This window comes from Sciurus vulgaris (genome assembly GCF_902686455.1).
Source record: "Sciurus vulgaris genome assembly, chromosome: 2".
NCBI classification, from domain to species: domain Eukaryota; kingdom Metazoa; phylum Chordata; class Mammalia; order Rodentia; family Sciuridae; genus Sciurus; species Sciurus vulgaris.
This window is the reverse complement of record NC_136462.1, coordinates 67,229,142-67,287,801: the sequence shown is the minus strand read 5'-3', so window position 1 is coordinate 67,287,801 and position 58,660 is coordinate 67,229,142. Positions and strand designations below refer to the sequence as shown.

The 58,660-nt window shown below is 38.5% G+C and overlaps 1 protein-coding gene across 2 annotated transcripts; it reads right to left on the bottom strand.

The window, feature by feature from the left end:
- Positions 1-48,046: 48,046 nt before the first annotated feature.
- CFL2 (cofilin 2) lies at positions 48,047-57,979 on the bottom strand. 2 transcript variants are annotated; one of them, XM_079126594.1, is made up of 4 exons: positions 57,693-57,979; positions 56,383-56,690; positions 56,188-56,264; positions 48,047-56,108 (listed from the first exon to the last, which is right to left on the bottom strand). In XM_079126594.1, exons 1-4 carry the CDS (start codon positions 57,693-57,695, stop codon positions 55,996-55,998), a joined length of 501 nt encoding a protein of 166 aa, XP_078982720.1. In that variant the 5' UTR covers positions 57,696-57,979; the 3' UTR covers positions 48,047-55,995. The 2 variants fall into 2 exon arrangements, with proteins under 2 accessions (XP_078982720.1, XP_078982721.1); XM_079126595.1 differs by having other exon boundaries at positions 57,582-57,975.
- Positions 57,980-58,660: the final 681 nt, after the last annotated feature.

The following is a 58,660-nucleotide window of genomic DNA, read 5'->3' as shown; positions in this document are numbered from 1 at the left end:
TGCTAATGGGTACATGGTTTAGTTTAAGGTGATGAAAACATTCTGGAATTAGATCATGGTGATAGTTGCACAATAGTATGAAAAATACTAAAAACCTATTGGATTGTAGACTTGATTTGTCCCTGAACCAGTCATGGGCAGGAGAGTTACTTCTAGATATAATGTTGCTGGTCTGGTCATGAAGCGAAAGCAGTACTCCGAGAGGAGGAGAACTTCATTTTATGCCAGCAGGCCAGAGGAAACAAAAACTCCATTCTGAGTCCTGATCCACAGTTTCTCACAATATTTATGGGTTATTTGACTCATTTTACAACCATCCTATCATTGGGGTTTTTTTCCCCTTTTTAAAAAAAATTTCTAATCTATGCAGCCTTGTACAGGGGTCTCTGACTAAAACATGCTCACAGAACAGATGAGAAGAACAGCTCTTTTCACAGACAATCTGTTCCATTTCAGGAGGGAGTTGTCAGATTCTTAAGGGCAGTTTGACAATGCAAAAACGTAGGGGACCCATGGTTAACTAGGCTTTCTGGAGAAAGGCTGAGAGAGGGGGAGCAGAACTAATCCCTTCCCAGGCATTGGTCTCTTACCATAATGTTTTGTAATGTCATTTCACACCAGGTCTGGTTTTGCCATCACAGTAACAGATTCTGGAGCAAAGGAGTGGTCAACTTCTCTGGGACAACTTTTGTGGGGGCAAAAGGTAGGTCACCTGTTAGAAAGGAAGAAGGGGGAAAGTGGGCTGGCAAGCCAGCCACACCGCTAGTACTGTTTCCTCACATGGCTCTGTTTGAATGAAAAGCTTGGACATATTAATTCAACAGAATTTTACTGAGTAAGGAAAAATTCACAAATCCTGCAGCCTCCAGAACCAATTTGTCTCACCACACAGTGGTGGTGGGGATATATTTATCCTAAATTGTAAACTTTAAAAGGGTGACTTTTACAGTATGTGAATTGAATACCACATTAAAGAATGAAGTGGGAATTTCCTTCTTAGAAACTTGGACCTAGAGTTTTTAAAAAAGATATTCCAGCCAGGTGCAGTGGTACACATCAGTAATCCCAGTAACTCCAGAGGCCGAGGCAGGACATTTGCACGTTTAAGATCAGTCTGAGCAACTTAGTGAGACCCTGTCTCAAAATAAAAGACAAAAGGTCTGGGTAGGTAGCTCAGTAGTAGAGGCACCCCTGCATTCAATCCCTGGTGAAAGAAAGGAAAGAAAGAGAAAGAGGAGGAGAAAGAAAGAAAGAGAAAGAAAGAAAGAAAGAAAGAAAGAAAGAAAGAAAGAAAAAGAAAGAAAGAAAGAAAGAAGAAAGAAAGAAGAAAGAAAGAAAGAAAGAAAGAAAGAAAGAAAGGAGGGAGGTAGGGAGGAAGCTAGCTCACTGCATTTTTTCCTGCAAAGTTATCTGCATGTTACATAGGGAGAATGAGTAATATTTACAAAAGTCTACACCTTGTTAAGAAAAACCTGTGACTTTACCTACTCCTTTTATCCTTCTAGAAGCAGCTTATCCTTTTGCTTAATATCTAAGATTACAGGGAACAAGAACCAATTTCCAGCAAAGACTAATGGGGTTAAGTCTCAGGGAGTCTGTGAAGTGGCCTCCATCTCTGCCTCCATCTCCCAAGAAAGAAACATTCAGGGATCAGAAAGCCCTTCCAATCCCTAGAGCAACCAGCCTGAAACCCGCCTCAGAGGTTCAGCCACAGGCCCTGGACACCCCCTTTGTTTGTGTCTGCTGCACTGTTGCTCAGCCCCAGTTAGGCCAAGACTGCCCAGACACCTGAAGTTCTCCAATTTAGGAGCAGATTTGATATGGTGTGTAGCTATTATATTCAGTGGGGAAGAAGTGGCAGGCCAGGAAACCAACAAAGATTTGTAGTGTTAAACTTTCCATCTTATTATGATGAAAAGAATCAAAATATGGTCTCACCCAGAAGGGGTCCTCTAAGATTTTGGTATGTGTAGATGCTGGAAGGTCTTTCTCTTGTTCTTGTCACCTGAACTGACTTCCTTTCTCATCTTTGCCTTTCCCAATCGAGTCTATCCTTCAAGGTCTGGGCATGGGGGATGCCTTCTACTTCCTCTTTACCTGCAGTGGTTAAGAAAGGGCAAGGGCTCTGGAGACAGTTTCTAGTGTTCAAATCCTGCCCCTGCAATCTGTAACCATGGGTGAGCCATTTTGTCTCCCTAAGCCTGTTTCCTTCTAAGTAACATGGTGGTGTAGCATAGACTCTGGAGTCAGACTGCCTGGTATAAATATTGGCCTTGGCACTTAATTACTGGGTAACTTTGAACATCTTTTATGCTTTTTTTGGTTTTGATTTTTCCTCTTCTTTAAAAAAGAAGACAATCACAGGTAACAATGTCAAAAAGCTTGAGGAAGTTTAAAATAATCCATATAAATGCACCAAAGAGGATCTGGCACAATGGCAAACAACTCATTAGATGTTTGTTATAATGAGATTATTATTTTCTTAGAACTGCCTGTCCCACTTAAAAGATAATGAGTCCCCAAAAGTCATGTTTTCTACCAGGGACAGCAGACCCGTGGCAATAGCATATTGGACCAGAGGAAAGCATCTGACCCAAGGCAAGCCAGGTCCCTCACATTATTATGTTTACGAATTTTAACAGAGCTGGGCTTGTTACTACATACCTAAAATCCTGAGACTCACAAGGCTGAAGCAGGAGGACTGCAAATTCAGGATGGGCTCCATAACTCATTGAGATCCGGTCTAAAGATAAAAGGATTAGCTCGGGCTGGGGTTGTTAGCTCAGTGGCAGAACACTTGCCTCGCATGTGTGAGGAATTGGGTTTGATTCTTAGCACTACATATAAATAAATAAATTCTTAGTGATACATATAAAAATATTTTATTAAAAACAAAACAAAAGAATTAGCTCACACAAGAGGCAAATATCCCTAAATATTGCTGCTGAGATCCCTGGAGCTACCCTAACTTTTTAAGGGTAGCTCTGATAATGCAGGGAGGGACTGTAGGTCAGTACTACATTTGCCTAGCCTGTTGAGGCCCTGAGTTGGACCCCTATCACAGCAAAAGAAAAAAAGATAAAAAGCCTGATGATCCTACATCTCCTTGTATTCAGAATGCCTTATTATCCTTCAAGTAATGTCTTCTTTTTTGGTTAAGCTTTGGGTAAGAAAAAGATTTAATTATGCAAATATGCATCCATCTTTTATATTGTTAGTTATCACATATGCATGTATTTTATGTATGCATTTGTTCATGTGTGTATGTATACATATCTCTATATATGTATGTACATAAGATTCAGTGTAGAACCATATTAAGGTAATGCAAGCTGTCTGAACCTCATGGCACAACCTCATCTGATTGATTTATTTATTTAGATACTAGGGATTGAACCCAGAGGTACTTAACTACTGAGCAACATCCTTAGCCCATTTTTTGTTGTTGTTTTGTTTTGTTTTTGTTTTTGAGACAGGGGGTCTCACTAAGTTGCTCAGGACCTCACTAAGCTTCTGAGGCTGGCCTGTACTAGTGACTCCCCTGTCCTCAGTCTCTGGAGCTGCTGGATTACGGCAAGTGGCCACCACATCTGGCTCATCTGATTTATTTTTTAACATATGCAATATGATTTTGGTAATGGGAGAGTCTGGGAGTAAAGTTCCCTGCTGTATGTACATATTCAGAACCTAGTCTTTTTTGGTGGTTTCTGCCATTCCTTTTAGTAAAATCATGGAGGCCACAGTATTTCAGGAACTCCTTGGACTTGGATGGGGAAAGAAATGTACATTTTAATTTCTCTAGCTAGCCTTTTACTGGCAGACAAAGAACCACAGTTTGTATTACCCAAAACTGTCACCGAAGAATCAGCAGACTATAGTTGTATAGTTGTTACAGAATCTTAAAATAGGATGTAGCTCTGGTGGAGTAATTGTCTAGCATATGCAAAGCTCTGGGTTGGATCCCCAGTACTGAAACCCACATCCCCAGTACTGAAACGCACACAGGCGCACGAGCGCACACACATACATACCAAAAACAGAATCTTGAAACAATGTTAGGCTCATAGCTATTTCAAAATCGTGATAGTTATTATACCCATCATTAGATCTAGTTATTTAAAATGTTAATGAAAGAACACTATATTATCATATCACAATTTTCAAAAAGATTTGTTTTATGTTTATTAAACCTTTTTATTTATTTATTTACTTTAATTGTGCTGAGAATCAAACCCAGTACCTCACACATTCTAAGGACTGCTCTACCACTGAACCACAGTCCCAGTCCTTGTAATCACAATTTTAAAAAAAATTTTAATACCTATTTTTCAAGATGATTTGTTTCCTTTATAATACTATTTTAAGCATTGAAAAGATTAGTCTGGAATTTGGCAAAATACCTGATGAGTGCTCCTCAACACATCAAAATTGGAGTACCTGCTAGCATGAGCAAGGCCCTGGGTTCAATTCTCGACCTTGGGTTCAATTCCCGACCCTGAAAAAAAGTCAAAGTCATGAAAAAGTACACTGAGACACAGATCAGAGGACGTTTGAAAAGACCACTAAATATAATGTGGTATCTTGGATTAGATCCTGGAACAGAAAAGGAACATTAGTGGAAAAACTGCTGAAATCTGAATAAAGTCTGGAGTTTAGTTAATAACAATGAATCAATATTGGTCTCTTAGTCTTGGCAAATATACCACAATAATTTAGGAGTATGACATTAGGGGAAGTTGAGTGAGGAATACATCTTTTCTGCAAATCTAGAATTATTCCAAATAAAAAGTTTAGTTTTTAAAAAATCATTATTTTGGCTGTTTCGTCCTCAGGAGATAAACCACATCCTCCTTCAAATGCATATTCCTTGTTTATCCCCCCAAAGAGTCTCTTGGTCTTGGTCTCTTCCCCCCGCCCCCCTCAGCACACACTAGGGATTGAACCCAGAGCCACTGTTACCACTGAGCCACATCTTATTTTGAGATAGGATCTTCTTAAGTTGCTTAGGGTCTCACTAAGTTGCTGAGACTGTCCTCAAACTTGAGATCCTCCTACCGCAGCCTCCTGGGTCACTGGGATTGCATGTGTGTGCCACTGTGCCCAGCAGGCATCTCTCTCTTGAGATTGCCCCCATTCTCCCTTGAATGTGTACTCATTTTCCTAAATAAATCTTTGTCTATGCCTTTGAAAAATTACAAAATAAATAAATAATCATATACTTAAAAGGAATTTAGGCATTCATGGCACAAAATGATTCAGATAACCTGCCTCCAATGTTGTTGAACAGGGACAGAGAGAGCACCAGGATCAAATGGGAAGCTTTGCGGCCTGGCAGCAGGAACATCAATTATACCCACCCTTCAATCACACATCCACCTTCTCGTTGACACAAAGGAGTCTGGGAAATGTAACCCTGGCCTTACCCTGAAGCCAAAATGGAGAAGGATGTGGTAGTAACAACCCCTTTCAGCCCTGAGGAGCTGGGGCTGAAAAAAGGGAAGTGGGGTAGGAGGAGGGCATGGTTAGGTGAAAGGGTCTCCATTTCATTCCTCTCTTCAGACTTTAGGTCTGAAAGGAATGGGAGATCAAACATGTTGAGGCAAGTGCTAATGATGAACTCTTACCCGGTTTCCCACTCTGAGATAAGTTGTCTGCAGGGCTGCCCCTTGTTAATCTGGTAGTGCACGCTGGTCAGGCAGAGGGAGATCTTGAGGTTTAGCTTTCTCTGGGGTTTGATCAAGGACCAGAAGTTTTCCCAACCCTCACCCCTTCCTCCAAGTCAGAAGACAGTTGATTTGAGCACCAGCAGGTCTTTCCCGTGTTAAGCTTCTAGAAAATCTTGGTATTGAGTATTTCAATTATGTAGAGATCTTCTGAGGGCTCAGATAAAAGTTGGAAAAGTTCTATATGACCATCTCAATGCTTAGAGATCTTAGAAAGATGGTACTGAAGGAGTTAAAATTTAAGTGCCCACAATTAAAGCACAGAATCTGTAGTCTAGCAAATGAACTTAGGAAAAGAAACAAAGAGGGACAGGCTTGAGGCCTGAACATACCTTAACAAGCCTAAAATAAGACTGCCAAAACATCAAAATCTAACTGGCCATGGAGGATAAACAATCTCCACAAGGCCGTGGACCATCTGGTGTCACCCACTTTCCCCCTTCTTCCCTTTTCTTTAAGGTTAACTTGACCGCCTGCTAACCAAAATAAACTGCCCTACCACGTTGCTGGAATGTCAATTTGCACGTGAAAGAATGGACATTTTTTAAGCTGTCTGTTTATCTCAACTCCCTAAGGTTTCCCTCCCAGTAATGGGAACAAAGCCCTTAAAGCTGTTCTCTGTTCCCAAACAGAGAGTAAAAGAGTAAATGAGCCTGATCGCCAGATAGTGCTCAAACAGTAGGATTACCGAAACTATTGAACAGAATCTACAGCCTGTTGTAAAACATTGTGAAACATGTTGTCAGCAAACCCAGACCCCCTTTGAAATTTCCTGGCAGCTTTGTCCCCCTTTTCCCTTTCATGTGTGACCCCTCCCGATGTGTGGTTTCTGCTTTATAAACCTACAAGATTTTTCTGCTAGGGACTCGACTCCTCGAGTTGGGTCCCAGCGCGCTGGAATAAACACCTCTTGCGGTTTGCATCAAGTGACGCCTCCTGCGGTTGATTGGGGTTGCCGTCCATCCATGGGACAGAGTTGGGGTTTCCTTTTTGGGGGGGCCTTACATTTGGGGGCTCGTCCGGGATAAGATGGCCCCCCCTCATCCGCGGAGTCGACCTTGGAGGTAAGAAGGGGTACCCCGAAGTTGTCTGTCTTTGTCTTGTGTTTTGTTAGTTGGTCTGGTTCTGTGAGCGCGCTTTCGGTTTCGGTGGGCAGCCGTTCGGTGACTCGTGAGAGTGGCCGAACAGTGGCCGGCAGACGTGCCTGGGGGGCCACAGGTTGCAGCCCTGGGGGACGCCCTAAGGGTGGAAGGAGAGCCAGGGACGCCTGGTAGTCTCTGTCGGTAAGGGCGCTGATGGGGTTCAATGGTGGATCAGAGATTGGTGCCCGTCTGTATCTGGTTCTGTTGTGTGTTTGTGGCGGAGGTGGAGGAAGGGTTGGAACAACTGGGGGGTTCTCGGCCCGGGCTACTCTCGGGTGGACCCCAAAGGTTCCTTCTCTGGACTCCCCCTCCCGACAGCCCTGAAGGGTAACTTAGCAAAGTAGCTTCAGTCTCAAAGTAATGAAAAATAAGGTCTCATAATTTTAACATCCAACCTGTCCTGATGAGGTGGCTAAATGCCTTAGACACAGAGTTTCTGTTAAAACCTGTTAGATCCTTCCAGATCTCAGTCAAGGCTTACATTGAAATATAAATAAAAGAAGCCTAAAGGCTCAGTAGGAGACCAGTCTCAAACCCAGGGAAAGAAAAGGTAAAAAGAGTCTTTAAAACTCCAGCAAAGTAAATGCTATATTTTTAATTATATGCTTTTTTGAGCTCATGATTTTTTGATCAGTTCTATTTTTTATTCAACTAGAGTTTTTGAACATCTGCAATGGAGATTCACCTATAAAGTTACAAGGGCTTGATTTTGTGTTATTGTATGTTGTTGCTGTCTGATGTCATGTTTTGTCTGTATCAAAACTGAGCGCTCCTAAAATTAAAATTTAAAAATGGATCCAGATACTTTTAATTCACGTGATTTAAAAAAAGTTCAAATTGGGTAAACTAAAAGAGTAAAATGTCTTTGAAAATAACTTGAAAGTCTCTAGGTGGTCAAGCTAATAAATATTGATGTTAATAAAATGTCTAATATCAATTGTTTCTAGGACTTTTCAACAGGGAAGAGACAGCAAATACTGTTCAGGACACTTGTCTGATATCTTGGTTTTTACAGAATAAGTGAATTAGAGTTAACATGTATGGGATTACTCTAATGTATTTGTAGAGACATCTGATTAATTTACAAAGTTAAAATGCTAATTGTTAAATAACATCGAGTACTTTTAACTCCTTAAATTCCATGGGGTATCATACTTAAACATTATTGGTGTTTTCATAGGTTGGTAAATAAAAGGGTTTAAACTTGCTTTGTGTCATCACTAAACTAAAAACAAGGTTACTAAGAGTTATGTCCTAACAAGTGCAATTCTATATACAAAGGGTCCCAAAAGTTTCAACTGTGTTTCAATTAGAGTACTATAAACAACTGAATATTTAATCTTATTAAAATAGAGTAATTTATTCTAAATTCAGAAATTTCATAAGAGTTGTTTCAGAATGTGAACAAAAAGGGGTCAACGAATAGGAAAGAGAAATAAAAGGTTCTGGGTATGGAAATATATTTAGTAAAAGGAAAAAGGAAATGTTTCTGGGTAAGAAAGTGCTTGTGTGATGAAATACATGAGGATCTAAGTAAGTGCTAAGAAAGTCGGTGTAAATAAAGGGCAAGTTTCAATAAGTTTGTGTGTAACTAAGTTGGTTATATGTATGTGAGACAAGCTAAAACTATTGAAGGTTTTTCCTAAGGTGAAATACTAACGTTCTGATATAAACCAAAGTTTATCTATATGGTAGAATGACATGGTAAAATGACAAGGATTTGAAACACTAATTTACTCTTAACTTTGTGTCTATTAAGTTTTATTCTTTAGAACAATTAGTCTTAAAAATTGGGGTGTATACAATTATGGTTAAACAACTATTACAGAGTATTGTACTTTGTTACAGAGCCTACATTCTCTTTAAAACTCAATTTGGTAAGATAAAAGTGTCAAGGTATTGTGAAATGGTCACTAGTTGTATATTAAATGTGTTCATATTTTTCAGGACCACAAGTTTTTAAAGCAAGGAATTTATTAAGCTCTGCTATCCTCCAGATTAAACTTGTCTGTAATGGTAATCTTAAACTTATAAAGAGTAAAATTTTATTGGGGATTTATTTCTATCATTTAATGTTCTATTATAGGACCTGCTATCAATAGGGTATGTGTAAAATTTGTTACTTTTTACACTGGGATAAAGAATTTCAAATGTAAATGTATTTCTAAACATTAGAGTCTGATTTGTTTAAAGGTTAATATTGTGAAATATGAAAGAAACATGAAAACATTTTGCCACTTAATCACAAAAGGAAAGTTAAAAGCTCTCTCAGCCTTCTTTGATTCATGTTTTAGATACTATGTTAAATTGTGTTAATTATAAAGTTTATATAGACTCAGGAAACAGTATATGTAAACTACTTAATGGTATTTAAGGAAAAGAAGCAAAGATCAACATCAGAATTAGAACACTTAAGATCTGTAAAGAGCCACGCCTTACCTGAGATAAGGCTCTGCCTCCCACCTCACTGTGTGTAGAATAGCTCCAAAATAAGCCAGACTTCAGCTTATTTAAAGTTATAGTCAAAAGATTGGTTCTTGTTGTAAAAGTACTGTGATCTCAAATAGGGGATAGAATGTAGTTCTCAATCAAAATTCAAGATAGCTATTATACAAGCTGAATATATTTTTACTCTTGCTAATTTCATTTTGTAAAACTGTTACCTGTTAATGTTTTGCAGAAGTAGCTGCTCCAAGAACAAACAACCTAGGTAACTTGTGATAATAAGCCATCACCTATAGAATAGATAGTGGTAACTTCCAGTACTAATGCAGACTCCAGTTAGATAAAAGGGTAAATAACTGTAAAGTTATGGACATTAAAGTTAAAGCCCATTACTCTTAATTTATGACTGGTGAGACTGGCTTGCTGGATAATTAAGATCCAACTTAGAAATTGGAGTTAAATACAGAGGTCAAGAAAAGTCCATATTTGGGTCTTGCCCTCAACGTTAGCCTGAACCCAGGGAGTAAGAGAACTTCTCTAAGGAGCGTTGCAACTCTGGGTCACACAACCTCCTGATCAAGGAGATTGTTGAGACTAGAGGATGAAAAATTATCCAGTGCATCTGCTGCAGAGGAGGTTCATGGAAAAGGGGAAACATCCCTTGATGCTTCTAAAGGAAGTCACCTCATCAAGAGACCCTGCCTAATCAAAGTCACTGGTGGAGCTAAGGAGCCACTCTTAAGTTTCTGTATGAGTGACCCCTGTGGGAACTCAGCTGACTCTTTAACAAGACAGGAACCAGGTCAATTTGACCAGCTTGATCTTAGATACCCAGCAAAACAGTTAAAACCAAAATATAGCCATTCTTGGGCATTTAAAGGAAATAATAATTAAATGTAACTTAAGATGTACACTTGTATTAGCCCACTAGAATAAAGGCTGGAAGCTACAAATGAAAGAAAGATTCTTCAGCAAATGTGCCTGATAACTATCAAGAGAAACTGCCAGAGTCAGAAGTTTTAGTCAGTTTAAGACCTTCCTAAGCTACACAGGTAGACTTAATCTATGTTTGCTAGTATGATTATCTATTCCTAAGTAACAGAAGTATAGAGATCTCTAGTAAACACAGGTTATACCAATAAAGGGATATTTTACAAATCAGATGACATTAAGTAGCTTAACTATATATTCTGGGGACATCTATGACAATGTTTAAGTCCCCAAATAAAGGCCTTGTTCTCTCCAGCCTTTGCTAGGTCTAGTTATGGGAACAATTTCTCAGTTCTTCCACATCCTGGTGAGAGATTAACTTCTGTCATTTTCATGATACTCAGTGGCATGTTTCAGATGCTGCAACATTTACTTTGTGCTAATCTCATTTCAGTACTCATGTCTTTTTGTTCTTCTATCATAGAAGCAGCCGCCCCCAGATGACTTTACAAACTGCTCTTCCCCAACCAGGCTTCTTCCTGGGACCCCTTGATTGACCCGATTTTTAGAAAAGGAACTCCAAGCTGCTTGCCCCACGCCACCCACTTCCAGCTCGAAGAAGCTAGAGCGGTCATCGACCTCCTTCCCCAGCAGCATGGAGTTCCTGAGATTAGAGGGGGAAATGAAGCCTGAATTGGGAACAGGTAGTTAGTGTAGAAATAGGGGATCGGGTCAAATCGAGGAAATGGCCATAAAATCATCTGCCTCTGGAAGTTGGAGACTGCCCCTGGAAGAATGGAATGTCAAGGATCTCCGGAGCCCATTGATTACCAAATTTACCTGCCTTTATCAAGGACTGCAAACAAGGGGCTGCTAATTGGTGGCCCGCCCCCCTGGGCTCTTGCCTGCCTGAAATCACCTAGTCACCTTCATCAGGGAAAGAGTAAGTGCTGTATAGGTACTAATGCTTAGGCAACAATACCAGTCCCTCCGCCAAGGAAATAGCTTTGGAGAAGAGTATATAGAGACAGAAGTTCCATGATTAGAACTTACCAGAAAAGAAAATGGGGAAATGAAAGAATGGACATTTTTTTAAGCTGTCTGTTTTATCTCAACTCCCTAAGGTTTCCCTCCCAGTAATGGGAACAAAGCCCTTAAAGCTGTTCTCTGTTCCCAAACAGAGAGTAAAAGAGTAAATTGAGCCAGATAGCCAGATAGTGCTCAAACAGTAGGATTACCAGAAACTATTGACCAGAATCTACAGCCTGTTGTAAAACATTGTGAAACATGTTGTCAGCAAACCCAGACCCCCTTTGAAATTTCCTGGCAGCTTTGTCCCCCTTTTCCCTTTCATGTGTGACCCCTCCCGATGTGTGGTTTCTGCCTTTATAAACCTACAAGATTTTCTGCTAGGGACTCGACTCCTCGAGTTGGGTCCCAGCGCGCTGGAATAAACACCTCTTGCGGTTTGCATCAAGTGATGCCTCCTGCGGTTGATTGGGGTTGCCGTCCATCCATGGGACAGAGTTGGGGTTTCCTTTTTGGGGGGCCTTACACACGTACTACTTGCTGATGTAATCAATGTAGTCATGTACCCGCTTATGTTTGAATCAGCCAATTATGTGTACCCGCGCCAAACTCCCTAACTTTTCCTATATAAACCCCTGACTACTGAGCCTCGGGGTCAACTCCTCTATCTCCTGCGTGAGATACGTGTTGGCCCGGAGCTCCGTTATTAAAGTGCCTCGTGCTTTTGCATCAAGCCGGTCTCTCGTGCTTCCTGGAGCGCGCCATCCTGAGACTCGAGTAAGGGTCTTCCTTTTGGGGGGTCCTACATTTGGGGGCTCGTCCGGGATGAGTGCGCGACCCCAGGAGCTCGAAGACCCCTTGGAGGTACGTTGGTGTGAGTCTTGATTGTTTGTGTGCGTCCCGCAGTATGTATGTGAGTTTTGGTTTCGGTTTGAAACAAGGGAGAGGACGTGGAATCCCTCTCCATGCAGCCGCCTCTGTGGTCCGTGAGGACCCTCTGGCCGCGGAAGGGGGGACGCCCCGGTCCCGCAAGCTGCAGCCCTGGAAGACGTTCCATGGGTGGAGGGCAGTCAGGAGGACCTGACTGTGGTTTTTTCGGAACGAAGGAGACGGAGTGCTCCTTCTATCCAGGCGGGAGTGGACGCAGGGTCCTACCCCGTCAGAGGTCGCGTTCGGCTGCCTATTCAAGTCTAGGCGCGGACGAGTGTGCTTGGACGTGTTAGTGTCTGTTGTCTTTATATTGTTTTGGTGTTTGGTGTTTTTTGTCGGAGGATGGGCTCCCTTTGTCCTCCCTCAGGTCCCCTATTCTTAGGCTTAGGGATACTCATTGCAGGGTACTTTACAGTCCTTCTCCTTGTTCCTAAGAGATTTGTTTACTCCAGTCCCCCTAGGCGGAGAGCTCAGCAGCTCCATTCCCCAAAAGTGGTGGGAAATAATGTTTTGTGATTTTCTGCATTCAAACCTAACCTGATTTCTCAACCAGGAAAAAAAAGGGTTAAAAAGTCCTGGGCAATCCCTCCCTCCCCCTTGCCTGGCCTTGCTGAAGTCTGTATTAGAATGTGAAGTGTAGCAGTTTCAGTGGGAGAGGCAGAACTAACCTGAGAGAAAAAAAAAAAAAGAGGTGCATTTTAAACTCCTGGGCTAAGTGGTCAAACTAATGAAATGTTGATGTTAAACAATGTCTAATATCAGTTGTTTCTAGGACTTTTCTTCAACAGGGAAGAGACAGCAAATACTGTTCAGGACACTTGTCTGATATCTTGGTTTTTACAGAATAAGTGAATTAGAGTTAACATGTACGGGATTACTCTAATGTGTTTGTAAAGACATCTGATTAATTTACAAAGTTAAAATGCTAATTGTTAAATAACATTAAGTACTCTTAAGTCCTTAAATTCCGTGGGGTATCATACTTAAACATTATTGGTGTTTTCATAGGTTGGTAAATTAAAAAGTGTTTAGAATTGCTTTGTGTCATTACTAAAAACAAGGTTATTAAGAGTTATGTCCTAACAGGTAAAACCCCAACCCGGAGGATAAGCGTTCCATCTGCTTCCTTATCACTGCCCCTGCTCCCCCTCCAGTTCTGCAAAGCTCCAAGGAGCTCTTAGGTTTGGAATTAGAGTTACCATCTCTCCTCTTACTGTGTTTCAGTTAGAGTACTATAAACGACAAAGTATTTTATCTTGCTAAAATGGAGTAATTTATCTAAATTCAGAAATTTCATGAGAGTTGTCTCAGAATGTGAACAAAAAGGTGTCGACAGAAAGTTCGTGTAAATGAAAAGAAAATAAAAGGTTCTGGGTATGGAAATATATTTAGTAAAAGGGAAAAGGAAATGTTTTTGGGTAAGAAAGTGATTGTGTGATGACATGAGGGTCTAAGTAAGTGCTAAGAAAGTCTGTGTAAGTGAAGAGAAAGTTTGAGCAAGTTTGTGTGTAACTAAGTTGGTTACAAGTATGTGAGACAATCAGTTAAAACTATTTAAGGTTTTTCCTAAGGTAAAATACTAATGTTCTGATATAAACAGAAGTCTAATCTATATGGTAAAATAACAGGGTAAAATGACAAGGATTTGAAACGCTAATTTACTCTTAACTTTGTGTCTATTAAGTTTTATTCTTTAAAACAATTAGTCTTAAAGATTGGGGTGTACACAATTGTGGTTAAACAACTGTTAAGAGTATTGTACTATGTTACAGAGTCTACATTTTTCTTTAAGAACTAAATTTGATAAGATAAAAGTGTCAAGGTAATTGTGAAATGGTCACTAGTTGCATATTAAATGTGTTCATATTTTCCAGGTATACAAGTTTTTAAAGCAGGGAATTTATCAAGCGCTGCTATTCTCCAGAATAAACTTGTCTGTAATGGTAATCTTAAACTTAAGGGGTACATTTTATTGGGGATTTATTTTTATCATTTAATGTTCTATTATGGGACCTATTAACTATTTAATAATATTTAAGGAAGAAGCAAAGATCAACATCAGAATTAGAACACTTAAGATCTGTAAAGAGCCATGCCTTACCTGAGATAAGGCTGTGCCTTCCACCTTACTGCATGTTAGAGTGACTCCAAAATAAGTCAGACTTCAGCTTATTTAAAGTTATAGTCAAAAGATCTTCTTCCTGTCTCCATCCCTTTCCATGTTTCTCAAGTCCCTATTCTCCCTGCAAAGGATAATTTTAGTCTGGGACTTAGAGGCAAAAGCAGAGTTGAGCCCTAGATCCTGAGGTTTCTTTCTGCTTTATGATTCAGAAAATTCATTGAATTACTTACTCTTATATTCTAAAGTCACATTTTCAGTCACTTCCCTGATCTTGCTATTTACACAATTTCCTTTACCTTGCAGTTTCTAAAAAGGAAGGTCAGAACATGTGTCTCCTCATTTTAAAAGCATACTGGACTGGGCATGGTGGTACATGCCTACAATCCCAGCGGATAGGGAGGTTGGGGCTGAGACAGGAGGATCACAAGTTCAAAGTCAGCCTCAGCAAAAGTGAGGGGCTAAGGAACTCAGTGAGACCCTGTCTCTAAATAAAAATACAAAATAGGGCTGGGGATGTGGCTCAGTGGTCCAGTGCCCCTGAGTTCAATCCCCAGTAACATCCCCCCACCAAAGGAAAAAAAAAAAAAAAAAAAAAGCATATTGGCAGCATACACTAAATTCTAAATTATTAAAAACATTTCTTATCCCCTCTTGCATTTAACTGAATGGGGACCTTGTATACACATGATATGGTAGTGTTTCAGAAACCAGTGAAAACCACCATCACCTGCCATAGAATTCACTGAAAGCCTGAAATGACAGTAATCACAAACACCTAACGTGGGGTGGGAGTGTGGTGTTGGTAAGGAGCTGAAAGATGTTTTAGTCTGGTCGATGGGACCCATGGTCTCGAAGCCTCCATGAAAGACTATGGAGGAAACCGACCCAGAGTTCTTATCCTCTTTCTTTTTGTTCCTGGCAATACAGAGAGACTATATTCCCAGTCCCCTACAGATAGGAGTGACTGTGTGACTTAAGTTCAGAGGAATATGATTAAAAATGATGTGCACACGTCTATCCCCCAAAAACCTCTTCTATGATTGCATTGGTTTCCTGTTGCAACTGGAACAAGTTATCACAATGTCAGTTACTTAATATAGCACAGATTTTCTCTTTTACTTCTGGAGACCAGAAATCCAAAATTAATTTCACAGGGCTAAAGTCAGGGTGTTGGCAGGGCTGGTTCCTTCTGGAGGCTCTAATGGAGAGCCCACTTCCTTGCCTTTCTGCCTTTTTCATTCCTTGGCTTAGGACACCTTCTTGGTATCATTCCAATGTCTACAATCATCACATCTCACATCTCTCACTTAATTCTTCCTCCTTTAATGTTCTTGCCTCCTGTGCACGTATGTGTTTTCTGATCCCAGGGCTTTGAGCATGCTTGGCAAGTGCTCTACCCTTGAGCTACACCCTCAGTCCTTGTCTCCCCACTCCCCACCTCTTTCTCTTTATTTTATTTTTATCTTTTGGTAGTGGGAATTCAATCCAGGGATGCTTTACCACTAAGCTGCATCACAGCCTTTTTTATTTTTTATTTTGAAAAAACTTGCGATCCTCCTGCCTCAACCTCCTGAGCTGCTGGGATTATAAACTTGTACCATTGTGTCTAGTACTTATTTTTCTCTCTTAAGGACCCTAATGACAACATGTAGTGCCTACCCAGAAAATCCAGAGTAATCTCCCCATCTTAAGATCCTTACTTTAATTACATCTCCAAAGTCCTTTTTGCAACCCAACAGATTCCAGAGATTAGGAACATGGGGCATACTCAGCCTACCACAGTGATCGTACACATTTCATGTCTTTCCCACTGCCAGCTCAATGCAGAGAATGGTGAAGCCAAAAGAAATGAGAGAGCCACAGTAAAAGGAACTTAGGTCACTGAATGACTTGACAGAGCAGAGCTTCCCTGCCGATGACACTGGACTTGGAAATACAGGAAGAAAAAACACTTATTGTGTTAAGCCACTGTGATAGATTGAGTTATTTGTCTCCAATTCTTCAACCCTGTCTGTATTCACACCTTGGCCATGCCCTCATTGTGGGTAGAGTGTGCTTCTTGGCCCCTTGACTTTGAACTTAACCACGTGACTTACTTTGACCAGCAGCATATGAGTGGAAGTGACAGTGTGCCCAGGCCTTACTACGTTGTTAGGGCTTCCACTTGCATTCCTCAGCCATTGCCTTGAGCCCTGTCTAGATCACATCCCATTTGACCCACAAATCCATGCTTTATAAAGAATGATCTTCGTACACCTGTACTCCCAGCTGCTTGGGAGGCTGAGACAGAAGGATGGCAAGTTCAAGGCCAACCTCACCAATTTCGTGAGGCCCTTTCTCAATATAAAAAATAAAAAGGGCTGGGGATGTGGCTCAGTGGTGAAACACGGCCCAGTGAGGGGAACTTTTCTGGAGACTGGAAAGCTAAATGTCAGGTAACTTTAGAAAGAAAAAAAATTCAGAATTACCTTATGAATGGTAACAGAGAGGTGGGAAACACCTCCTTCTCCTCTCAACTCCTATTGATGAGAAGAGTGAGGTAGCATTTGGAAAGATAAGCGTTACTTGGAAAGATAAGCTTTCCATTTAGATTGTTCAATCTTTCTTTTTGAACCCAGTACAAAAAGAAAGATAGTGAATCGGGGTAGGTACCATTAAACCACAGATGTTGTGGGACCATACAGGAATTTTTGCTGGGTACTTAATAAGACCCTAATTAAATGCAAATTCAAAAATGTCTTTCACTAGCACATTTATGGATACTTGCTTTGTATCAATTGGCTCATTATTTGTCTCATAAATTATAAAGGGACAAGAAAAGCACGAGGATATTCTATATATCCCTTATAGGAATTATTTTCTGGTAAGAATGCAATTCCAAAATAAACAGGACTCATGTTTGAGTGTCTTAAAAAGGGATTGGAAATGCTCATAAATTCACTTCTTTCTGTAGCTTTCTAACATCATCCTGGGGATATGGAGTTTATTTTCTAGGAAAGTTGCCTAAAACCACTCTATAGAACAGACTCGTGTCCTGTTGTCATTTACAGACAGCATTGCAGTGGCACATTTCTTTTATTTATTTATTTATTTATTTGATACCAGGGATTGAATACAGGTGTGCTTAACAATGGAGCCACATCCCCACAGTATTTTTTAAAATATTTTTTAGATGTTGATAGATCTTTATTTTATTCATTTATTTATATGTGGTGCTGAGAGTTGAACCCAGTGCCTCACACGTGCTAGGCAAGTGCTCTACCACTGAGTCACAACCCCAGCCCCATTCCCCAGGGTATTTTATTTTTAATTTTGGGACAGGGTCTCTATAAGTTTCTCAGGTCCTCCCTAAATTGCTGAGGCTGATTTTGAACTTTTGATCCTCCTATCTCAGCCTCCTGAGCTGCCGGGTATGTGCCACCACACCAGCTGTACTGACCCATTTCTAATTCCAAAGTTTATGTGGTGTGATAGGCAGAACATTGTCCCCCCACTCCAAGAAGTCTGTGTCCTCATCTCTGAAACTTGCAAATACATTACCTTATGTACAAAGAAGAATTAAGTTTGCTAACCAGTTGACCTTGAGGTGAAAAGATCATTCTGAATTATATAGATGAGCCCAGTATAACCACAAGGGTCCTTATAGGTGGCTGGGCACTGCAGAAGAGGAGACCAGCAAGATGGCAATGTGAGAAAACACTTGGCCCAACATTGCTGGCTTTGAAGACAAAAAAAGTGGGCCCTGAGCCAAGCAATGCTGCCAGGCTCTAGAAGCAGGAGAAGGCGAGGAAACAGATTCTCCCTTAGAGCCTTGGGAAGGAATACAGCACTGCTTGCAGCCCCTTGAATTTAGTGACCTCTAAAATGGTAAGATAAATTTGTGTTGTTCTAAGTCAATAAATTTGTGGTAATTTGGTACAGCAACAATAAGAAACTAAGCCTTCTCAATTACGTGAGCTACTCCAGGATCCCTCTAACAAATCCCTTTTCACTTAAGCTAGTTTGAATTGGGTTTTGATCTTCTGCAACACAGAAGAACACATTTACTTCCTAAATGATTTTAAATGATATTTATATATGTATAACACTCATGTCAGCTTCATGAATGCCCCCACATCCTTTGAAATGGAAATAACATTTGGTCCAAATACCATTCTCAGTTTATCAGGGGATTCTCTAAGTATCCTGTTAGTTTCTTGGTGTCTTCTGGCTCTAGGTGGTTCTTCCAGCACATTACAGCTCCGCTGTTCAGTGTCTCTCTTCTCTTTTTCCTATCTCATCCTCTCACTAAAGACTGCCTTGATTTATTTTCCTGAAGCACCACACATCCACACTCTGTGTGACCAGGCCTTTGTGAAGAAAGAAAGACACTGAGGGGATGACTTTCTAGGGCCAACTAACCCAAATTGGGTATTAACATTTCTGAACTTCAAAAATCCCTGGTTCTGGGGTGGGGGTTGTGGCTCAGTGGTAGCATGCTTGCCTAGCACATGTGAAGCACTGGGTTCGATCCTCAGCACCACATAAAATTAAATAAATAAAGGTATTGTGTCAAAATGCCTGGTTCAGGGCTAAGGGTATAGTTCAGAAGTGGTAGTGTTTGCCTAGCATGTGTGAAGCCCTTGGTTTTGATCCCCAGCACTGAAAAATAAGTAAATAAATAAATCCCTAGGCTGGGGTTGTGGCTCAGCGGTAGAGCTCTTGCCTAGCTCCTGTGAGGCACTGGGTTTGACCCTCAGTACCATACCAAAAAAATGAATAATAAAATAAAGTTGTGATGTCCATCTACAACTAAAATTTAAAAAAAAAAAAAGATTAAATAAAAATAAAATCCCTGGTCTGTTCACTCTTACCGAGGAATCATCCTGTATTTCTTCCATTCAAGCTGTGGTGTCTAGATATTGTGTGGGTCCCTCTCAGGGTCCCGGAGGGTCCATACAGTGTCTTTGTAAATATTTAGAAAAAGGTGGTCCACGTTTAGGAGGTCTGAAAGCTCATGGCTTGATCAGACAGTGGGTCAGATTGCAACACCAGTGCATGTTCATGCCTTTCTTACAGAGCAGTTTAGTGCTCCCTTTTCTGGCTCCAGGCCATCCAGCTTGTTCCCAAAGGGCCTCCATCTTTATAATTACTTGCAAAATGTACTCCTTAACTTTAATAGTTCTAACTAACACGGCGGGGGTGGGGGGGTTATATTTTTCTCCCGCTACATATACACCATGACGTTGGTGATGGTGGTAAAGGGGATGACAACAGTCTCTAAGGAAATATGTTCAAGATGTATTGTGAAGAAAAAATAGCCTTTTCCAGGAAAATAAAGTCTTTTCTTTGATATGTGAGAGTAGAAACTAGTATCTCTAAGGCCCTTGAAGCTCTTAAAATTAAAAATGCTTAACTCTGCAGATGCATTTTGTAAATGTATACATAGGGCAGAAAGCCAGCAAGTTCCTGAAAGGCAGCAGGCCGTGAGCCCAGCTTTCTGAAGCATATGTATTGTCAGAGTCATCATATTCTCCAGCCCACCAAGGGGAAGTGAGAAACACAGGCAAAGTCTGACAGGATGAATTTCTGCAATTCTAACATGTACCAACTCTATTTGGGGGAAACAAAGTGACACCAACTATAAGCTACATCCTGATTTTTAAATTTTGAAATGAGACCAATGAATGTATATCTTAGAGCCAGGGAAAATAGGACTTTCGGTTTAGATCATCTACAACACATTCCTTGATATCCTGAAGAAAAGATCACTTTGATAAATATTGCTCCTAAGTAAATGCATAATATGCTTTTAAATAGAAACCAGAGAATGGACATATTCATAGCTAGGTTAAGGTTCATTAAATAGTCTCTTTCTAGATTCCAGAAATATGAAGAATGTAGAGAGGATTATCATAGTAGAGACCTCTTTAGTCTCAGCTCTCTTACTTATTTCATATGTAAAATAAAGCACTAACACCATTAAGTTGGTAATAAAGATTAAATGAAATAGTGGGTGTGAAGTGTGTTTAGGTAGTGCCTAAAACACAATACTATCTACTAATCTGCAGATTCAGAAATAGCTACAAAGAGAAAGCAGAGGGATATTTTATTTTGTTACTATTGAATTCAATTCAACAAATGTTAAATGACCATCAGCTTTATGTTATGAACTGGGCTGAGACCTAGTCTAGAAGGAGATAAAGAAGAGTGCTGTGGTTGTGTTGTTTAAGGAAGAAAGAACAGATGAGAAATATTGTGTATATTTAATTTTATAAACTGAATGCTGGGTTTGAATATTGAAAATGTTATAGTTAAATTATTATGTATATTATACTTTAAATATTAAGTATGTTGTGATGCTCTAAATATACATGTTTATTTTAATTTGCATTGCTTTAGTTTTTAAAATTATTATTACTATTATTATTATTTGTGTGTGTGTGTGTGTGTGTGTGTGTGTCTGTGAAACTGGGGATCAAACTCATGGCCTCACACATGCTAGGTAAGTATTCTATTACTGACCTATATCCCCAGCCCACTAATGTGTACTGTTTTATATAAATGACCTAGAGATAATTTTGTTTTTGTCAGTAATGTTAACCACAAAATGTTGTACTTTTCGGTGGCAATAATCACGTCTTCCTTAAGAAAAATTAAAATAAATGAGCCAAATGGAATAGATTTTTCATTTGCAATTACTGGGTCTTAGGAATAAATGAATCAATTAAGAACTACATTTTACTTCTGAAACAGCAAAGTTAGAAATGTGTTAGGACATGACAGATCATTGTTTCTGATGACAAGGGCAAATGGAACTGTAGGATACTTGAAGGAGACTGGACATTGTCCTGGGTATGCGTAATAACCAGTCTCTGAGATAGCCCCCAGTGATGTGTGCCTCTTGGTATTCACATCCTTGATTATTTCCCTCACACATTGAATCAGGGCTGATCTATGTGAGAAAGAGAACACAGCAGAAGTGGTGGTGTGGCATATAATCAAGCTAAGGCATATAATCCATTGGTACTTTTGCTTTGGCCTTTTGGAGCCCTCACTCTGGGAAAAGCCAATTATTATCCTATGAGATCCTAAAGTATCACTGTAGAAAGTCCCATGTGGAAAAGAAATGAAATGCACAGTCAATAGCCAGCACCAATTTGCCAGAAATGTGAATTAGTCAGTGTGGAAGTGAATCATTCAACCTCATTCAAACTGTCAGATGACTGTAGCCCTAACCAAAATCCGTTTGCATCTCCAAGCAAGAACTTCCTGACCGAGCCCTTCTAAAATTTCTGACCTATAGAAAGCATGAGAAATAAGTGATTATTGTTGTTTTAAACCACCATGTTTTAGGATAACTTTATTTCTGACACAGAATTTATAAAGGAAATGTGAAACATTGAAGGATTTTAGGCTGAAAAGCTGATGGTCCGACTTGCATTTTAGAAATAACTCAGTCTGCAGTGACATCTGTGTAGACTTGGGAAACTAAAACAATTCCGTTTTATTTAGTTAGTTAATTAATTAATTAATTTTAGAGAATCACCATAGTGTAATGGTTACCACTTTAAAATGTTTATATGTGAACTAAGTCAAAGAAATATAGAGCCCAGGTCACAGGAAGGTTCACTCTTACCCAGGATAAACCATGTAGCATAAGTTTAGGACCTTTGGAAAAGCTCCCTCCCAGAGATCATTTCCCTATCATTTTTCCACAGAATCTGAGATACCATCATGAGATCCCATTATGAGATGAGTCCAGGAATCCCCTACTAAGTGGTACATAACCTTGTGTGTCTTCCATTTGCCCCCAGATCCACTCTCTACCCCTTTTCACCCTGTTCTGTAGGACCACTGATCTGTGTGGACAAGTTTAATGCTTTTGGCTTCCAATTAGGTTCAACTAATGAAGATCCCCAGAAGATATCAGAAGAGAGGGCAGTGAGGATGGTATTATTACTTCCCAATTTCATTTTGAAAGGTCACCTTGGACTGATTGGGCCCTTTGATGGAAGGTCACAAGTCCCCTCAAAGCAGGTACCTCTCCAAGACTCCCTGGAGTCTGCTCCCTCCTTTTATCCCTCCAGACCTCAGGTGAGAAAAACCCTGGTACTGCTGTTCTTTGTGGTTTCACTACACACTGTACATACATGTGTAAATAGTAGCTTTACAAATACCCCTTGAGTTATCCTAATTTGAACATGCCATCTATTTCCTCCTGGGACATTGATAGATACACTTTAATAGAAGAAATTTCCCAAAACATCATTGGTCATAAACATCCCATTGTAAATAATATAAAACTGCTTTTTAAGAATTAACTATCTAAGGTCAGGCTCAAAGGAAATGGAATACAGGACAAATGAATCTTCAAAGAAATAAAAAAGAAACAATACTACCTGACAGAAAGAACAAAGGATTTGACCTCAGTTTGAGTTCCAGATCAGCAGTTTATAGAATCTCTTGGGGCTCATTTTCCTCATCTCTAAAATGAGGGTGGGAATCTAAGTAAATCAGCGACTTTCAATCTTTACTTCAAATAAAAATCCCCATATTTCTACAGATGTACCTTCCTGGCCCCTAACCTTGTAGGGGAGAGATGCAGAGGAGGAATGGAAAGAGAGACACCTATATCTACTTCCACCAGGACACCTCTGCTGCTGTTTATATGTGACAAGATAACCATAGATGTGACTGGACAGCCCAGATGTTGGGAAATGAACTGACATGACTATTTGTGGATTTCTGAAGTCATGGATGCAAGTTTGGGTATTCCAGCTGCCAGTGTGGGTATTCCTCTAGGGAAAGGTGGGCTTCAGGCTGTGAGTGTAGGCATCCATGTGAGTTTAAAAAGCAGTTTGGATATCTGTCATTTGTATGCATAAACATTGGGCTGGGAAGAACATCCTCCTTACCTCTTTTAGGAATCCCTGTAGGTGTCTGTGGTGGGGCACAATCCAGGGTGATGGAAACCAGTCTAAGTCTGAGTTCCTCAGCAGAGGTCAGGAAGCAAGCCAAGAGGGTCCCAGAGTCTGCCCTCTGGAGTTCATGGATTTATTATGGGATTGTGGGGGTGTAATATTCTTGGAATGGGGAACTCAAAGTTTTTAAATTTTAATGTTAAAAGGTATTCTTTTTTTTTTTTTTTTGTACTGGTGATTGAACCCAGGAGCACTTTACCACTGAGCTACATTCCCAGCACTTTTATTTTTTATTTTGAGACAGGTCTTGTTAAATTGCTTGGAGTCTTGCTAAATTGCCCAGGCTGGCCTCAAATCTGCAATTATCCTGCCCCAGCATACCAAGTTGTTGGAATTACAGGTGTGCACCACTGTGCCTGGCTTTAATGTTAAAAGGAATGTGACTGTATTTTGGATCCCTATCTATAGAAGCAATTTATGACATATGGATTGTGTATAATAAATAATAAGTGCTCAGTAACTGTGGAATAGATAAAGAGTACTTAAAAATAAGAACAGATGCCCAGTAGCATTGTGTTAGAATGTAAGGATTTTGTTAAAAACACATGAGGACTCAGTGGTAGAGCACTTGCCTAACATGAGGCACTGGATTCGATTCTCAGCACCACATATAAATAAATAAATAAAAATAAAGGTCTGTGGACAACTAAAAATAAAAAATAAAAAAACACATATGAAAAGCAGTGAGTTAGTTCACATGAAAAGTATCTGTTTACTCTGGTGATTGATGAATGTGGACATACCTGCTCTTGCTAGGTCCCTGGAAATCCTTCAAGGACTATTAGGAAGGGCTGCTGGCCACTAGCAAGAGAAGCAAAGAAGATATAGAAAATATATACTTTAAATAATATACATTTTTCTAACTTTGTCATTTTCTTTCATGATTCAATAAGTTCAAAGAGCTATTTAAACCAATTAATGATACAAAGTCAAATCACTGGACATTTTTTTTCCTTCTTGGTACTGGGGATATAACCCAGAGGTGCTTTACCACTGAGCCACATTCCCCCACCCTTTTTATTTTTATTTTGAGACAGGGTCTCACCAAGTTGCTTAGGGTCTCTAAGTTGCTGAGGTTGGCCTTGAACTTGCTTCAGTCTGCCAAGCCACTGTGATTAAAGGCGTGTGCCACTGTGCCCTGCTCTAGTCAATGGGTTTTTAAAACTTTTATATTTTGAAGTAATTATGGAAGGAAGTTGAAAACTGGTATCAAGAGGTCCTGTGTACCCTTCAACAAAAGTATGCGTGTGTGTGTGTGAACCTAGGGTCTCACACATGCAAGGCAAGCACTCTCTCTGAGCTACATCCCTCATCCTTTTCTAGTTTTATTTTAAGACAGAGTCTTGCTAAATTGCCATGGGAGGCCTTGAACTTGTGATCCTCCTGCCTCCAGAGTAGGTGAGATTACGATCATGTACCACTGCACCTGGCTAAAAAGTATTTTTTTTATTTATTTAAATACTGGGTATTGAGGGACCAGTCCTGAGGTGTGGGGTCCTGCAGAGTGAAGACTTAAATCCAAAGTCATGATAAAACACCTGAAGTTCATTGCCAGGACTGTGATGATACAGGAAGGGAACTTGTAAGGTGCTTACAGAACCCAGAACAGGGTCTCCCTAAGTTGCCTTGCTAAATTTCTGAGAATGACCTCAAACTTTTGATCCTCATGCCTCAACCTCCCAAATCATTGGGATTACAGAATCCTCAGCATGGTTGGGCTCATTGAGGACACTAAACGACGAAAATACTATAAGAAACTTTGCCGCGAACGACAGCAGGAAAGCTATGAAACCTGCTGGTGGATCTACAACATGGAAATGACTCGAAAGATCAACGTTTTGATATGAAAGAATCAGGCAGGTCCATGGCAGGGCTGTTGAGATGTGGATAGGATGCCCACATCCAGTTTGAATCCACCTCTTTCTCTACAATAAACCCAAATCACGTATATGCAAGAAGACTTGCATGTAGAGAAGTAATTCCATTGGTCAGCTGTAGACCCTGTTTCTTATTAAGTGAAAGAGAAATTGAGTCCAAAAGTATTCTAGAAGTAGAATGGTGGTTGTCAAAGGACAGGGAAGAGGACAATCAGGAATTGTTTAATGGATATAGAGTATCAGTTTGCAAATCTGAAAACATTCTGAAGACAGATGGTGGTGACGGTTGCAAAAAATGTTAATGTACTTAATGCCCCTGAATTATACACTTAATTCGTAAAAAGGATAATTTTTGTGTAAGTATTTACGATACATATGTTTAAGTCTAGGATGGGTGAGGAAAATTTCCAAACTGGTGGAACATATACCTATCATTTTCTATCCATTTTTTGAACCCTAAAGTAAAATCTTATTGGAAAAACATCTGTTACTTTTTACTGAGCTACTCTCCCACCCCTGGGCAACTATTGAGTAAAGAGGAGAAGGCAAGGGGCTGGGGACATAGCTCAGTCGGTAGGGTGCTTGCCTTGCAAGCAGAAGGCCCTGGGTTCATATCCCTAGCACCCCCCAAAAAAAAAAAGAGGAGAAGGCAAATAAATAAATAAATAAATACTGGGTATTGAACTCACTGAGCTCCATGCCACATCCTTTTCATTTTTTTAAATTTTAAGACGGGGCCTTGCTAAATTGCTGAAGCCACCCTAGAATTTGCAATCTTCCTATTTTAGCCTCCTGATTAACTGGGATTACAGATGTGCGAATACTGCTCCTGGAAAAGTATATTTTTAAAATCCAAAATTCAGTTAAATAGTTTTAGGTCACTTTATTCTATTGAATTAATCTTTTGAAATGCTGATTACTTCAAATGTTGGGATCCAAAAGACAACTTATCACATTTAAAATGGTATCTTAAGCATTCTTCCGACAAATGGATCAAAGTTGGTATTAAAAAGTCATTGCTCTACCTTTAAAAGGATAAGCTTTGGAAGAAGACCACTAAACAAGGAAATTACAGGAGACAAAAGGTTTTATTTATGGTGTCAATTTCAAAATTTTGAGTATCCTGAAATCATTAGCTGCCCAACTTTCAGGAAAGAAACCAGTAGAGGGCACTCTAGGCTTAATAGACTGCAGAAATTGCACATGGCTTCTGCAGAAGTCAGAGATGGGCCTTAAGCTTATCTCCAGCAAGATATTGTCAGTTTATTATGAATTTGCCTACTGGATGATTGTAGAAAGATTTGTTTGTTTTTTCTTCTGTACTGGGGATTGCACCCAAGGGTGCTCTACCACTGTGACATATGCCCAGGCTTTTTTTTTTTTTTTTGGACAGGGTTTCTTTGCTAAATTGCAATCCTCCGGTTTCTGTCTTCCCCGTCTTTGGGATTATAGGAGAAAGCCGTCATGCCTGGTTGGATTTGGTTTTGGTGATGAAAACTGAAACTTCTGGATACCCAAATAGCCATGTAAACGTTCTTAAAATACACAAAACTTTCTCGAAATAATTCTGAAAGAGAAAACAAGACACAGACTGGGAGGAAATGTTTGCAAAAGACATACCTACTGAAGGACTAGTATCCAAGATATAAAAAGAACTCCTAAAATTCAACAGTGAGGCTGGGGGCAGTAGCATACATCTGAAATCCCAGTGACTGAGGAGGCTGAAGCAGGAGAATCTGGAGTTCAAAGCCAGTCTCAGCAAAGCAAGATGCTAAGCAACTCAGTGAGACCCTATCTCTAAAATACAAAATAGGGCTGGGGCTGTGACTCAGTGGTTGAGTGACCCTGAGTTCAATCCCCAGCACCAAAAACAAAACAAACACAAACAAACAGACAAAATCCTCAACAATAAGAACATGAACACCTCGATCAAAAAAAATGGGCAAGGGCTGGGGTTGTATCTCAGTGGTAGAGCACTTGCCTAGCATGTTTGAGAGGCACTGGGTTTGATTCTCAGCACTACATATAAATAAATAAAATAAGGGTCCATTGACAACTAAACTTTTTTTTTTTTAAATGGGCAAAACATCTTAAGGACATCTTATGAAAGAAAAAAAAAAAAAATAACAGCTGGTAAGTAAGTGTATTAAAAAATTCTCCGTGATCCAGGAGGCTGAGGCAGGAGGATTACAAGTTCAAAACCAGCCTCAATAACTGAGCAAGACCCTGTCTCAAAATAAAAAATAAAAAGGGCTGGGGATGTGGCTCAGTGGTTGAGCACCCATGGGTTCAATCTCTAGTCCCCCTCCTCCACCAAAAATTATCTATATCAGCCAAATGAATACAACTGTAATCCCAGCTACTTGGGAGACTGAGGTAGGAGGATCATACCTTGGAGGTCAGCTTGAAGCAAGTTTTCAAAAAATAAAAAGGGCTGGGAATGTAGCTCAGTGGTAAAGCACCCCTAGGTTCAATCCCCTGTCCCAAAACAACAAAATTCCATATCAAATGTCATTAGAAAATCGTAAATCTAAAAAACAATGAGCTTGGACTGGGAATGTAGCTCAGTTGTTAGAGTACTTGCCTCGTGTTCACAAGGCCCTGGATTCAATCCCCAGCACCACACACACACACACACACACACACACACACACACAAACAACAACACTGAGCTACACTATATACCTATTAGAATCGCTAAAATCCAGGACACTGACAACCCCAAATGTCAGCCAGGATGTGAAGCAACAGAAACTGTCATTGCTAGTGGGAATTCAAAGTGATATAGCACTTCGAAAGACAGTTATTGACAAAACTGAACATAGGCTTACCACATGATCCAGAAATTGTCCTTGAAATTTACCTAAATGACTTGAAAACTTCTCTCTCCACACAAACAGCACACAGATCTTTATAGCAGTTTTATTCATAATTGCCAAAATGTGGAAGCAACCAAGATATTCTTCAATAGGTGAGTGGATAAATAAAACATGGAATACCCAGACAACAGAGTATTATTCAGCACTAAGAAGAAATGAAATATTAAGTCAAAGACAAGGAGGCACCTTAAATACACATTACTAAGTGAAAGCTTAATCTCAGAGAAGGCTATGGCAGATGATTCAACTATGTGACATTCTGGAAAAATCAAAATTATGAAGACAGTAGACAAGATCAGTGATTGCCAGGGGTAAGGAAAGATGTAGGTGTGAATAGGTATAACAGAAGACTTTTAGGGCTGTGAAACCATTCCGTATGATATTATAGTGACATACATAATTGTACATTTGTTAAAATCTGAAGAATACATAATTTGGGGCTGGGGTTGTAGCTCAGTGGTAGAGCTCTTGCCTAGTACATGTGAGGCACTGGGTTCAATCCTCAGCACCACATAAAATAAATAAATAAATAAAGACATTATGTCCATCTACAACTAAAATAAATTAAAAAATATATATATATACAATTCTAAGAATGAATCCTAATGTGAACTATAGACTAGGTGATAATGATGTATTAGTGTAGGTTCACTAACAAATATTCCAGTCAAGTGTAGGATGTTGTTGTAGGGGACAGTGGATATGTGGGTTATCTTGTACTATCAGCTCAATAGTGCTGTGAATCTAAAACTGATTTTTTTTTTTTTTTTTTTTTTTTTTTGTGGTACTGGGGATTTGAACCCAGGGCCTTGTGCTTGTGAGGCAAGCACTCAACCAACTGAGCTATATACCCAGCTCTCTAAAACAGATTTTAAAAAAGATTTATTTTTTTCAATATTTTTGTATTAACATTCCCCAATTATTCAGCTTGTTCTTCAAATCAGTCACTTAAGTTATATGAATTTCCAGGAGATAACATACACTATTGATACTGCCGTTTACCGATGACGAGTTCTGCTCCTTCTAATGTTGAAGATTGAACACTAGAGAAGCAGCCAAGGCAAGCATATTAAGCAGGTTTTATTTAAAGGTAATAATACAGACTTCTCCCGGCAGGAAGAAGTGAGCCATGGCTGATGTTCTGAAGTCCCAAGGAGTGAGCGCACCCTACATCTTTTATAGGTTAAATTCTCTTTTGTTCTCCAGTTCTCTCCCCCCTTATCTCTCCTTCCTGCCTAAGTGACTAGGCCTGGTTTTGCATTAAGTGAGAAGCCATGGGCAGGAGGAGGGCCAAGGTGATTCAGGCAGACAAGGGCCCAGGGGGCATTAATTAGCAGCTCCATGCTTGCAGTCCTTGATAAAGGCAGGTAAATTTGGTAATCAATGGGCTCCGGAGATCCTTGACATTCCACTCTTCCAGGGGCAGTCTCCAAGTTCCAGAGGCAGATGGCTTCATGGCTTCATTTCCTCGAATTGACCCGATTCCCTATTTCTACACTAACTACCTGTCCTTAATTCTGGCTTCACTATTAGCAGAATTTCTCTTGCCCAAATGTGATGTAGAACTACTGTACTGCGGTCTTTAATTAACACTAAAATATTGACAATCTCTAAACTGAGCAGACAGGCAAGAAAGCTCTTTTCTGCCTCTTTTTTTTTTTTTTTTTTTGTACTGTGGATTGAACCCAGGGGCGCTTAACCCCTGAGCCACATCCCCAGCCCTTTTTTATTTTTTATTTTGAGATAGTGTCTTGCTAAATTGTTGAGGCTGGCTTTGAATTTGCCATCCTCCTGCCTCAACCTCCTGAGCTGCTGGGATTACAGGCATACCTCGCCCAGCTCTTTCCTGCCTTTTATAAAGAGTGAAGAAAATGGATTATCATTTTCCCTGCAGTCAGAAATAACTAGAACTTAGTTAGGAGTAAATCAGTATGTGCTTCAGATGCAGCAAACTTCTGGTGGTGGGAAGAGAGCTAATCTTTGCTGAAGGCCTAGCATGAGTTGGGCACTTGCTGGGTGTCTTGCACACATGATCTCATTTCTTATCTCTATTAGCTTGCCTACCTTACACACATAGCGAGCTAGTGGCGGGAGTAGAAAAAAGCAAACCCAGGTATTTCTGACTCTGTGTGCCTTTTTTTCAGGGGAGTTACTCTGATTTGTATTCAAACACAGTCATGATTTTCCTTGGCATTTTCTGGGGCTGTGCTCTACATTGGGGTTCATTTTCAGTGACTCCTGATTTTCTATATTTTGGAATTTGCCTATTGCTTGCTTTAAGCCTTCTGTTTTTATTTCTTATGAAACTGTACACAACCAGAGTGATAGAGGTTTAAAAGCAAACTCTTTTTTTTTTTTTTTTTTTAAGGGGCTTGATGGTGGGAGAGGGAGGTAGAGTGGAGGGCAGTGAAGGGAAGCTGGTTTTTATGCTGTATACTTGTGTAATGTTTGAATATTTTATAGTTAGAATGTATTCATGTGTAACTTTTTTTAATAGGAAAAAAAAGAAGCTTTCTAAGCAAATACAATGTTGAAAGACCCACATTGCAGTATATATTCTATTTTTACAATGTATATATAGTAATTTGAAGATAAAGACCTCTTTTGAGAGGAAAAAAAAGACCAAGATTTCATTATATGGATATTTGCTTCTCTTTGTCCCTCACACCCTACACACAGAAACACAAACAAAAGCCTCTCATTGTTTCCTCTGATGGAACAACTGATGACTAAGTGGCTGAATAAATCATCCAGAGTTACCAAAACTTCATTCCCCGTCATTTGACACCATTTAGGGAATACTATGTTGGAAATGTGCAGCTGTTAAAATCTTCACCACCCCCACTGACAAATCAGGGGATTTGAGGAAAAAGAAAGTAGTCGATACTACGCTAAATGAAATGAGATGTTTCATTTACACAGTTATCCCATAAATTTGAGGGGGAAATTATACTCCCCCCTTCCTCTTCCAGAATTCTAGCACATAATCTTTTCATAATAAATTGAAGGCGAAATGTTTTAGGGTTTAATTTGCAAACAAGAGCCTGTTGAATTCATTCACTGTACTATAAACCCCTCTAAAGTAAGCTTCATACCCGTAAACCGAAGTGCTGTGGCGTTAATTTCTCTGACATGAATAAGAGTTTAGTAATTTCACCCTGATGATTCAGTATCTGCTGAGAAGAGTTCACCGCAGAGAATCACCACAATAGAGAGGGCGCTCCACTCTCCCCTCCTCCATTACTCACAACGCTTTGAAACATATCAAAGCCAGGGGATTGTGAAGGCTCTGTTTATTCTAGTTATTCCAGCAAAATATTCCCTTATTGGGAGGCAAAGAGAGCCTCAAATCTCTTTTCAACTTTTAGCGCTTGGTACCCTACTTTCTCTTGTTCACACCAACTGAATAATCGGAATGCCTGTGGATTCATCAGTGCCTCCTCTATGGGGCATATTTTGAGTGTATGTGTGAGTAGTATGTATAAAGAAAGAGGGGGATATTTTAAGAAACTGAGAGCCTATAGAGCAGATTTTCCTTTTGCCTGCCTCTCTGGTTTTCTCTCTGACCTTTTCAAAATTATTGAGTTACTATCTGAAATGCTTGTTCTTCATAAACTTTTAAACCTTATATGTATAAGAGCTATTGAACAAATTGAAGGGATTTGCTTCTGTCATTTGTGACTATGTAATGTTCACCTATTAGATATTTTTACTTCTTTTTTTTATATTTTACTTTTTACTTGACTCTTGAGACTTGCTAACTTTTTAGGGCATTTCTTAATTCATCAATTTAGGCTGCTTCTTTTTTTTAATAGTAAGAAAAAACTTATTTTATATAACAAGAAGTAGACTGGTAGGGCAGTTTTGGAGTTGGTTAATTCAGTGGCTCAGAGTTGTTAAGGACACAGATTCTTTCCGCTTGTTCCCTGGCCATCCTAACTGAATTGGCTTTTGTCCCCCCCCAGCTTGTCCCTTCATGGTCTCCTCAGCAACTTCTCTTCCTAATGATTATTCTTGAATTCCCACCCCCACACACGCTTCCAGCTCCTGCTCGGGTTTCCTTACCTAACCGATTCTTGCCTTAGGAGAGTCAAGGTCTGGGGATTTGCACCTCTAGCCTGGCCTCCCTGCCCCTCTGGAAGGTTATCTGATCTGACTCCAGCTGGCAAAGCTGTGGACCCCAGGGCCCCTCTCCTGTCTCAGACTTAAGAATTAATTCCCATTTTGAATTAAAAATCTTAAGCAGTTCACAAGTGGGATTCATTGTTTTTGTCTCATTACCTGAGTACCCATTTCTTCCTTGCCTCCTGGGGCACCCCCTGCCTGGTTTTTCTGGACCTCTGTGTACTTCCAGGAGAAGCAGACTAGAAGTCTCCCAAGGTTCAGACAAGCCCTTCTCACAGAAGATTCCCACCTCTGGGAGAAGTCCACCCAGTCTGTGGCTTGCCTTATCACCTCTGTGGGTGACTTCTTTTACCTTACCTAAGGAGAGATTCAGGGTCCCATTTCCTACCCTGTCTTGTCAACTGGATATTCTGGCATTACTTTGAATTGAATGTGCCCTAGGCTGAATGTTCTCTTTCTTTTCTGCCCATACCTATCATGGTGTATATGCCGCTAACATTTGTTATTCCATTTAAATATTGTATAAAGTTAAGAACTGAAAATAAATGCCATTATATTCAGTACAAATCACTTTGTTTAATGTACATGGGTCAAAAATGATGACGAAAAATTGCTAGAACCCACATGTAGTTATAAGACTCATTAAAGTATATAAAAATCAGTAGAACAACAGCCCTAGCTCCAAAGGGGGAAAGGCTGAATTTCAGAAGTGAAGGGATGAGACATAACAATTAAATGTGATGTGGGATTTTTTCCCCCCATTTTCTTTTTGGATCATGGGCTTAAATACAAGACTACACAGGGTATTATTAGGATAACTGGGAAAATCTAAATGTGGACTATGTATTAGGTACTACCATTATATTAATGTTAAATTTCCTGAGCGAGACACTGACTTTATGGTTAGGTAGGAGGAATGTCCTTGTTCTTAGAAGTATTTTGGGATGAAGTGTCATAGTGTCTATAATTAATTCCTAAATGGTTCAGCAAAATGATTTTTTAAAGAGAAAGAAGAAACATACAATGCGATTTAATTGGTTAATCTACATGAGTAACATATAGTGTTGGTTGTACTTGCAACTTTTTTATATGTTGAAATTTTTCAAAATAAACTGGAAAAGTGACAGGTGGAGAAAATCACTCTTCTGACCCAAGGACTCTGTGTGTGCCTGCGTGTGCACGAGTGCATGCACACACTTGTGGATAAGTGCAGAAGGTATCATTTTATGTTTAAATTTAGAAACTCTGAAGGCACAATCATTCAGGAAAGCAAATGAGATCATCATCTATTTAAAACTCCATTAACAGTCTAATGGGTGGATGGACTGGTTAGTGATGCAGCTTTCCTGAAATCAGGGGCTGTGTCAATCCCCTCTTTGATGCTTCCACCACTTGCCAGAATACTGTTCACTGGACTTATGGCCCATGGAGGAGGTGAGCTCCAACTCTCACTGCCATAACTGTGCTCGGATATAGGCACGATTCACTTGGTTTTGTTGGGTTGGGTTGTCATGGGAGGTGGGAAGTAACACATTGGTCCTGCCAGTTGTCAGACTCTTGTACACACATCATTTTATTCCATTTATACACTCTCCTGAAGAGGAAGGAATTATCATCCCCACCTACAGATGAGGAAAGGAAGCTCATAGATAGTTTTCACTCCCAATCACAAAGCTAATACATGGGAGAGGTGAATTCTTTCCACTAGGGCAAAAACAGCAACTGTTACAGTGTTGGTCATGTGATTTCACACTGCTTTGACTGTAACATGACATGCAAATCCCACATAGCTTACAAAATTATCAGCTGGATTTCGGAACAGACTTGCCAATTTGCTGTGAAGAAGCTGAGATCCTCTAGGTCTCAGGCCCTTGTGGGTAGGTATTCTGCTGAGCCTTCAGGGAGGTTAGGTAGGTGTTCAGGTCCCAGTGTTGCCTCACTGCATTGCTAATAATCAGATAAAATAGTTCAGCTCAATTATTTCAGCCTGCCATCACTGTACTAATCAGTGACACTGCTGTAGCAGTTACACATCAGTGTATGAATCCATTTAATACTTGCTTTCCCATCTTTTATTAAAGTGGGGAAACATGAGGTTTTGTTTTTTATTTTAGAAAGTGACTCAGAGATTAATTTCCTGAATTTCAATTATCTTGCTTTCTGTAGGTGATCCTTCAGGTCCAATAGTCCTTCACTTTTTCAATATTCTTGGTTTAAGCCCCCCCTTTATTTTGGACTTGAATAGTGTAAAAGGCTTTAGGTTTTTTTTTTTTTTTTTTTTTTTTTTTTTTTTGCTTGTTTGTTTTACATTTAAGCTTTACTTAAGCATTCACATTTCTAATTTTAAGTCTTCTAAATTATTTGCTTTTATGCTTTTTTTGGTATTAAGTTGAAGAAATCTAACAAGTAGAAAAGAACAGAGGAAGAAAGTCATTCCAAATCCCATCACCCAGTAAGTCACTTTTTTTAAAAAAACCTAGTAATAAAAATTGATAAAAACATAAAAATTATACATACTAATGGGGTATCATGTGATGTTTTGATACATGCACACATTGTGTAATGTTTAACTCAGGTAAACATATTTATCTCTCAACCATTTATCATTTCTTTTTTGGTATTGGGGATTGAGCCCTGGGACACTGCTACTAAACTACATTCTGCAGCCTTTTTATTTTTTAACTTTGAGACAGGATCATCTTAAATTACTTAGAACCTCACTAAGTTGCTGAGGCTGGCCTTAACTTGGCAATCCTACTGCCTCAGCCTCTCGAGTCACTGGGATTATAGGCCTGCACCACTGTGCCCAGTCATTAGTTATTTCCTTATGGTAAAAACGTACAAAATTCTTTCTTCTAGAAAGAAGAATTTTTTTTTCTTTTTGAAAACATAATTGAAACATGATATGGCTTTATTTTCATTTTTTTCTTTCCCAAGACAGGTTATTTAAAAAAAAAAAAATCTTTTTCTCGTACCAGAGATTGAATTCAGTAGCGCTTAATCACTGAGCCACATCCCCAGCCCATATTTTTTATTTTTTATTTTGAGACAGGTTCTCACTAAGTTGCTTAGGGCCTTGTTCAGTTGTTGAGGTTGGAGTTGAACTTAAGATCCTTCTGCTTCAGCCAAACTGCTGGAGTGAGCCACCATGCCTGGCTAAATTTTTTATGGTAATATACATATACTTTTCTTTCTTTTTTTTTTTAATTTTTGCAGACAGTGGCACGTACCTCTAATTCCAGCACCTGGGGAAGTTGAGGCATGAGACTTACAAGTTAGAGGTCAGCCTCCGCAATTTAACAAGACTCTGTCTCAAAATGAAATAAAAATGGATGGGGTGTAGCTCATTGGTAGTAAGGAAGAGGCTAATGTGCCAGACCCTGGTTCAATCCCCAGTTCTGCAAAATAATTATATAAATAAGTAAAGGCATACTGTGATTAGAAGGGAAGATACATGATGGTGATAGCACATACCACCAGAGAAAGACCTGCCCTAGTGTGGGGGATTATGCATGATCTCTCCAACAAAGTGAAATTGGGCTTGAGCTAGCTGAACCAAGAAGCTGCCCAAGAGCACTGAAGGCAGTAGGGACAGTGAGCACAAAGGTGCTGGACCAGGACACAACACAGGGCATTTTGGAAACTGTCAGTGTAGCAGTATCAGATGTAGCTCAGAAAGCAAGAGGATATAGGAACTGGGGGCAGAAAGTGGAGGTGGGGAGGTGCTGGGCCCTGCAGACCTCATTGAAGATCTTGATCTTTATCATAAAACTAAAAGAAGATGAAGGATTTTAAATAGGATGAATTCTGAGCTTGGGAAAGATGTGTCTTCTTGCAATGTAGAAGATAAGCTGGAGATGGATAAGACTGTGAGGGGCCTAACAGTAATCCTGATGATGGATCATAGCAGCCTGGACTAGGGTAGACAGGAAGAAGTGAACAAGTCTAAGATGTGTTAGGAGATAAAATCTGGAGGACTGGGGATTGACTAAGGAGGGATGGTGCCAGGACTCTGCCTGGTTTCTGGCTTGCAGAGCTAGTGGCAGTCTCTGCCTCAAGAAGACTGGCAGAGAAGCAACTGTGGGGGAAGCAGTAAATTCATGAAGCTTGGTTAGGATGTTTCTTTTTTTAATAAAAAAAAATATATATATATATATGCATATATATATTTACAATTTTTGTTTGGATTTTTTTACTGCTTTTTAAAATTTAAAAAAAATTTTTTTCATACATGAATATAGGGTAATAATGTCTGTCCCATTCTACTGTTCTTCCCATCCCCACCGCCCCACCCCTCTCCTCACTCCCCTCTGCACAATCCATATTCCTTCATTCTTCCCTACCCAGCTATGGATCAGCATCCGCTTACTAGAGAAAACATTCAATCTCTGGTTTTCTGGGATTGGCTTATTTCTTGGCTGGAAATTAAATATTTAGGGATTGTTTAATTTTTCTGAATTTCTTTGTTATTAATTTCTAACTTCACTTTACTGTGGTCAGAGAATACAATTTGTATCATTTCAATTCACTGATTCAAACCAAAAAAAGAAAAGAAAATTCTTATTTTGTTTTCCCTTTAATCTTCCAGGGTTCAGTATAGCATATAGTGGTGGTAAAGAGGAGGACCAAATTATCACTCCATCAATTAGTTTACTGGTTATGGGGAAAGCACAACTTTGTTACGGTAAGAATCAGACTGTGACCGTGTCACTGACTGATCAGTCCTGGCCACACTTGATATTGTATCCATTTGATGTGATGCAGTGAGGACACAGCATCAGATATACCGTCTTTTTACCAAAAATGTTTAACTTGAATCTAATCAGTTTTTTAGATCTAACTATCAGTTTACAGGAAATAGAGAAATTAGAACAAGGGAAATTCATAAGGTAGAACATTCTAAAGAAAAACTGAATTGATTTCCTCAACAAGTCAATGGCATTAAAAAAAAGGTGTGTTGAAGACTGTTCTAGATTATAAGAGACTTAGAAATATATAAAACCAGATGGAACACTTGGACTTTGTTGGACCCTTGTGTGAACACACTAGTTATAAAAAGACATTTGGGACAATTGGGGAAATATGAATACAAATCAGGTATATATTAAGAAAGTGTTAATTTTGTAAGCTGTGGTAAATGTCTCTCTCATGAACAGCCAGGGAGCAGAATCTCTGATTCTGGCCCAGTGTGAGTTAGGCAGCAGACCTGGGTGTCTGCAAGTAAGATCAACCAGAAATTAGACCCCTGAATCATTAGTTTGAGGGGTTACCTATCTAATCCCATTGATTTTGGTCCAGAAACACTGCAGAAAGTGAGGCTTATGAATGTTTTATTTAGTCTTACATCTCATCTTTTTTTTTTTTTTTTTTTTTTTTTTTTGGTACCAGGGATTGAACTCTGGGGTGCTTAACCAAAAAGCACACATCCCAAGCCTTTTTTATTTTTTTATTTTAAGGGTCTTGCTAAATTGCTTAGGGCCTCACTCAGTTGCTGAGGCTGGCTTTGAACTTTGAGATCCTTCTGCCTCAGCCTCCCAAGCCACTGGGATTACAGATGTGCACCACCTTGCCTAACTTCTAGTCTTGATACAGAGTTTGCAATGCCAGATCCACATAATCTTCTTAACTGTTAAGGAAAGAGGAAAGGAGGGAATTTATATTATTAAGTAGCTATTATTGGCCAGGAAGTATATTATTTTACCTATGTTCACTCATTTAATTGTGGACAAATATAGTGTAGTAGTTAAGAGTGCTGGCTTTAAAAAGTAAAATCAGGGCTGGGGTTGTGGCTCAGTGATAGGGTGCTTGCCTAGCATGCATGAGGCCCTGGGTTTCATCCTCAGCACCACATAAAAATAAAGGTATTGCGTCCACCTACCAAAAAAAAAAAAAAAAAAATATATATATATATATATAATTTTTAAAAAAAGAACCATTTGTATTAAAAAAAAAAGTGAAATCAGGAGGAAAGTGAAAGGAAGGAAGGAGGAAATAAGGGGGATGTGAACCTGGCAAAAGGTTGATAATAAATCTAAATGGAGGGTATAGGCTATGATTTGGATATTGCTTGAATACTCTCAAGGGTCTATGTGTTGAGGGCTTGGTCGGAAAGTAGTGATGTGGGAAGCAATGAAGCCTTTAGCAGGTGGGGCCTAGTGTGAGATCCTTGGGTGATAGGGGTTGAGTCCTTGAAGGGGATTAAGATAGTTTTCATGGAACCCCCTTGGTAATAATAAGCAAGTCTCACCCCTTGCTCCCTCTACTTCCGGGTTTGAGAAGTGACTGTTTACTCCCTAATTCACTCCTGCAACTGCTATTTGTCATGAGGTGATACAGCCAAGAAGCAACCCTCACCAGACCCTGCGCTATACTGTTTGGATTTTCATTCTCCAAAACTGTGAGCTTTTCTTCATAAGTATCCTACCTCAGGTATTCCATTATAGTAACGAAAATCCAACCATTACCAGATATGAGTATTTGCAACCTGAGAAATTTTTCACAATAAAAAATGTCCTCAAATGGTTAAATAAAATTTTCATGTTACCTATTATATGACTGCTGGATATATTCCCAAGAAAAATGAAAATATACATCTTCCACACAAAAAAACCTAGTACATAAATATTAATTGCAGTATTATTTATAATAGCCAAATAATGTTAAAAGCCCCAAAAGTCTATTAACTGATGAGTGGATAAATAAGATGTAGTATATCCATACATTGAAATATTAATTAGTAATAAAAAGATATGGAATTTTGATACATGCTGTTAACATGAACTTTGAAAGCATGAGTGAAAAAAGCTAGTGATAAAATATTTTGTAGTTTATGATTCCACTTATATAAAATACTATATAGTTATTCTTCATCCATAAAGGTATTTTATACCTATATAATATATATATACACAAACATATACTTATATCAAGTATATAATATGTATATTTATATATTATATTCTTATATAAAATATATATAAGTATTTTACACTTATATACCTTACATAAAATAACAGAATAGGCAAATACATAAAAATAGAAGGTAGAGAAATTAGCTCCTGCCTAGAGGGAGGGATGGTAGGGATGAAACAACTAATGGGCTGATCTGAGGATGATAATGTTCTAAAACTGCAGTAATCAGGTTGCACAACCCTGTAAATATACTAAAAATCATTGAATTTTACACATTAAACAGGTGAATTATATATCCTATGAATTATATCTCAATAAACATGTTTTTTTTAAATGATGACTTTGGAGTCCATATGACTTGAGTTTGGATCCTATCTCTCAAATTTAAAAAAAAAAAATTATTTTTTATTTTTGACTATACTGGGGATTGAACCCATGGAGGCTCTACTCTTGAGTCACATCCCCAGTCCTTTTTATTTTTATTTTGAGACAGGACCTCACTAAATTGCACAGGCTGACTTTGAACTTGTGATCCTCCTGCCTCAGTCTCCTGAGTTACTGGGATTACACACTGAGCTTCCTGTTGCTACCACTTTCTTAGTTTTAGAAACACAAGAAATCAAACATGTGCTCAGAAGAAGTTTGGTAAGGCAACTTTTATTCTGCAGAAGGGCAAGCTACCAAAGAGAATTCAGCAAGTAAGCACAACTGGGGCGGGGGGAGACTGCCTGTTTTTATCCCTAAAGCCTAAAGCAGCACTGCCCCTTGCTCTGATAGGAGGAATTTGGGGTTTCAATCTACACAATTGGCTAATTTAAAAATTGGGGAGGACATAAGGAAGGACCTTAGTTAAAATGGTTATGACTGGATCCCAAAATGGCTATGAATGGATTTGACATCCCAATTAAAGCTAAATACTATATTTTGAAAATGGACCACAAAACTTTCCATTTCTCACATTAGTCATACAACCTTGGAGTAATTTACCTTCTAAAGTACAGTTTTTATTGTGCAAATTTCATAGTAATAGCACTACTATTAGGTTTGTTTCAGGGAATAAAATATCAGCTGGGAGTGTAATTCAGTGGTAGAGTGCTGACCTTTGAGGCCCTGAGTTCAATTTCCAAGTCTCAGCATAGGAAAAAAGAAGAAGAAAAAAAAAAAAAAAAAAAAAAGTAAAATGAGATTATCCATATAAAATATAAAATCTTCATAGTAATAGTTCAATAAATCTTAGCTATTATTATTGAATATCCAATAGCCCTAGAGGCTGGTACTACTCCCATTTTACTGATGAGGATTCTGAGACTCAGGAAAGTCATAACTTGTCCAAAGTCATGTAACTGCTCCTATAAAGTAGGAACAAGCTGCTGCTGCTTCTTTTTTTAAAAATGGTACTGGGGATTTAACCCAGGGATGCTCTACCACTGAGTTTAACACCCCCAGTCTTTTTTAATTTTCATTTTGAGACAGGATCTGCTAAGTTGTGTTGCTGAAACTGGCCTTGAACTTGTGATTCTTTAACCTCAACTTTCTAAATTTACTGGTATTACAGGTGTGCACCACTGCACCCAGCTAGGAGCAAGCATTCTGATAACATATCTAACTGCAAAAGCCAGGCTTTTCCACCATGTAATTTTGCTTGCCAGTGTAGACATATATTAGGATGCCTTAAGAATTATGTACTGCATGCAAGAAATCAATATGCTAAAAAAATACTTCTAATTCTGACAAAGCTTTTATGCCAAAGTGGTATTATTTAATATTCCCTAAAATATCTAGTTTATTTTACACAAAGTTTCAATAAGATCCCAATTTGTCTTTGTAAGAAATAAATGGACTTTTCCTCTATCCATGTGGTATTTCTGAATGACCCTGTGCTATTTGTAGCCAGGTTAATGGAATTAATAATGAACTATCTGCAGTACAGGACTGTACACTTTCTACTTTTGTAATGGCCAGTGAAATATATTCCTTCTCTCTCCTCAGCAAGCTCTTTTGGAGAAACTGAGGATGCTATACATAGAATGTCTTCACTAAATTGTTTTTAAATCAATTGGCAAATACATGTAAGCCATATAATTTCAATAGTCACTACCTCTAATGTGGCCATAGATTTTCCTATAGATTATATACTGGTTGGAGGATAAAATATACATACAACTAAGAATTAAGGTTGCTAGACATGGTGGTGCATGCTTGTAATCCCAGTGACTTTGAAGGGTTGAAGTAGGAGGATTGCAAGTTAGAGGTCAGCCTAGGTAACTTAGTGAGACCCTGACTCAAAGTAAAAAATAAAGACTGGGGCTATAGCTCACTGGTATAATCAGAGTACCCCTGGGTTCCATTCCCAGTATTAAACACACACACAAAGAGTTAAGTTCCTCCTTAGCATAGAATTAGGCAAGAAGCCATAACAACCCATATTTCCAAAAATTCTTATTTAATTACTCCCTTACTACTCCTTCCCCCAAAGTGTATACACATACACAGCTTGGATTCTCTTGCTTCTTTTTTAACCTATTGAAAATGTCTAGGGTTGCAGCTCAGTGGTAGAGCGCTTGCCTAGCATGTGTGAAGCACTGGGTTCAATCCTTAGCACCACACAAAAATAAACAAAAGGCATTTTGTCCATCTACAACTACAAAAAAAAAATTTTAGGAAAAAAAAGTCTGATTAGCCCAGCATGGTGACACATGTCCTGTAGTCCCAGCTACTATAGGGGCCAAGGCAGGAGGATCATTTGAGCCCAGGAGTTTGAGTCCAGCTTGGGCAACACAAAGGACCTCCCCTTACAAACAGAGAAATCCTAAAAAATGTCTGAATACACCTAACAATCTAGTGAAGGAAGTGCGTTAGCTGCATTAAAAACATCAACAACAACAACAATAAAAGTCTTCTAGTTGCCACTGGGGAAAAAGTCCCACTGAATATTTAATCATAGAAGCATAACGTGCCACATCCAGCTGAATTTAAGTTTTACACATCCCCAGAGGGAAACTATATGCCTGGAACTCAGTGCTATGTCTGGCACATACTAAGAATTCAGTAAATGTCTACTGAATGAATAACAGAAATTGTTCACTTTTGACTTTTGTTTACAATGTCCACATTTATATTTGAATTCTCATTTTTCCAGGGAGGACAGATATGAATTCCATTGTGTGGGCTAGGGGCAATGCTTTAGGTGAGATGAGGGATGCTTAAAAATATGTCCAATTAGAGAAAGAAGAAAGTGAAGAGATTTACTTAGAACTATTCGAGTTTTTTTTTTTTTTTTTTTTAATGCTAAAACATTATATTAAAGTTTGAGCTCTATCCAGTTCAATTCAGTTCTCTTTCTTCTGTGGCTATGGCATGTTCCCAAATCTATTTTCTAGCTAACGTATGCCCTTGAAGAGGGAAGGGAAAACAAAACTGTTACCAATTAAAAAAAAAAAAAACAAAAAAAAACAAAAACAAAACTTGAAGCACAGATGTTATTGAGGAAAGGTCAGGGATGTTATCTTAGAAAACAGGGCAAGCCTGGTGCAGTTCTGTGGTAATCTCAGTGCTGAGGCAGGCAAATCCCAAGTCTGAGGCCAGCCTCAGCAACTTAACGAGACCCTAAGCAACTTAGTGAGACTGTTTCAAAATAAAAAAATAAAAAGCACTGGGGAAGTAGTCAGTGGCAAAACATCCCTGGGTTCAATCCCCAGTACCAAAAAACTAAAAACAACAACAAAAACAAAGAAACAGAGGACAGGGCTGGGGAGGTAGTTCAGTGATGGAGGGCTTGCCTAGTGTACCTGAACTTGATCCCCAGCACTGGGGAAAAAAAGAAAGAAAAAGAAAACAAGAATCAGAAGACAATGAACATAAAAGACTAAAAAGATAAGACTCCCTGATAATTCCCTGAGTAGAGGCATCTAGAGACTAGATGAGGCAGAATATTCTACTGTAAAATCTAGGAAGAGTCTCTTAGATTCTGCACAGTTCATATGAAAGTTCATTACTTTAATAACATTTTAATTTGAATGACTTCTGTATATCAGGAACTAGTTTAGGTGCTAGAGATTCAAATTAGGGACTGAAAATAATTTGAAGCATGAAAAATATTAGGAGATATTCAGAAGAGAAAGTTGCAAGAAATAATAGTTGGAACCCTTTTTTAAGCCCTCCCAGGTCCTATGGAGTATTGGTCGCTAGCTTCCTTGACAGAAAAACTTCTTAAAAGAATACATTTGCTACTATACAGAATTAAGGCTATGACATCCAAGCATAGAATGAGTGAACTTGTCTGACTAAAGAGAGTAGAGAGCAGTTTGGTTGTTGTCCAACTCTCAGGGTAGGTTGCACCTGGTGCAAGCTTTATACTAGTCATGCACAGTAGTACTCTGTTCTCACTTCACGACAGATTGGAGATTAAATACACTGTGCTTCAACCCAGAAGTTTGGAAAGCATTGGTCGATAACACACTGTCTCCACTTTTTTTCTTGCTGGTGTTGGGGATCGAACCCAGGGTCTCATTGCATGCTTATCAAGTCCTCTACCACTGAGCTATATGCCTAGCCCTCTTGTTCAGTCATCAAGCCATTTCAGTTTGGCATCTACCCTTTTTACTCTGCTGGAAATACCACAGGAAAAGCTACTAACCTCTTCAGGGTCAAATTCAGTGGTTTTTCTGTCCTCATCATATGTGACATCTCTACAGCATTTGGCACCATTTGCTTGGTAACAACACAGAAGGTGTGTTCTTCTCTTACCTCTTTGACAATTCCCTGTCTTCTTTCCAGGCTTCTCTTCCTCTGCCCTTGGCCCATTTCTCTTCCCTTGTAGCATTTACACAGATTTTTGCTAGGCATCTAATTAATGCTCTGTAGTTTCACCACAACAAAAAAACTGTTGATTTCTAAACTCTATTTCCAGGGTTACAAATTTGATGGCATACACAACACCTTTGTTTTTATTTATTTATTTTGAGGGGGTGCTGAGGATCGAATTCAGTGTCTCACATGTGCTAGGCAAGTGCACTACCACTGAGCTACAACTCCAAACCCCATACTAATGTCTTAAACATATGCAAAATAAATGCTTAAATTTGTAAAAGCAAGATAAATGGAGAATTTTTTAAAAAAATTTATAATTGTTTTCAAAATTATTACTTTACCCCAGATACTTTTTTGGGGGAAAGGGTATTAGGGATTGAATCCAGGGTTGCTTTACCACTGAGCTACATTCCTAGTCCTTTTTATTTTTATTTTATTTTGAGGCAGGATCTCTCTAAATTGTTGAAGCTGGCATTGAACTTGTGATCCTCCTGCCCCAGCCTTTAGAATAGCTGGGATTACACACATGCACTATGAGCCCAGCTTCCCAGAAACCATTTTTATACCAAATAAAATATTTCATAAAATTCCAATATAGGAAACAAAGTAAAAGCATCTTCTTTGTCTAGAAAGGATTTGAGGCCTCAAGCTCTAACTATTCAGTCTTTCACTGCCTGGGTCTTCTCAGGAAATTGCTAAGCCTCCGGGGTTTCTTAAACTGGGATATCTGGAACTCTAAAGCCATTCATGGCAAGAATTCTGAGGATCCCCCTGAAGGGTAGCACACACTTGTAATCCCAGCAACTTGAAAGGCTGAGGCAGGAAGATCACAAGTTCAAACTAGTCTCAGCAACTTAATGAGACCCTGTCTCAAAATACAAACAAGCAAAATAAAAGGGCTAAGAATGTGGCTTAGTGGTTAAACACTCCTGGATTTAATTCCTGGCACCAAAAAAAAAAAAAAAAAAAAAAAAAAAAATTTTTCCCAAAGGACCTATCAAAAATTCTCTCTTTAACTAACCACTAAAACCTAGCAGTTCCTTCAATTATTAATATAGGAAATAAACCACAGTTACCAGCATTACGTATAGCTTCATCACCAATAGAAATCATTGACAGTCATGTTACATAGTTACAGGATATCTCAAAATGTCACATACATTCATCTACCTATTATAGGAGTTATTAGAATGTCACTTTGTTATATGTTAACAAAGTACACATAATATGCTTCTATAAATTATAGCGCGCACACACACACACGTATAATTTTAAAACATTCTTCTGAGAAGAAGTCTACAGGCTTTATCAGATGGCCAAAGGGATTTTTGGAAAAGGTTAGTAAGACCTATAGAAATTCGGAGCTCCTTAACAACCACATGGAAACAGCTTCCAAACTAAGGTTTCTACTTTGGCCGTAGACCTTCTCCAAAATGATTTAATTGAAGTGATGAAAAAGGTCCTTTTTATTCCCAATACTAAGGAGAGATTGTTCTCAGTGAAGAAAGTCTGTTGAGACCTGATTTCAAATAACAATTCTATATTTTTTTCCTTTTAACATTTTCTTTCCCCAAGTACTGTTTAAAACTCACTTCTAGGAAATCTTTTCTCTGTTGGATCCTTCTTTTGTCCTACATTCCCTCGTTGCTTACTCAAATGCTTATCACTGAATTCTTATTAGTTCACAGGTCTATTTTGTCTCTCCAACTGGATTATAAAAGTGCCCTTGAGAAGTTTATTTCTCAGGATGGCCGGAATAGTGTTCTACAAATAGACACTCAATAAATGCTTCCTGATGAGTGTAAGGCCTTTCAGAAAAGTTAATTTATTTACCATAATAGCAGGATTAAAAACCAATATGGTTAAGTAATTTGATAACAAGGCAGTGAAAAAAGAACATTTGATTCTGCATATTACTGTGACAAGTACTAAGACATTATGTTTATACATATCTTTTATTTACTCGTTAGAGTTAAAAATCTACTTTAATAGAAAGTGATCTTTTAGATGACCTGAAAATTATTTTTTTTATCACCAGTGGGTCAGTCTTTCTCTAATGAGCAGATGAAGACCACTGCTAAATTTAAGGTCTTCCTAAAATCTTTGATTTAGGAATTCAGCAAAATGGCTTCAATATGGACAGACTAGTTTTACAATAAAAGATCAAACAGAATCATAGCAAATATAGCTGTGATTTTTAAAACTATAGAACAGTACACACTTCAAAGATGCTATAGCTATGACAATTTAAAAATGTCCATTGTCACATGAAAATTGCTGAAATTCAGGCTTATAAATTCAAATACCAGACCTACGACACTCAAACAAATGATTTCATGCTATTGAAATGCTATCACTTCATTGAAAGTGCTTATTTTTATTTCCACATTTATGAATTTTCTATTCCATCATTTCTGACTAATCTGATATTCAAATGATCTCAAATGTCAGTAATACTAAAAAGGGTCACATTTTCCAAATGATTCAAGTCTAGCACCCTTTCATTTCATTATAAAAAAAGTCGTGGCAGTCCTCCTAACTACCTTGCAAAGACACCCATTTCAAATGTACTTTCCACTACCTTAATTCATTCCTCCAATTTCTTTCTCCTTCAGTACTTTGTCATCACTGTCATAAAACTACTAGATTTGCACTTCAGAAAGATCACCACTCCTCTACATAAAAGAGGAGCCCCTCAGCACACACAGGGTTCACATTCAACCCTATGACATGGTATCCATGCCCTCAGCAAATACCCACATCTTCCAAACTTGTCTCATTACAGTGCTTCACACTTGGCAGCTGTGACATGTCATTTGCCATACACATGCATGGCTTTTATTTCTCCGGGACAATCCTTTCCCGATTTATAGTTAACTATATCATCCTTCCCAACTCAACTTGAACATTACTTCTATAAGGCCTTCTCTAAGCCTATCCCAACACTGAAGTTAATCACTCCCTCTTCTAAATCTTGTAGTTATCATACTGTATAATTATTTTTTTATATGCTTGGCTTTTCTATATTAGTAAGCTTTTGTGAGACCAAGATAAGGTACTTCATGTTTGTTGAACTGAACTGAGTTTGATCTAATAATGATCTGAGTAATTGGAAAACAGAGATAGGATGCTTGCAGAGTGATTCATAGTGGTCAGGAAGATCATGTTTCTCCACAGTAAACATAAATCTTATGTTGCTTTAATCATGGGGATTACCAGACCCTCTTGGAAGCAACTAGTAATGTTTGGTCTGCATAATTTGAGCCAAATTAGTAAATCTCTCTTTTTCATCATATGTAGAGTGCTTCTGGCTTAGTACAAAACATACATTATATTTTATCTTAAATATCTGAGTGGGAAAAAGATTAGAAAATGGCTTATTTACACTGCGCAACAGGAACTAGCATCTATTAAACTTTATCATACAAATAATAGGAGAAAAATAGAGTCCTGATACACTGGAAACTTTATTTTGTAAAACAATTCCTTTGAGGAATAGTAAAAATCATGCAAGAGATGCCTATTATCAAGTTCCAATGTAACAAAAATAGGTAGCACAAGAAATACAGGAAACGTTTATGGCTTCAAGTATTTACAGTGGATGGCACTCAGTCAAGCAGTAAGTATTCAGGTAGATGCAATGCATCATTTTTGAGATCCTAATCTGCTCCTCTATGACTGGAGCCAGAGTTCTTTCTGGCATGAAAGATACTAAAGAATCTGCACAAACAATATTTAAGGCAAGATTGTCCCTCTTACTACATATACAAATAATTTTAAACCAGTTTTAACTATAAGAATATCCCTAACAATTATTATAGTTTAATAGAATTGAAGCATTTAAAACTAGACTCACGACTTAATTTGTTCTGTATTTTGCAGAGGTTCCACCCTGAACATATTTTTGAAATAAAAAAATATATATATATACATATGTAAAGAAACCAAACACAATTCATTTTTAAGAGTTACCCAGAAGAATACCTATTACAGGGGGCTGGGGCTGTAGCTCAGTGGTAGAGTGCCTGCCTCCCACGTGTGAAGCACTGGGTTCGATTCTCAGTACCACATAAATAAGGATATTGTATGAAAAAAAAAAAAGGATACCTATTACATTAGCCCATTATTTTATGACTTTACTATAAGAATGGTATTTACTGTAAAAATGTCATTGGGTGCACTGGCGCACACCTGTAATCCTAGCCACTCAGGAGGCTCAAGCAGGAGGATTCCAAGTTCAAGGCCAGCCTCAGCAACACAAGCAAGAGAGCTATCTCAAAATAAAAAACAAAAAAGACTGGAGATGTAGCTCAGTGGTAAAGAGCCTCTGGGTTCACCAAAGGTTAAAAAAAAAAAAAAAAAAAAGGACATTCTTTTTTTTACTTTTACACCTTCTTTTTTTAACCTAAGAATCATTTTCTAGCATTCTATTCATTTATATCACATATTACAAACATATAAATTTGAAACTCTACATATTCCTTCATAACACAATTATTAATAAGTGGCAAATAAATCTGAATGAAATAAAACATCCAACTCAGAGCAGGAAACTTTGTAATGGCAATGACACTTAATTCCAAAACTTTTTTTTCTATAGCCAAGTCATAGACACATATCTAAACCAGTCAGCTGGTATTTCTTAAGAACTTCTATACCATGATAAAGCATTTTTCTTTACCAGGTAGATAAAAACAAAAGAAAAATAAGAAGGGAGGTTCTGCTGTTAACTTCCTAAAAATAAATGTAACTAGAAATTATTAGAAGTGTATACAGTATACATTACTCAATAAGTAACCTTAAAAATTAAGTCAATGAATTTCCTTTAAAGAACCAGTTAAGGGCTGGGACTGTAGTTGTGGTAGAACGCTTGCCTTGCACGTGTGAGGCAATGGGTTCGATACTCAGCACCACATTAAAAAAAAAAAAAAGAAAAAAGAAAAAAAACTAGTAAATGAAATAAAGATATTATACCCATCTACAACTAAAAAAAATATTTAAAAGAACCAGTTAAAACTCAGCTGGGGGTATAGCTCAGTAATAGAGCGCTTGCTTATTATAGGAGGTCCTAGATTCAGTTCCTAATACATTAAAAAAAAAAGTTTTTAAAAAAGTTAAATCTTTTCAGGGGTGCTTTACCACTGAGCCACATCCCCAGCGCTTTTTATATTTTATTTAGAGACAGGGTCCCACTAAATTACTGAGGCTGGCTTTTAATTCGTGATCCTCCTGCCTCAGCTCCGGAGCGGCTGGGATTACAATGTATGCACCACCGTGCCTGGCCCAGTTAAATCTTAAAAAAGACACCTTTTTAAAACTAATATTTCAATTAGGAAAATGGTGAACACCAGTTTTGTTACTCATTTCCTTTTCCCTCATACAAGACTTTTAAAAAAATGGAAACTGCACAAATTTAAAATTCTATACATTGCTTCACAATTGCCAACAAGCAGTAGTGAGTAAAGGGAATGACACTTTTTCTTTGACCTATTACGATTTTACACACAAAAGGTTTAAATACAATTTAATTTTCACAAATTATTTTCCACTTACTCCTTGAAGTCCAACTTAAAGCATCTTGTTTCTTGCATGGGACAGCAAAGTTTTATTATTTGTAGGACAAATACTCTGTTTACATTTCTACTTTTTATATAATGATATCTAATTATGACAATTTGGGAACTGCTTCTATCTGGTGATTTAATGTGTTAACAGAAAAACCACCCATGTCCCTTCAACTCATAAGAATACATATTAGGAGGGTTTGGGCTGTATGCCCAGGAATTTTGTAATTCTCTCAGTAACTATCAACTTCCCAGGGGAAATATTTGAAATTCCACCAGTGAGAACACATAAGAGAAAATGTGCCACAATATTATTATTAAGTGCTCTTCATTTCTGTGGAAAAAAAATTTTTTTTAATAAAAATCAGTTCCAAATTGTTTTGTAAAATGAACTACTAAATTGTTGCATACACATCACCAAAGTAATTTGTGAAGGTCAAGAATGAAATGAATAAAAAGTATCTAGATGAAAAGTAATCAAAGCTAATTCCTAGTGAGCATGCCTAGAGTACATGTAAAATTCAAGTAAACGAAAGTCAATTGATATTTTGTTTATTTTTTGAGATAGGATCTATGTTGCCAGACTAGCCTGAAACTCATCACCCTTCCTGCCCATCTCCTGAGTAGCAGGAATTGTAGGTGTGTGCTACCACAACCTGATGGCATCTTTTTTTTTTTTTTTTTTGGTAGCAGGGATTGAACCCAGAGGTGCTTTTACCACCAAGCTATATCACCTACCCTTTATTTTTTTGAGACAGGGTCTTGCTAAATGACTTAGGACCTCATTCAACTGCTAAGGCTAGCCTCCAACTACCAATCCTCTTGTTAGCTTCCAGAGTTGCTGGGATTAAGGCAGGTGCTATTGAGTCTGGCTACATTTTCAGATTACTTTGTTATCAGTTTTTGTATCTTATTTACTTGCTTCAATAATCAAAAAGAATTATGGAGAATATACCTTCCTTGGGGTTGGAGGTATAGTTCAGCATAAGTGCTTGCCTAGCATGTGTGAAGCCCTGAGTTCAATTCCCAGCACTGCAAGTAATAATAAATCTTCCTTCTCTCAATAATGAAACAAATTTCTTGTGTCTTTAATGATACAGCCACAAAGGCAAATAGGACTTCCTTAAAATATTAAAGATATTTTAGATACACCTCACTGAGATACAGTATTTATATAAAGTTCAGCTATTTTATACACCTTATAAAAAATAATAAAACCAGGGGCTGGGGATATGACTCAGTTGGTAGACTGCCTGCCTCGCATGCACAAGGCCCTGGGTTCAATCCCCAGCACTGCAAAAAACAAAAATAAAAAAAAATAAAATAAAACCAGGACCCAGAAAGCACACCAGAGTTCTTTAAATGGGCAAAAGAAATAAGATTCACAGGCTCAAGCATTTTGCTCTCAATTCCTCACTCCTCAATCTATTCACTTTCTTATACAGTTATAATGAACCTGGTTTTCCAAGTCCATGAGGTGAAAAGCAACACTTAGCAGAAGGTGCTATAGACAGAGCATACCACAATAGCAAAATGCACTGACAGTTTACCAATATCAAAATCCCAAGGAAAGCTATAAAAAGGCATAAAAAGCCAGTCAATTCTTCTGAGTACTGTACTTATCAAAAATAATATACTTCATGAGACCTTCAAATCAGCATGTTCGTAGGTTATATAATTGAAATTAATGATAATCTTGAGTCTTCGAAGCAGCTCATTCTAAAAAAGCTATTACATTTTAATATCAGTCTATCCTTTTTGATAGGATGACCACAACTCCTAGTATTTTGGGGACTGTCCTATCTTAAGCTTGTTGTCATGACATAACTAATAGCTCTCAAAGGATTGGACCATAAAATTTAGCACCATCCTACTGGGCACTTACTAGTACCAAGTATTACAAGTGCTTTAATTTATTCTCACAATCCTATTATAGGGGGCACAATTATCTTTATTTTAAAGATGGAACAATTAAGGCTCTCAGAGGTTGAATGATTTGCCTAAGATCAATTAGTATTAAAGGCCTGCATGTGATAACCCAAGCAGTCTGATGTCAAAGTTCTAGTACCTAACCACTATAAATACAGTAATCTCCCTTAGAAATATGGATAGGGGAACATGGGAAGGGATATATTCACGTTTTTGGAAAAGGAGTATCAATATTTTTCTTTTTTTAAAAATATGATACCGGGGATCAAACCCAAGCTATTGCACATGCTAGGCAAGTACTCTACCACTGAGCTATATCCCGTCCTTTAGCTGGGATTACAGGCATGAGATATTAGTTTTCTGGAACATGTATTTACAATCCTGATGTTTCACAATTCTATAAATTTACAATACTGAAACATCTAAAAAAAATCTTTGAAACATAAAATATTTCAGATTATATGAGCATGAATTTTCTAAAGAAACAAAACTCAGCTGGACACAGTAGCACACACCTGCAATCCCAGTGACTCAGAACTGAGACAGGATCCCAAACTTGAGGCCAGCCTCAGCAATTTAGAAAGCACCTCAGTAACTTAGCAAGAACCCGTCTGAAAAAAATAAAAACAGTTGGAGACGGAGCTCAGTGGTAGTGGTAAAGGGCCCCTGAGTTCAATTCCCAGTAACAAAAAACATTAAAAAAAAAAAAAAAAAAAAGTAATGGTATTTCAACAGGCTGGATCATAAATTTATGACAAATATTCCATAACTTTCTATTTTACATCAAAATTATTTTGGGAAAAAGACCATTATCTGTCTATTCACACATGAAAAAGAAAATTACACTAAAAAGATCAAAAGTAGTCATGAATATCAACTCAGAAACTATAATTTTGAGCTAAATATATACTTTAAACTTCTGAAAAAGATGCTATGTATCAGCTAATTAGTCTTTGTGTGATTAAATGAAAGTTATAAAAATAGAGGCTCAATGATGTACATTATTTTTAACATAGTTCTTTTATCTACTTAATTACACTTATTAAGGGCAAATGGTTTAAACAGATTGCTACAGTTACATAGTATTTTCCTTTTTCCAAAAAGCATTTTTATATTTACCACTCAGCAACCAGGTACGGTAAACAGACATTATTATTCCCATATTATGAATTTAAAAAACTGAGGGTCAGAGAGATTCTAACTTGCTCAGTTACATTATGAGAGGAAACTGAATTGGAGGGGTAATTCCCAATTGTACACAGAAAGCAAGCAATTATTTGGATGTTTCAGAGCAAAGAAAAAGTCTCAGACTGCTTTACTGTCTGAGATGAGATAGAATATCTCTAAACTCATGTTGTCTGAAAAGCAATATTCAGTGGAGCCTGCCTGTACCTAATAGTGTTAATATTCATAGAAAAGTGAATATTCACATTGTTTTGTATCTCCAACTACCATTAAATTTACAAGCAAAAATAAAAAGAGCAGAACATGATTTTATAAAAGAGGAAAACCCAGGGAAAAGTATGTCAAACTCCTCAACAATTACCACTGCTGAGATCTTTCCTTAATAAAATAGTTAAAAGAATTTTCTCCCAAAATTCATTTGCTGGATCCCATAAATTAGTTGCTACAAAGGCTCTATATCAGAGAAACTCAAAACTACTAAGAGGCTTTTCTTCTAATCTACTATAAAGGCACATTAAATACACAACACCAGTCACACTATTTTTGATAATGATGGAAAACGACAGCTGATAGCCACATTGGGACAAATGCCAACTGTTCCTATTTGTCTGAAAATGCTAAAATTAATTGCTTCAACATTCAGTTTTCAAAGCAAACCTCTCTAAATGAAAAAGTTCATCAACTAAAATCCTGAAGAAGACTACAGATAATGGTGCCTCTTTGAACTGAACATTAATTTTTCACCTTTTAATATTCCAAAGGGTAAGTAAACACATCTCAACAGCTTCAAATATTTTCATGTATTTTATTTTTTAAACACTTATAATTTTGCAAGCTAGCGGTAAAATATTGTCCTCAATATTTTACTAATTAGCACCGTGTATCTTTTAAAGTTAACTGGAACATTGTTTCATTACAAATGACTTGTAAAATAAAAATGACATTTCAAATGCCGAATTCTTCTCAAATATGATCTATTATTAATGATGTCATTATTTCTGGTTCTATGCACAAAGGTGTATTCAAAGATGAACTTAACTATGTTAATATCTACTTTGTCAATCTAACAAATCAAAGTATTGTAGCTTAAAGAAGTTATTTAATCTCTGAAATTATATAAGTGGCATATAAGGAAGTCAAAGAATCAGTTATAAAAACCAAAGATACTCTGTTAACTGATTTGTTTTTTTATGAAGTCCCTTATTTTTAAGAATGAGGAGATAATGAAAAACACCATGGTGCAAGTATGTCATACATAGAGTTTAGTATACATTAGTATTCTCGTGCTTTGATTATTAAGAGTTTGGTCTTACCAAAAAATCATCAGAATGTCCAAGACAACTCACAAGGACAGTGGGAAACCTGAAATACAATTGCTCAGTGCAAGAAAGATCCCAAGCCATTCATACACTTTTAAATAGAAGCCTAGACATGTATCTCTTTTTAATGTTCTCATCTAAAAACTTTTTTAAAAATATGAAAAAAATCCTAATTAAACTAATTACTTCTAAATACTTAAAAAAAAAAAAAAAAATGTTTAAAAAGGGGTATTTCCAGTCGGGCACGGTGGTGCATGCCTGTAATCCCAGCAGCTTGGGAAGCTGAGGCAGGAGGATCGAGAGTTCAAATCCTGCCTCCGCAACCACAAAGGTGATAAGCAACTCAGTGAGATCCTGTCTATAAGTAAAATACAAAATAGGGCTGGGGCTGTGACTCAGTGGTTGAGTGGCCCTGAGTTCAAACCCTAGTACCAAAAAAAAAGAGAGAGATTGATTTTCATTTCCTGTTTTCTGATAAAAACATTCTTCAGAAACATGGGGTTAAGTTCTGAGCCACAATTCACTGCTTACTAGCATGCCTATTTTGCATAGCAGTAGAATCAAGTCCGGTTTTGCCATTTGTGGATAACTATGACAAGATACAAAAGCATGTGTTTGCCATAAATAGCTCTGGCTAAAAGCAAACTGCTCACACTGAGTAGATCAAATTCTCTATAAGGAGAGCAATCTGGACCATTGCCAAATCCCACCAGTAATGTTTAAGACTACTATACCAATTCCTTTTCCAATTCTATTTGGAAAATATATTACAGTATTTCAAAATGAACATTCCTAAACATCAAAAGCATTAAACTTTTGAAGTACATTTTACAAATTATGACCAAAAAAACAACAAAAAGTTCCTGCTGCTTCTACTCAACTACTTATAAGTGTAAAGTGAATAAAAAGTAACTAGGCTAATTTATCTGTAGAACAAATGAGATATTGAAGATCTTTATGTCAAAGTGAAAACAAAACAAAACCAAAACACCCAAACCAAAAACCAACAAAGCTGCTCTCCATATTAACACATAAGGAAATAAACATGTTTACAAAAGTACCACTCTTTAATAATGGTATTTTATATTAGGTGGCTTTAGGGATAGAATATTGTTTAAACCAAAGAAATCTAACAAATCTGGAAAGTATCATGCATGAATGTTGTACAAAAAAGTTCTCAAATGACCAGTGCAGAAATAAACACATTTACCCTAAAAGTGGTTCCACATAACATTTTGCAAAATTTCCAAGGAAAACAAGGCAACATTCTGTAACATGCCACAATTTTTATTGCAACGTGGCCATTTTTGTGAGGGTGGGGAGTTTGATCTCAAAACAATGTTCCATTTAAGGCTCTTTTATACAGAAATTGCCATCATGACTGATATTCAAAATATCTTTAGTGTTGGAAGACTCACATGGTAAACATAAAACACCTACATGTATTCAGTAGTGTACACTCAATGGAAAGATGTTAATAACAGCTATTTCTTTTAAGAAGATATGCAGGTAATAGGAATGAACATTGAGGTACTAGGATAAATTGATAAGTTAATGAAACAAAATTGGCATTCCTTTTGGGGGATTAAACTCATTTAAAAAAAAGTGCTTTTAATGCATAGTGTTATATTCGTGCTGCCATGTCACAAAAGAAGGCTTGCCAAGGCAGGTGAGGTGTATGAATGCTCCAGCGCCTCACAGAACTACAATCAAGTGCAACTATAAATAATACTGAAAAAAGTTCACCATCTGACCAGTGGATAATACTTTCAAGGCATTCAATCTGCGTACCCTTTGCAGTATTCTAGACTATTCACATTGACAATCACATTCATTGTAGGGCTTGCTGCAAGGGAGGCATATAACCAGTTGTTTTGGCTAAAATAAGATAGGAAGGCATTCCTTGGGTTCTACATAAAAGTAACCATATTAGAGTCTAATGGCAATCACTGACAGGCTGCTTAAATGAATGATATCTCCTTCATTCACTGTGTTGGAAGGGCCCAGTGGAAAGGGAAAAAACAAAAACAAAAAAACACCTAATGCTATTCCAATGGACTGAGCTGGAGAAATGAAACCCCCTTAAGATCCAGATGGCACTTGATGGTCACATTATAACGGTTTTCCTTCAAGTGAAACTACTACATTGCCTCCCAATTTCTCTCCAAGTGTTGATCGGTCCTTAATATCATCCAAGCCATTTACTTGCCACTCGTGTTTAATACCTGAAAAGAAAGACATTCCATTACCTTGTTATACTTAGAAAAGAGTAATTTCTCTACACAAAATAGTCAATATTTGTACCTGTAAATTTCTTCTTAATGGCATCTTTAGAGCTAGCATAAATCATCTTGCTTTTTAACGGTGCACTTTCAGGAGCCCTATGAAAACAAAACAAAACAATTGTTGAATCTCACTTATAAGAAAAACAAAGGCAAAACTGACTATGATAATTATCCTTGCATTTTAAAAGTACTTTTTTCTTTTGTTTTTACACACCAGAATATAAATACTAGGTCTTCTTTCTTAGACTCTTTTGTTTCGTATGTGGCATCGTACAAAGCATATCGGCAATCATTCAGAGGTAGCAACTTCACAAAAGATGTGTAGGGGTCCTCTACAGTATCACCAATGTCACCCACCAAGATCTGCTTTGCTTCCTCTACAATTATTTGTCTTTTGTCATCGCTTAAACAGAAGAGAACTGCTTTCTTTCTTTTTTTGATCTCCTCTTGTGTAGAAGATTTCCTTACTTTCATATCATTAAAAACTTTGATGACTTCATCATTCACTGTAACTCCAGATGCCTGAAAATAAACAAAGAATGGTAATTCAGAACAAGCATTCTGGCTTTAAACAAAATTGTTTGCCTACAGAACATTCACTTCAGTTTGGACATTAAAAACTGCACTGAACCATGCAAGCAGTCCAGATTAGTCTCATTTTAAAGTATATGATACATTTAAAGACTCTTAATTCATCCTGCCCATTCATCCTTTTTAAAGGGGTCTGGAGAAAGCAAATGGAAGGTGGAGCGAAAGGGACAAATACAAGTTGTCCCATCCCTGAAATGTTTCCTATTTCATTGAGTGATGTCAGAGCTTCAGGAGCAGCGGCAAAAATACCTTCTGTATTGTGTCAACTCTGCAGGCCTTTAAAAAAACATTTTTGGATTTCACTTAATGCTTCTACTATTTTTTTCTTTAAAGTCATCCTGCCACTGCCGTTTCCTCATAAGGAAAGGGAATCAAGTGTAAACTCCAACCGCCCATGGCTACAACATAATTGCCCCACAGCTCAAATGTAGACACTTCCAAACTAAAAGGTCGACTGTGAAAGCTTTTTTACCACGAGAAAACATTTTAAAAAGAGTTTTCCCACCTCCTCAATCTCCTCTTAAGAGTTTTATTACAGGTCATCTAATACCTGAGCCGAAGCCTTCAAATCACGTACCAATTTTAGAGCGCGCGTTAAGAAAAATTAGGAAGCGAAGGGCAAACGCCGCACACGAGGGGTTGGACCCTTCCGCAGCCCGGGCAGCCCAGCCCCGACCCCCGCCTCGCACCCCGCGCGCACTCCCGGGCCCTCCCCGCCCCCAAGAATCCGGAGAGCAGCAGAGCTGGGCCTGACTGCGGAGGGCAGGCCAGCCGGCTGGGAGCAGCCAGGTTGCAGCGGGGCTACAGCGCAGGAGCGCCCACCTCGAGGCCAAAATCAGGTTAAAATGGCGGCCCCACTTCCCGGGTAGTGCGGGGCCGCGCTGGGGGCTTTTTCGCTGAGCCCCAGTCTCCCGGCCGGCGCGCCCGCCTTACCATAGTGCCCGCGGCTGTGACTGCGGCAGCGGCTCCGGCTCTGTGGATCTGGGAGGAGGAGGAGGAGGAGGAGGAGAAGGAGGGGCAGGCGGGAGGGCGGGCAAGAGGCTGCGAGTGCGGAGCACGCCGGGAGCTGCAGCCCCGGGGAGGTGGCAGGGCTGGCGGGCCGCAGGAGGCGGGCGGGGCGGTCACGTGGGCACGCCCCGTTCTCCCGCCGGCGCCGCCCAGCTCCCAGGCCCTTCCGCCTCACGGCTGTGGGCCTTTGCCCGCCCGCGTCCTCCGTCTGACCCCGGATCGCGAACCCAGCAGGCCCGGGCCGGTGACGCGAGCCCGGGGGCCTGGCAGAGTCGCTTCCAGCCACTCGGCACCGCCCATCGGCCGGCCAGGGAAAACGCCCGACTCCCAGAGGGGCGTTTCCAGAGGGGTGGGGTGGGGTGTGTGTGTGTGTGTGTGTGTAAAAAACTATCGGCGAAGGTGTCGTTCTTTCCTTCACCTTTGATTTGCACACCAAGGGGCCGAATCTCAACGTTTCTAGTCTTTTTTTGGAAAACTACCAAATTTGCGTAAACTGTTTATAACCCTTTCCTGACTAAATGAGAATAAACACTATTAGGGGTTACCCCCACTTGAAGTATTCTGCAAAAACCAGATACTAAGCACTGGCCAAAAATAACTTAAAAATTCTGTAGTCAAAATAACAATAAGGTAAAATAGGTAGCAGCATATCCTTTTCTGATTAGACTCCTAGGAAGTGAGTTGTACTCGCTGTTAAAAGAGTCTTCATGAAGCTCCAGTTTATGACAGCTGACACCAGATAAACGAACCCAGGAAGAGAGATTCCTCCCTCTTGTCAATCAGAATCTCTTCTAGCAAAGCCTGTATAGCTGAGACAAGAAGGCTTCTCAAATACATCGTATTTATCATAGTAAAGTTGTCACTTTATATCTTGAGGAAATTTTTCATAAAAT

Coding starts and splice junctions, on each gene's coding strand:
- CFL2 (XM_079126594.1), bottom strand. Junction 56,265..56,382: donor GACCTAGTATTTATATTCTG/GTGTGTAAAAAC, acceptor TTGTTTTCATAG/GGCTCCTGAAAGTGCACCGT. Junction 56,109..56,187: donor CATTAAGAAGAAATTTACAG/GTACAAATATTG, acceptor CTTTCTTTTCAG/GTATTAAACACGAGTGGCAA.